This window comes from Caretta caretta, chromosome 3, assembly GCF_965140235.1.
Source record: "Caretta caretta isolate rCarCar2 chromosome 3, rCarCar1.hap1, whole genome shotgun sequence".
Classification (NCBI taxonomy): domain Eukaryota; kingdom Metazoa; phylum Chordata; order Testudines; family Cheloniidae; genus Caretta; species Caretta caretta.
Window position 1 is genome coordinate 117,063,971 of NC_134208.1, and position 72,089 is coordinate 117,136,059.

The window sequence follows — 72,089 nt, forward strand, 5'->3', positions numbered from 1 at the left end:
AACTCTGTCAGCCCTCCTTAGCCATTTAGGGCTTTTTTGGTCAAAACTAACACTTCCGACGTCACTCAGAAACAGCCAGTGTAATGTTATTATATAGCTTACGTGAACGTTGAATGAGTGAAAGCCTAGTAAAATAGAGATATTCAGTCGGACCCCAGGCCTGGCCAAGCTGCACTTGCTGTGGGACGTGAAATGGGGGAGGGAAGGAGCCAGTTTGGCACACAGCATAAGATACAGCAGCCTAATGATCCTTCCCCCTGCTTGTCCCCAAACAGCCACTGTGCAAAAGACGGTGAGCAGAGCTGGATGAAATGTTTAGCCCCAAACTTTTGAATTTTACAACTTGCTTTGATCAAAAAACAATCAAGCACAAATGTTAGAAAAATTGAAACATTTTGCTTTGACATTTCCAAATGAAACATTTTAATTTTTCTATTCAAAATGGATTTTGTTTTTAAATTTACTTCAGTTTTATCTTAAGGATGTTTTTAAAACCTCAAAAGCAAAATGAGCCATTTCATTTCAGACTGAAGAAAACATTTTGTTTGACCCTCCACTCCCCGCCTTCCCCCCCATAAAAAACATTTTAAAAAAGTTTTGGTTTGGTGAAAAATCAGTTCTTCACATAACTCTAGTGGGGAGTCAGCTGTGTTGGGCCAATTCTTTATTATTCCCACGCCCTTCTCAGCTTTTCACCACCTTTGTGTCTTCAGAGTGGTACAAAGGGCACAGAGATGGGGGCCAGGACTTGGCCCATAACATTTAATAACTTTTGTGGTAACAATGAAGTTTCTGAAGAAATTTAATTTTAGTAAAGCAAGTCACTGCTTGAATAAGATGCATACATTTTACCAAACAGCACTATTAGCCTTTTAGGTAGGTAGCCTACAGCACTATTAGCCTTTTAGGTAGGTAGCCTACACTTCATCAAATAGAGATAACAAAAGAGGATTGCCTCTGCTATCAACAGTTGAGAATGAACATTACTTTTGGAACCAAAGATTAAAATCAGAGCTTAAATTCAAGTTTGTTTGTTTGTTTGAGCTACTGATTTAAAATTAATACTCTGAACACTAATTTTTGATTGCAAAATCCTTATCAAGTTAATGATCAGTTTCAATGCCATCAGTCTATATGCAAGGAAAATGGATTAAGAGATTCCTGATGATGCCAGCAAAAGGAAGTTTATGAAACTGACTTTGTGCAATGTTTCAAGAGCACCATCTTGTGGTTTTCCTTTTGCATGGCACATTTTAGCTTTAAGAATGCTTCAAGATAGTATAATTGCCAGGAAGGGAAATTCTAGTCTTATCCGAGAGTTTCCTTTCTTGGACTCTTCATATCCCACAGTCTCACATGGGTTTCTTCTCCTGTAATGTGATTTGACAGGCAGACAAAACCTTTGGTCCTGACTGGAGCATACTGCCTTTGAACGTTTCCCAGAATGATAATTTCCAAAACTATGAAAGATTAATTTTTTTTTGTTAACCAAAATACTTCAGCATATAAAATGTAAACCATTTGTAACTGAGCCTTCAGCTACTGGCATCATGTCTGAAATATAGCTTAATTCTGCAATTTCTTAGACAATCTACCAAGTGAGGGTCAGAATAAGTTGTGAAACATGAAGGGTCCAAAACCCAAATTGATCAGGTAAGATTTTCCCTTATGTTTCCTCCACTGCAGGAGAGGCCATTCCTCACAGGTGGATTAAACTGATAGCTTAGATTCTGAGGCAATATGCTTTTGTTTGGAGTTTTTGTCATCCTTCACTACCTCTGGTTGCTGAGGTTAGAGGTACAGGAGAAGTCCCCTGGAGTGTCATCTTCCTCAAGAGGGACAGTTCCCTCTTCTTTTGGGAACAATAAACTAAGTGACAAAGCCTTTTCTTGCTTTTTGATTTCTGAGACTTGTCTTGAGGTAAGTGACTTTTGGATTGCAAAGGTCTAGGGCTTAAAAACCCTTTCTAATTTTAAGGAGCTAGTCTGGGTCAAAAGCAGAATTAGGGCACAAGATTATCTGCCTATTCTTTTTATTCCTATTATTAGATCTTTAATGTTGGGGTGGGGTGAGTTCTGGGGATAAGTGAAACTCATGGGAGGCGTTTTTCTTTTTGGTTTACTTCTTTGGGGCAGGCTGAATATCCATCTGACTGAGGATTGTGGTTCTCAGCCCTTTCAAGTCGATTCTGACAACTGGTAATCTGGGATTGAGGCTGGGAACCTTGGATGGCAATAGAAGCCATAGAAGCAATGTCCCATGAATTGGGACGTAATAGTCTCTAGACTGGGGTTCCCAAACTTGGTTCGCAGCTTGCTCAGGGTAAGCCCCTGGGAGGCCGCGAGAAGCTTTGTTTACCTGATCGTCCATCGGTACGGCCGCTCGCAGGTCCGAGGAGCCGCAGTTCGCCGTTCCCGGCCAATGGGAGCTGCGGGAAGCGGCGTGGCCCGCACCACCGCTTCCTGCAGCTCCCATTGGCTGGGAACGGCGAACCACGGTCCCTGGGAGCTGCAAGTGGCCGAACCTACGGATGCTCAGGTAAACACAACGTCTCGTGGCCTGCCAGGGGCTTAAAGCTGCGAACCAAGTTTGGGAACCCCTGCTCTAGATATAGCGGTGCTGGAGAACAGAAGACACATTGGCCCAAATCCTCAAAGGTGCTTAGACCAGTGGTTTTCAAACTGTGGATCGTGACCCAGTACTGGGTTGCGGAATGTAAGGTGCTGGGTCGCAGTGGCTCTGGTCAGCACTGCCAACCAGGCCATTAAAAGTCCCGTCGGTGGTGCTAAAGCAGGCTAGTCCCTACCTGTTCTGACACCACGCTGTGCTTTGGAAGCAGCCAGCAGCAGATCCAGGTCCTAGTTGAGGGGGAGGGGGGCACAGGGCTCCATGCGCTGCCCCTGCCCTGAGCACCAGCTCCGTACTCCCATTGGCTGGTTCCTGGCCAATAGTAGCTGGCGGGAGGTGCGGGACAGTGCCTGTGGGCAAGTGGCCTGCGCCTCTGCCTAGGAGTTGGACCTGCTGCGGGCTGCTTCCAGGGTGCAGCAAGGTCCACGATGCCAGGACAGGCAGGAAGCCTGCCTTAGCACCCCTGCTGCGCCACTGACCAGGAGCCGTTTGAGGTAAGCCTGTGCCCCAATCCCCTGCCCCAGCCCTAAACCCCCCCCAAACCCAGAGCCCCTTCCTGCACACCCAGCCCAGAGCCCTGACTCCCTCCTGCACCTCAACACCCTGCCCCAGCCCTAAGCGCCCCCTGCACCCTTTATCCCCACCTGAGCCTGCACTCCCAGATCTGCCCATCCCACACCCTGAGCCCCTCATTCCCAGCCCCAGCCCTGAGTCCCTCCCACACCCCAAACCCCTCATCTCCAGGTCCGTTGGGTCAAGGGCATCAATTTTCTTCAACTGGGTCACCAGAAAAAAATGTTTGAAAACCACTGGCTTAGACATTGATCAGTTCAATGTTGCAATGCCTGCCTGCTACATGCCCTGTTGTCTAGTAGAATTGTAAGCCACAAGCTAGGCACTCATGCTTCCCAAACAATTCACGGTGAGGATTAGGTCTCTAAGGACTTCTTTACATGATGCGTTAGTGCACACCAGCTGAGTGGTAAATTCTAGTGCACATCAGCATGTCGTACACTAACTTGTCCATATGGACCCTGCTGGCTCATATGAAAAGTTTCCCAGTGTGTACTGACATAGCACTGTGAAACTGAACTACGTCAACACACACTAGGAACTTTTAATGGAAACCAGCAGGCTCCACATGGCCATATTAGCACACAACACGCTGGTATTCACTAGAATTCACACCCAAGTTGGTGGGCACTAACAGTGTAGACAAGCCCTAACAAAGGAAAGCCCTAACATCCTCAGAAGCCAGCAAGCTGAGCAGGGAGCTGCCCAAACTAGCCATGAAGAAAATGCTGAGAAGGGTGTAGGCACCTAAATAGCTGACTGACCTGGTTTGTGGGCTAGATAAGCACTACACTCCACTTGGAATCCTCAGCTGTGAACTTCTCCTGGAATTAGACATCTAAGCCAGGTCAGCCGCTTAGGTAGCCCATGTCTAATAGCCAAAACTGCATGGCACCTGCTCATTCACAACACCTCATGCTTGCCTATGTTTCCCTGTTTCCTGGCTGTCTTCTTGACTGCTGTCCTGCACCCAACCTACCAGTGGTCTGCATTAGAGCACATCTACAGAACTGGGTCCTGCTGGCAAGATAGGTGTTCCCCTACTTAGTCTGACCTGCTCCAAAAAAGCAAATTTGCTGGCTAAATAAACCTAAGTTCCAAAGCAGGCATAGAAAAGTTTTGAGTTAAGACATCTGAATGTTCTGCCAAAAAGGTCCGAGACTTAATGCTTGGCTCTGTTGGCAGAGATCTATAGAAGAAGGGGAAGTCCTACGGCCCCAACCAAAATGTCTGTTCCGCAGAAAGTGTTACAACTGTGAGACATGATGGATACAACAAAATATATTTTACAATCCATAAGCTTGTTAACCTATAAATCTTTGTAATGAGCTCAATGTATCACCTTACAACTATATGAAAAAGCAATCACTAAAGCAACCTTATCTTTTCCAGTTCCCGGCAAATGGCACTGGACACCATTTTCCCCATCCTCAGGGCCATCTCCCTTGCAAACACTATTCTTCCTCGGCCAGAAGAGCATGTCTGCATAGACTTAGAAATAGTCTTACCATATAGCTCCACTTGTTGGAGCACTAGTATAGACAAGGCTCAGGCACACACTGGCATTTTAACCACATTTAGGTCTGCACTAACCGATGTGCAGACAGTGATTAACATGATCGAGGTTGGTCTGCACTACTATTCCCAACTTGGTTGCAAAATTAAGAAAAAAGCTGAGCAAAGCCAGGATGCAGCATTCTGACAGAATAATAAGAACAAGCACTAAGAACAGGAAGTCAATACGACCTACTGTGCTGCTCTTTCGTTGTCTGAAATCTATCTACCGAGGCTGTAGGGGCCCACAGCGGTTGCCAATACTCAGGTAGTTACATCTGGCAGCAGTCGTTTCAGAGTCTTCTGTTTCAGAGCCTGCCTTTAAACACCACAGAACAGTAGTGACAAGTTGTCTGTGGACTGGATCCAGAAAATTAGAACCACAAACTACTGAGTCCACAGTAGATCTTCACTGATAATGGGCTTGTTCTTGGAGTGATGAGCACTCACCTCCCATTATCTTTCATGGGAATTGCAGATGGCCTGAACCTCAGGAACGGATTCAATGCGAGTTTTACACAAAAAGGGAAGGTGGAATATTTTTTTTTTTTATAATTAAACTTTTAGGGATTGGAAATCCCAAAAAATGTTAGACGTGGACTAATGTTAGAACTGATATTATGATGTAACAAAATCAAGAACTACAGAGCATCTACATTAAATTCTGTTGAAAACATTTTAATTTATTTTCACATTTACAGTATAAAAGGTAGACTGACAAATATTTAAAGTCATATTTACATATATACAAACATCTAAAATTTAACATACAATTTGAAGAAAAGTGACAAATCATTTCTTTAGCAATGTACTATATACTTTTTTTTTTTTTAACACTTTTTTGGAATGGAGTCAGTATGGCAAGAGTCCTAGGTCAGTTTGTAGCTCCTTGATCATACCAGCAGGGGAGGAATGAAGAAACACCAGTCAAATCCAAGATTAATTTCATGTAAATCATCAGACCAGCTAGTGTTTTGAAAATTTAACTTAAAGTTCCAATTTTAGACTGATGAGGCTCAAATGCAAAGCATGTACTCTAAAACAAAGAGTCCCACAACTTTTTGTATATAAAAGGACCTCATTAATATGCACACTCCAATTCAAATTTCCACTATAAACTCATTTAAAAGACTTTTCTGGAACAATAAAATCAAATATTACTTAATTAAAACAAAATTCAATCCTTAAAACAATTCTTCTTCCACCCCCCCATTGAAAAATGCTAGCTTCAGACATGTAGGAATACTTGCCAAAAATGATCATTTAACCTTGCTTTTTTTTTTTTTTAATTTAAGTTAATAGTTAAGAACATTCTTTAAAAGATACTGTAGAATTCGTATCTAAATTTTTCTTTTAAATTTTATAAATCAGTAAAAAAACATGTTTGGGTATGGACAAATTTCTGAAAAGTCTCAAAAGTTTTTTAAAAATTGACTACAGCTGAGAAATGGATCTAGAATACATTCAACTTATTTTTAAAAAAGATATTTACTAAGAACCACTCCCACATTCACTTTTCTTTAGGATAACTCATCTCTGAATTAACCTCTGTGATAGAATAGCAGCTGCTGACAGCACAACAGATCACAATCTCCGCAAATTCTGTTTGCTCTTTTTGGTGCCAGGAAGAAGTCCTAGCTGAGAGCTTGATTTCACAGGTTTGCCACTTGCACAGTCTCTGGAATTGTGGTAGCAGCACAGGCACTTGGTGCAAAAGTCAAAGCTACAGCTTTCACGGCTGCATGTTGCCCTCTGTAGATAGGAGTCATATTTTGCAGGTGAGCTGCAGCGACTACAAACCTTAAGGTTTTCAGTGTTTTTCAAGGTCTTGGCAGCCTATTGGGAAAATATACATTTATTTTTAGCGAAATAATCACTGGAACGAGTAAATACACAAACACCAAGTCTTCCCCCTTGTTTTATAAACTTCTCCCTGAGTTTGTTAGTCTTCAGGGAATGTTGCAAGACCCTTCTTTTCTCCCTTCTCCCGAAGGATGAGTGAAAGAGCTGGAGATCGGTGGTATGGAACTCTAGAGGGGATTCTGTGGTGAGGTTAATCAACTTACTAGAGTTATACTGTTGATGAGCTATTGGATATGTACGATTTTATGGAAACAGATCTAAGACGCTTTCTAAAACATTGTCAAGGGTAACCAGAACATTGGACTAAGTCTCTCATTGCAGAGTAATAAATAAATAAGTAAATGCAAATAAGGCCTGGATCCCTCAGCCCTCATCTAAAGAACATATATGATGGGCCTCAACTACATTTACTTTCATAAGGGACTACCATCCATTTAGAATTACATTCAACTTAAAACACTATAAATAGAACTAATTTTCAGAAGTGGTGAGCATCCACTCTCTGAAAATCAGCCCCTCTTCCCCAAAAATCCCCCCACCCCAAAAAAGACACCTCAAGTTGGGCACTCAACCAGAGGCAGTCAAAAATCACTAATCAGTACACTCAGATTACATTTCAATTTTAGTCTTATGGATTTCATGGAAAACATACTAGAGTTTGATGTGGAATGGCTAAAAGCAGCAGCCAAAGAACAGCAACACTGAAAGTTATGAATGTGGGTTTACAGAAACTTTACACTTGTTTGTCTTCGTGAAGTCAGTATTGAATGTATTATCAGCTGAAGTAACAGATCTGCCTAACCCGGATACTTTGCTGTGGACTGTAATATTTGTAACTTATTCCAACTATGAAGCACTTGGTTAACCTCATAATCATCTCTAAACAGGTAAAACACTGAATTTGCGGCAGCTATTAGCCAACCAACACACCCAACTAAAATGAAGTCAGAAACTACTCTGATTTGAAAGACACCAGGCAAATGAACTGAACTGGAAAATTTGGAGGTTAGTAAATTGTTGAACAGCAAAAGCCACTGGTCCCAAAGTGCAGATTCAGCACATCAAGGACAACAGTCCTGTGGCCAAAGTAGGAAAAGATTAGTCTTAATTTTGAGGCAAACTATAAAGCCAAAGCAAGAGATACAATTTACCAAAGAAACCACACAAATCTGTGCTGAATGTTCCATACAATTTGATTGGGGGTGGAGATTCAGCACATGTATTGGAAATTCATCTTTAATGTGTACAACAACAATACTTTTTAGATAAGCCCTATGACAGGCAAACAAGAGGGGTCCAAAACACAGAGTAATCAGAATTCTATCTTTTCACCATTTATGCTCCTTGGGAGATAGACTGGTCAGTTTAACCATCCCGTTGTCCAGTGCTATTGTGTTAGGGAACAACATTTAAAACATTGTTGTCAAGAAGTTTCCTGAAAACACAGATTCAGACTAGTTTTAGAGGCATGGCTATGATCCCTTCTATACAAGATGAACTGTTTTATGACAGGCTTCTTCAATGAAGGTTGCAGAGTATGTGAGGCCTTACTCTTGGGTGAATAAAGGGGCTAAGAATACAAAACAAAACTTCAGCAGTCTCATTCTGAGGCACGCTAGTATGTACATTTTTGGAAAAAGAGCCTTTTTTTCAATGCCATAAAACTTGAAGTAAGAGAAGCATAGCATGGGCAGGCAATATACAGATTTCCTTCAATAGTTGCGTTGATATGTGTCAATCTTTAAAAATAAGTTAGTACAGGCCTGTTAGTCATTGGCTTTTCTTGAGTAGACACTGCTAGTCATGTTATATTACAAAGTGAGACAATTCTTTGAGGGCAGGGACTGTATGTTTGGAAAACTCACTGCACACAGATGGCAATCGGGGGAAGCCACAAAATTACTTTTCACTTGTGCCCTGAGCTAAGATTTACACCCAAGTATTCTTCTCATAGCCTTATTCAATGAAGACCATCCCATTGTATTATATAACTCCCCACCCAGTTTTATACATACAGCAAAAATAGGTTCCATAATCTAAATTTGTCAGTTATACTTGCAAAGTGTTACCAGTGGTTAAAACTGTGGTGTTCATTTTAGAAACATGAGTTACAAACTGTTCATGTGCTATTCTTGACAGCACATTAGAGGTTAAAGAGGAATAAAAACATCAGTATTACCTCAGAAAACTCCATGTGTCGGCTGTAAGAACCATTCTGATTGCTCTGGTTGGATGATTTGGATCTGGATGCTTTTTTGGATGAGCTGTTTGGAGGGGCTGCGGTCTGAACAGAAGCTAAAGCTGCTCGATACAGAACATATTCCCTTGTTACAGTATGTCCTGAGGGCTGTACACTACCATCCTGTCAAGAAGTAAAATGAGGTTAAGATTTAACAAGGCTCCTCTAAGTAACTGTCAGTATAAAAATTTAACTTTGATGTAAAGTAGCTGTGTATCTTTAAAATAAAGTATTGAGGTTTTCTTTGTAAACTTTTCTTTGGCGAGCAAGTTTATGGTAATTTTTTCAAACCTTGATAGTAAGCTATGTGGCTTTCATTTTACCTGTACTTTTGGTGTAACTAGCTAATCTTATTACTATTTTAAAGGAGGGCTGTCAAACGATTAAAATATTAATTACAATTAATCACAAGATTTAAAAAAGGTGATTAATCACACGGTTAAACAATAGAATACCAATTTAAATTTACTAGAAATATTTTTGGATGTTTTTCTACATTTTCAAATCTATTAATTTCAATTACAACGCAGAATACAAAGTGTAAGTGCTCACTTTCTATTATTTTTTATTACAAATATTTGCACTGAAAAAATGATAAACCAAAAAAATAGTATTTTTCAGTTCACCTCATACAAATACTGTAGAACAATCTTTTTATCGTGAAAATGCAAAAGATAGTGCGATCTACAAGTCGAAGCATGAAGGGGCATAGGAGCATTCAGCATATCTGGCACGTAAATATCTTGCAATGCCAGCTACAACAGTACCATGCAAACACCTATTCTCACTTTCAGGTGACACTGTAAATAAGAAACAGACAGCACTACATCCCATAAATATAAACAAACTTGTTTGTCTTAGCAATTGGCTGAACAAGAAGTAGGACTGAGTGGACTTGTAGGCTCTAACATTTTTACATTGCACTCAAAAACAAAAGTTATGTAAAAAAATAATTCTACATTTGTAAGTTGTACTTTATTGTACTTTCACAATAAAGAGATTGCACTGCAGAACTGAAAAATACTATTTCTTTTGTTTCTTTTTTACAGTGCAAGTGAGCACTGCACACTTTGTATTTTGTATTGTAATTGAAATGAATATATTTGAAAATGTAGAAAAACATCCACAAAATTATAAATTTACATTGGTATCTATTATTGTTTAACAGTGTGATTAAAACTGTGATTAATTTTTTTAATCGAGTTAATTTGTTTTGAGTTAATTGCGTGAGTTAAATGCAATTCATGGATAGCCCTCTTTTAAACATCTGTGGGACAACATGGTTTAGGCCACCATTAACTTCAATAATCTTCAATTATGCTGAACATTATTTCCAAGTCACCACAATTTTTAACCATTTGACAAATCATGCAATTGAGTCAACAGCAAAATTTTAAAACAAAACAATTTTTTCATCAATATTTTGTTGTGATGAATAGGAATGTTTGTCTCTTTTCCACCAAGAAGTGAACTTTTAGTCCAGATTTTCCAGGTTTGCACTTCAGGCTAAAAAAAGGATGTCAACCTTAACAGGATTTAAACACCTCAGTTTAAATATCACAGGGCCCAGCTCAGAGAACATATTTTCAATATATAATCAAATAATTTTTTTGATCTTCATCCTCAAGAGCCACAGCTAGCCCTCAAGCAACAGGTTGTATATCACTGATTCAGATTTAAAGTTATCAAATGCAGGAACTTACAGAAAGGCTTTTCACTGCTTTACTATACACTTGGAAAGCCCATTTGTCTTCCTTTAGAATTTTCTTCCATGTTGGACTCACTTTAGCCACACTGTAGTGAAAACACAAACACCTTAACAACTTCTGAAAGTAAAAAATAAACTTGTTGCTCAAAAATATGTCCAAGATCTAGTCCACTAGTGTAAGTGTCCTCAAGAGACTGAGTCCACACCCTCCCACCCCCTTCAAGAGGCAGGCTATTCCATTACCTCTTTTCTATTTATATCTGGCAGTACTCAAAATGTGCTAGACTTGTGCAAATATAAAACGTGAGAGGGTGCCTGTCCCAGTGAGCTTACCATATGAACGGACAATAGAAATTTTTAAAATTTTGAACAGGCAAATAAACATTGTGTCATGGTAAGGGCAAATGAGTGAATTTTGGTAGATTTTCATGGTAGTTTTGTAGAACTGGAGTATTATACTTTTTCTATGAAAGATGCACATCACTCCTATATAGCAACATGCATCATGTTGAGTAATGCAACTTTTTAGGATACTTTTGAAGTTGTAACATAATACTAACCAATGTGCAGAAGTCAAGCTCATATGCACAGAGCAGCATCCCTTCTGGTTCCCACTAGCACTATTGCTTTCCCAATGACAAACTCCCATAAGGTTAGTAAACTTACTTTATTAAGTCCATCTCATCAAGATGTCTTAAGATGTTTGCTAAAAGATGTCTGAGGTGCCTTTGGAAGAGTTCACCAAGAATGTCTATTCCATCTAATCCCATTTTTCTGCCAATTAGATTCCTAAGTCCAACGCTTCCCCGGGAAACAATTCTGTCCACAATAGCCCATGATTTAAGATTTCTTTTACCACTTTTTTTCAAAGTTGAGCAAACCAGTTCTTCAAAATAGGTAACTGGTAACAAGGTTTTTTTGGAAAGCTGTGCTTGGCTTTGGTTCATGAGACAGTGATTTGGTGTGCCATATATATTTCCCGCCAGTAATATACTGTCCTCATGTTCTGTTGGATCATTGTACTCGCTGCTCAACATAGAGGAGTAACCACTCTCCTCATTAAACCTACTGTTTTCTAATGCCTCCATTTCACAGGCACCTTCACCAAATCTGTACAATACTTGCTGGTTTTCTTTGTTATGTACAAGCCTTCCTTCAGCTTTGGGGTCAAAATTCCTGGGTGTTGCATTCTGCAGTTCACTATGCAATAGCCTCTGATATTCTTTAACACAGTCTTTACAAGACCCTTCCTCATAATTCGAGGTAGAGGATTCTTCTAGTCTTGCCTTTACTGCATCAGTCTTTAATTGTGCGAGTCCAGAGCGGACGTGGTTACAATTAAAATCACATTTCATTTTCGTGGAGTGGTTAAGGTTTGCTTTCATTATTTTCTGGTTTGTATCCTGCAACAAAACAACAAAGTATTAATCCAAAACAGCTCTAACCAGAACAAGTCAGTTGCACAGTTAAACCAAATTTCTCTATGGCAAACAAGTATTGTAGGTTTCCACTTAAGTGATGAGATTCCCTGTGACAACAGAATTCCCTATGACTGTACTCTACGAACCAGGAGGTCCCTTCCAGTCATATGTCCCTAATCCCTATGCTAAAAGCACACAACACCAAGAAGAAAACGTTTAAGTTGGAAGACATTTACCATCAGATACATACGAGGACAACCTGCCAAACTTCTGGGCTCACCTGTCCATTTAAAATTCATCCTATATGGAAATGCTCTAAGAACCCATCAATACAAGACTTTCGTCCTTTCCCAACAGACCTTTAATCTTACAGAAAAACATTTAAATAAATGTTTGTATCAAACTGAATACTACAGAATAGATTATGGTGATCTTTTTAATGAAAGATCCAGTAAAAAAACACGTATTTTAATGTTTCACCATGCGTCTTATACTAATGGACAATTTGTGTAAATTTCCAGTTTTCCACAGAATACATGCCTATTCTTATACTTTCTGAGATGTCTGGGATGGAGAGTTCTACCTTCGCACTGGCTGCTAGATAGTATAGGTGCAGAGGGGGAACTCCTCTCTATTCTTAGAAAAAAAATGCTGTGAGGGAGGGAAAGGTATCACATAGCTCCACTTCATTTCTTTTCATGGTAGATAAGCTCCATTTTATAGTTTCCCTATTTCTCTCCTGCTGACATGAAGCTCTAGGATATCTTGGACCAATCAGCCAGCCAGCTATCCTGCATTGATTGAGTGAGCATGTGTCCTGAGCTGAAGTTCTACTTATACTGTCTGAATTTAGTCAGAGCCATTCTTTTAATGGGGCTCCAAATTCCGTAATGCGGAATTCAGTCTACCATTTACAAAAGTGACATTCACAGCACATTTGAACCTCTCCGCCACTTAACTGCAGCCAACTTGAAATGAAATGCAAAAGCTGTTTTAGACCAACTCCACTATACATTTTTCAGAACCAAACTGAGTAACTTCTCCAACTGAATATGTAGGAGGGTGGGTTAGTGGGCAGAATGCAATTTCCCAATTGTAATTTGGATACCATACAGGCATCACTTTTAAGTCTTGCAAGAAGTGCCATCAGATCTTATTATGAATAGGTAGCTCTTCTCCAAATCCACACAAAACAGTAGTTACTGAAAATAGTACTAAAAAAATGTATCTTGCCAGTTTTCAAAAGCCAAGCACAGTTGGGCCAAGTCAGTACTTGAAGGAGACCCTGGAAGTGGAAAACAACCCAGTGCTGTAGGAAGTCAAGTATTCAAAATATGGCACTCTCTCCACAGAGACAGTCCTGAATCTATACTCCAGAATGGAGTTAGGGCACTCTACTACTTGAGTGCATGCCTTTCAGGTCCCAATCAGTGATCATTAAAATTCCAACAGCACCTTTTCATAAGAATAGAGTGTTACCCTGGATATAATTGTGCCAAAAATAATTCACTAACTTTTTTTTCTGCTTTTTATGATGGATATAATGGCATCCTCACTTCCTGTCTTAAACACCATAGTACATTCAATGTATTTCCAAGTGGCCCCTAGAACAGTGGTTTTTGAACTGCGGATGGCGACCCAGTAGTGGGTCACGGAATGTAAGGCACTGGGTCGGAGCAGCTGTGGTCAGCACTGCCAACCAGGCTGTTAAAAGTCCCATCAGCGGTGCTGCCCGGCTAGACTCTACCTGTTCTGACATCTCGCTGTGCCCTGAAAGCAGCCAGCAGCAGGTCCGACTCCTAGGCGGGGGGGCCACTGGGCTCTGCATGCTGCCCCCACCCCGAGCGCTGGCTCCGCACTCCCATTGGCTGGTTCTCGGTCAATGGGAACAGTGGGGGGCAGTGCTTGCGGGCAAGAGCTGGACCACTTCCGGGGCACAGTGCAGTTCCAGGACAATCAGGAAGCCTGCCTTAGCACCCCTGCTGCGCTGCTGACTGGCAGCCGCCTGAGATAAGCCTCCCCCAACCCAGAGCCCCTTCCTGCACCCCAAACCCCTCACAGAATCATAGAATATCAGGGTCGGAAGGGACCTCAGGAGGTCATCTAGTCCAACCCCCTGCTCAAAGCAGCACCAATCCCCAATTTTTGCCCCCAATCCCTAAATGGCCCCCTCAAGGATTGAACTCACAACCCTGGGTTTAGCAGGCCAATGCTCAAACCACTGAACTATCCCTCCCCCATCATCCCCAGCCCCACCTCAGCACCTGCACCCACCAGGCCAAACTCCCTCCTGCACCACAACCCCCTGCCCCAGCCCTGAGCCCCCTCCCACACCTTGAATCCCTCATTCTCTGCCCCACCCCACAGCCCTCACCCTCGCACCCCAACCCTCTGCCCCAGCCCTGAGCCCCTCACACACCCCAAATCCCTCATCCCCAACTCCGCTAGGTCACGGGCATCAACAATTTTCTTCAACTGGGTCGCCAGAAAAAAGTTTGAAAACCACTGCCCTAGAAGGAACAGAGTGTTAGCGAGAGGGTTCCATGACTTAAGGAGGACAGTTGGCGGGCAGTCACCGAACTGGACATACTGCTTCTTGGATATTAATTTGCCTCCAGGCAGAACCAGGATAGGGGCTCCTGCACAGGGTACCAAGCCAAAGTACACTTCAGAGGCAAGGTGGAGGTGTCTCAACCCCCACCACGAAGGGGAGGAAATGGTGGTTGAGGGGGAGGAGAAGCCACCCCCAGGCACAGTTTTGCTGACTGGAAGCAGGGCATGTTTGGGAAGCTAAGAAGTATCCCTTAATGTTAATGGAGATATCCCTTCACATATGTTAGTGGTGAAATAGGAGGGTACCCTATGTTGCCCTGATGGATATTTCTCCTGTGTGTTCTTAGTGGGGGGGGGGGGAAGAGATGTGATCTCCTGCACACTGGGAATAGCCTGAGAAGTGTCCTTCCATGTGGTCATAGTACAAAGGCAAAACCAACTCCTGTGTTTGCGGAGACTGAGGAGTACCCAGGATTTTAAGGGGTTACAATCATAGGCATTTCCAGGAGTTTGGGGAAAAGGGTGTTCCATAAATGTTTGAGGTGGAGGAAAGAAGTATCCCCTGTATATTTAGGGTGATGCATATCTTTTTGGAGTGAAATAAAAATAATTGGTTCCCTCTGTGTACTGTGAATGGGGCAAAGATGTGGTTCTTGTATAGCTGAATTAGTGAAGGTGACCCCCTCTGGGCTGTGGTTAGAGAAGGTGCCCCTAATGGCCTTGTTTGCAGCACAAATGAGTTCCTGGCCGCCTTCTGCGGTCTCTAAAGCTACATCAGCTCAGTGCATCTGTTCCTAGCGTGGTTAGTACATTGCAGGGTCTGAGAGCTGTCAGTGTATTTCCATTCCCAGCACCCAGTGCCTGAGCTGGGCCGCTGCCGACAGAAGAGCCCCCAACTCTGCCATCCTCACACTGAGACAGGTCTTGCCTCCTCTTTCCCTCATTTTTAATCACCCCCCCCCCCCCCCCAGAGGGCCGCGGGGCCAATCTGCCGCCAGTTGAGGCAGTGTCCTCTCCCGGCGGCATGGCCTGGACGGGCGGGAGACGGGGCTGCGCGGCTGCTCCTCAGCCTTCCTCCCGCCCGCCAAGACCCCCGGGGCTGGCGCTTCCCTCGCGTGGGGGGAGCAGCCCGGGGCCCGCCATCCCGCCGCAGGGCGGGAGACCGAGAGGAGTGACCGGGGGGGGGGGGGAAGTGGCTGCAAGGCTTTGGGGAGGGGGTGGGGGGGGTGATGGGAGGCCGGCGGCCCCCGAAGGACCCCCGGGCTACCTGCCGGGTCTGAGCCACTCGGCGGCCGCCCTGGGGAAACCCCCGCCCCGAGGCACGTTCGGTTTCCCTAGCACAAGAACCGAGGCACGCAGCCGGAGCCCCGCTCCCGCCATCCACCCTCCAGAGCCCGGGGCGCCCCAGCCCGGGCACGGACGCCAGGGCACCGAGCCCGCCGTGACCCGGGACGCGTCACAGCCCCACCGCCTCTGAGACCGGGACAAGTCAAACCCCCCGCCAATGCGGCGGCTCCTCAGCCCCGTCCCCCTCGCCCGGCCACGGTACCTGGGGCGCTGCTCCCTCCGCGCGAACCGCGGCCGGTGAATGACTCTGGGCGGCTGCCGCGCTTGCCGGGTACTTTTAAAAACTTTGAATTTGGTATCCAAAATCCCGGCGGCCAATCAGGTGCCGCCCCACGAGCCCGGCCGCCAATGGCGGAGAGGCTGTAAACGGCAGCCAATCCCGGGCCTCGCGAGGAGGAGCCCCTCCTCCCTCGCATTTTCCCTCTTCTGAGGGAGAGGGGCGAGGCAAGCGCGAGCCCGCGCTCGCGCCCATGGGCGTGTCCAAAAGCAGGGAGGGAGGCTGGCAGCGCGCGCTCTCCGGGGTGGACACGTGGAGCGCGGGAGACAGAATGCGGCGCCGCCAGCAGAAGCGGCTTTTCTGAACGTCCTGATTGCCTCTCTGGGTCCCAGCGCTCGCGCCATCAGTAAGCGCTGCTCCATGCAGGCACCCCGCGCCTGGGTTCTCTGCCCTGGCTGTGCCAGGCAGCTTAGATCCCTTTTTTAGGGAAAGGTATTTACTGCAAAGGACTGGGACGTGGGGTAGCTACTGAGGTTTATTTGCTAAAAGAAAAGGAGGACTTGTGGCACCTTGGAGACTAACAAAGTTATTTGAGCATAGGTTTTCCTGAGCTCACTTCATCGGATGCAGAAAGCTTATGCTCAAATAAATTTGTTAGTCTCCAAGGTGCCACAAGTACTCCTTTTCTTTTTTTCGAATACAGACTAACACGGCCGCTACTCTGAAACCTGAGGTTTATTTGTAAGTTGTTCTCTGACCATGGGTAAATCATTCCCTTACCTTTGTGGCGCAGTTTCCCCAATCTCTAAAGCGGGGGCAGTTGTACCCCCTTGGCAGCCTGGAGGGTGGCTTAACACCAATGTAAACTCCTTGGGATCATCCGAAGGGAGACATGGAAATGCAGATTCCCATATGCTAACCCAAGTAAAACAGGCTCACGTTAACCATAAGCTGCAGAAGAGTCTGCTCCTGCTGGAATTCTGCGCAATGCAGAATTAATATTCTCTGCAAAATTTTATTTTTTCCAGCAGAATTTATTTCCCCCCTCCCAGCACTCTCTAGCAAGGGCGACAGGTGCTCCTGCAGCCAGACAGCCTGGGGCTGACAGCTGGAGCATGATGATGTTGTGTTATTCTGACACATAAGATGTGCTGAATTTTAAAATATTGTGTGCAGAATTCCCCCAGGAGTAATTGTCTCTGTAAATTAATGTCTCCTCCCCTTTTATATGTTATTGTACCATTTAATTATTCCCTTGAACTACAGGAGTTTCACTTACCCTCTGCTGCAGCTTGGTTTAGGCCTGGCTGTCAGGTTCCAACCTTCTCCCTCACCCCCAGTGGTTAGCTGACCAAAGTTCTTCAGTACCCCCAAATATTCAGTGTCACCTAGACAATAGTGGAACAGAGTTTAGCAGGCAGAATCCTGTCTCAGCACTGGCTTGGCTGTGCAAAATGTTTAACAAGTATCCTCCGTGTCAGCAACATGGGATTTACTTTATTTGGAGAAAGGAGAGGATGGAACAGGTTCCCCTGCTGCCCCCATAATAAAACCAACAATCCACTCACTTTAGACTCTGCTTGTCTGGCTACTAAATAAATTTCCAAGGCTATTAGAACAATAGCAATGCTTATTCCTTTAAATTCTTCTTGTCTATAAGATGCTCAGTTGCAGTGAAGAGGGAATTCAGGATTAAGTCCACCATCTGCACAAGACAAGAATCTAGGTCTAGAACTAGGCCGCTATTTAGGTTTAAATAAGCCCTTCTCTTTCCAGCAGCCATTTTGTTCCCTAAGTGATCCTGTATTTTGGCCTTAGTACTAAGCTCCATTCTGTAGAGCAGTGATGCATGCTTAATTTCACCCATGAAAGTAGTTCCACTGAAGTCATGGGAGTACTTATACTCAAAGTTAGGTATATGGATCACTGTTTCCAAGAGTGGCGCCTTTACACTATAATTTTGGTATCATTTATGTGCAAAATCAGAAGCTATTATGTGTCTGTTAGTGCAACCCCCATTCCTTCACGTTCTTAAAATCAGCTCCAGTGGGAGCACAATACAGTCATCTCACATCTCAGTGGAGTTGTATCAATGCAGGAGTAGTGTCCCTGAAGCCCCAGAGATGTTAGAGAAAACAGTCCCTCCATCAAAACTAACATGGAACAGAGAGGTGATTTTAAGAACTCAAGAACTTGAAGGGAAGGGGGGTTGCACTTACAGATACACAATATGACCTTACACTTCTGATTCTGCATATAAATATACCAAAATTGTGACGAGTAAGGCTCCATTCTTGCAAAAAGTGGTGCAGATACCTAACTTTGAGTGTAAGTACTCCCATCACTTCAAAGGAACTACTTTCATGGATAAAGTTAAGCTTGCGCATCACTGCTTTACAGAATAGAGCTTAGTACTAAGGCTAGCATACAGGATCATTTTAGGAAACAAAATAGCCTCTAGAAAGCCAAGCTTAAATAAGCACTTACTTGTATACAAAGGACTTGTATATTTCCTGGTTCAAACTAGAGAAGCAAGTAAATGTAACATAATGGAATGTAGATATAAACTTTGTTTAGTTTTATAATTGCATTCCTTAATTGTTTACAACACATTACATTTTGTATGTACTTTATTGAAATTATAATGTTTATAAGCAAACTCCTGCAAAGTTTGTCGCACATACTAACTTATTTTTATTCTAATATGTTTTGGTGATTTTGTTAAATAGAAATCTGAAGTAAACATTTTTACCCATAGCAAAATTCTTCTTCATTATATGAATCACTTGTTGCCCTACAGATTTTATTATATATGCAATATATGATAGTATGGTCTGGTATAAAAATTGTGCTCATCACTGTGTCTGTGTGGACAGTCACAATTACTTTCAGTGTTTTGCATACCCAAATATAAATGTAATGTTTCTCATTTATCCTCTGTTTTAACCACACAAAAAAGATCACCAGCAGATCAGAGAGGCAGAATTTTCCTTTACATAAACCATGCTGATTTGTCCCTATTATCTGGTACTGAAATAAGATTTTCTGGTCTGCAATTTCCAGGATTACCTATACCACCTTTAGAAAGACAGATTCAAATATAAATTGCTACCCTCCAGTACAGTAGCTGGAGAGAATAGGTATTTTTGTTATTAGCTAAGATACTTTATATTTAATTAGCGTTTGCCCTACTCCTGCAAGAACTGCCATCTGTAATGACACTGGCAGGACAATTTGCACTGCCATCCCCAGGCTGGACCATTCTGAGTAAAGGACTTCAGATCTCCAGGGCTGCTAATGCAACTCTTACACAGCCATGATTAGTCAACACAACAATGTATACAGACAATAAAAACTCCACCTTTACAGATGAGCTTAGCATCTTGCTGAAGGTTACAGAAAATAGTCTAGTCACCACTAGTTTTCTAATAGCATATAACCTTGATATAACTGATAAAAAGAGGAAAGCAAGAAACAGAAGACCTGAAGTTCAGGCTTCAAGAGAGTACATCCAAAATCCACAAAAGGAACTTGGGCATTGCAACGAGCCTAGCTTCAGATGCCTTGAAAATCACAGGAATCCACAAAGCCTACGTTAGATGCATAGGCTCCCTATACAATGCATGGGGAGAGAGAGAGCGCACCGTAAAAATGGGATACACAAAGATCAGCAAGTTAGGCATGCAGCTGCCTAAGCTAGCAGGTGGGAGATGCTGATGGGAAAGGTGTGTCCTAAATCCCGGTCATCTCAGGTGTCTGTTAAAGTTCAGTGCCTAAATCTGGTCTGCAGGGAGGCACCTATTTCTGCTTGTGATCCACAACCAGGAACCCCTCTCTTGGAGTCAGGTGACTTAGGTGCCTAAGTCATTTTCACAAGAAACAAACAGTTTAGGTGTCTGTCTCACTCCATACAAAATGGCTGTGGGGAAGAGGGGGTCTCCCTTCTAATCTTTAGCTCAGTGCATGAGGTACTCAGCTGAGATATGGGAGATCCTAGTTTAAATTCCCCCCTTTGCCTGATAAGGCATTTGAATAGGGGTGTGTAACCTCTAAGGTGAGTACCTTAGCCACGGGACTATGGGATATTCTGATGTAGGTCTCTCTCAATCTCTCTTGTTGAATTCATTCTACTTTAATAAGATAATTAAATATTACTTGGGCCAGAGACAGAAACAGAGTCATTGTGTAGTCAGGTGGCTAGGTCACTCACCTGAGAGGTAAGAGTAGCCCACTCACAGCTGAGCACCCTAACTACTAGCCTAAATGTTATAAAAGGGAGGCTCCCTGCATCCTTGGCTTTATACTGTATGGAACAGATTTTTACGCTCAAATGAAGCCTAGAACTAGAAGCAACTCTGTTTTTCTGCATACCTTTTGAAAGTAGAGCAGCAATGTCCAGGTGAGAAAGTAAAAACTGCAATCACTTCAAACTCAATCATATTTACTTTAGATTTTCTACACTGTAGTCATCTCATACAAAAGTCAACAGTCTTCTACTCCAGCAAGTAGGAAAAAAAACTGTTTAGCAGTCATGAGGAGATAAATTAGTTCTTTTTGATGATCTGAAATGCAGTTTACACCTCCTGTGTGATGCTCCAGCAAACAGTCATGCAGCTAATTTGTGCCAGGGTAGCCATATCTGTCATTACAGGTCTTAGCAAAGAACAAAGTTCAGGTCAGATTTGTTTTTACATTTTCTGAAATAATTTCCATTAAAGTTTCATAATCAGCACATTCCATCAGAGATGTTATCATTTCATCTAACAGTTCTTCCCCTAACATAAAACTTTCAATATGATGCACAGTTCTGTTTATCCTGTGGTCAGTAACACGATTCTGTGGAAAGTTGTATGTTCTGATCTTCTCAGATCTTCCTTTGGTCCCAATCTATCACATAAGAAGAATCAGTTTATTATCATGGTATTCTTTTTAAGCATAGAATAATATACTGGTTAAGCATTTGAACATCAGTTTTTTACTTCCGACTAGAAATACACAATATTCATGACAGAGATTTAGTAATAGTACTAACCTACAGACCTGTTCACTACAGCTATGGCTAAGAATAACAAGTTCCTAGAGTTCTTAGATCATATATATATATATATGAAGAACTGTAGTGTTCTTTTAGTTATTACAAACCTATATGAAGTGCTAAAGTAGCTATCACTGGATAATAAATGTATATGTGAATTAAAAACTAGTATTGTCTCTAGTATTCTGGTTACTGTACTCAGCAGTTGTTTTGTTTCACTTGTCTCATTAGGTCTCTAGATCTTGTATAGCACTGTGTATGAAATATAGCTAGAATACAAAGTTTGACACTGAACCAGAATACATGTTTTGTGTATGTCATTTCACACTTAAAAGGTCAAATATTTAATAAATTATCAGGTTTAGAAATGTGTGCTCTATCCTACTGCAAAGCCATAAGTCTTTCCTTTCTAATGGTACATAGTTTCTAATTGCGATAGATTATCAGACATCAGCCCTTTACCCTGTCACTGACCCAGGACTGAATATTGTCCATCATGTACCTGAGATATTTTTCAGACAGGTTAATTTAAAAAACAAAGTCAGCGGTTTGAAAGCTATTCAGAGACTTAATGTGGATAGTACTATGTCCTGATGGAACTAGATAAGTAGTCAAAAGTGCAGAATGCGTGATCATGCTGCTATTGACATTACATGCATGTAGATAAGTTTTTTTCAATCCCTGTGTATGACAGCTAGCTCAATGTGTAAGATTACTAGCCAGGGTGAAAAATACCTGTGCCACCAAGCCCTACCCAAGCCTTATGCACTGCAATTTAATGGAATAAGACAGCGATTCTCAAACAGTGGGTTGGGACCCCATTTTAATGCGGTCACCAGGGCTGGCTTAGACTTGTTATGGCCGGGGCCAAAGCCCGAGCTCCACCATCCGGGACTAAAGCCAAAGCCCAAAGGCTTCAGTCCTGGGTGGGGGGGCTCAGGTTACAGGCGAGATGGTGGGGCTTGGGCTTTGGCCCTGCTACCCGGGGCAGCTGAGCTCAAGTTTCAGTCCACCCTCCTGGTGTCACTTAATTTTTGTTGTCAGAAGGGGGTCGCTGTGCAATGAAGTTTGAGAACCCCTGGAATAAGACATTTGTGCACTGCATTTAACTTTAATATATCGCAATTAAAATTAGATTAAAAAGAAAGTTAAAATGTAACTTGCTCTCAGCAGTCCCATACGCATAGAGCTATTCGTTTGCAAAGTAAATCCTACCTGAATCTTTCTGGCATTGTATCTCTTTCTTGTCTCTTCTTCTAGTTTGATGCTGTATAGTTTAGCACGAAGCATTTGCATAGCCTTCTCTTTATTTCTGATTTGAGATCTCTCTTGTTGACATTCAGACACTACACCTGATTACAGCAAAAATATAATCAGATTTAATGTTTAATAAGAATACGTACAAAAATATTGTTGTGATTCCATCTTCAATGGAGATTATTTTTATGTTAAAAGTAAAAACAAGCTACTACCTTCTTTACCACGTTAAGGGAGGCAAAAAAATAAAATCCAAAATCTGTAATAGTTAAGGATGCGATTTAATCACGGAGGTCACGGATTCTGTGATTTTAACAGAGTTCCATGACTTCTTCGGCTTCAGATTCAGCCCCACTCCAGCTTAGGCTTCATTCCCGCTGTAACCATACCCTGATTTTTTCCTTTTTGTACCAAGACAGTCCTGTGAATTTTGCTTAATTTTACCATACAAAATTGTATCCATAGTAAAAGTTTAGCCTGAAATTCTGGGTTGAATTGCACAGGTCCTTTACCACATACACATTTATAATTGAATATGATACGCTACAGGGAGTCTGTGGAAGAAGAGATGAGTGATGTGATCTGATTCACAGGTGTGGAAGATAATCTTAGCATCTATGTTTTGCAAGATCTTGATTAAAGAAATTTAGGAATTAGGGAAGCCAGAGAAGAAGAGGCTGCAGTAATCAATCAATGTGGGAGAATCAGGGTGTGGACAATTATTATTATAGCACCACACAAACATTCGCTAAACTCTTCCGCTATAAAAAAAATATGGTCACCACCCCAAAGAGCAAGAAGTGTGAGTAATGAATACCGGGAAGATAAATAAACTGATGGGAATACAGGGGTTACAAAGCAATTTCATATAAATTTCTAGGATTTGTTTATATATCTTGCTGGCTCTATAAGGTTGTGTTTTTAATACTGATTGTTTATATAGTTTAAAAACTTTTTTTCCCTCTGTAACCATAAGGGAGTGTGAATGGAGCGGATACAACAGGAATAACGGAAGTGGGAGAACAGGAACATAAAAGGAGGGGGTGTGATGGAGACAGGCACAAGAGGAAAGAAGAAACAAAATGGTATAGGAAAAAGGTCAAGAGATGAAGCATGGCATAGTAGGCAGATCAGAGAACAGTTCATAAGCTCATATAGCAACAAATGTAATTGGTTGCTGAAGTCCAACATCTTGGAGTGTCTGTCTATCATTAAGAAAACCGTGATTATAAAGATGGGCTGCTGCTGCCCTGGTTCCCAAGGGAGCTGGGATATTTAGTGCTCTGCGGGGACTTGGCTTCCTATGTGAGCATTCCATGGTTCAGTGGAAGATGAAGGGAGGCTCAAGAAGATCTAAAATGCCCACTGCTAGATGGGACAAGTATTTTAGTAATCAGAACCGAGTAATAGTGCTCATCTTTGTAAAATAAGTGGTAACATTCTGGATATGTTGGGAGAAGGAGGCATAAGAGATGACTCTGATGTTGCAAAACTAATGGCAATGGGAGAATAGAGCGAGCTCAAATAAAAGGGGATGCCAACATAATGAGAGAAGAATGGAGCCTTTGAAAGAGATATCTGAGAGGTCTGAGGAGAATCTGGACCTTTCACGGCTATAAGAACCAAGGGAAAACAAGGTGTTGAACACTGGAGTGATCAGCAATACTGAGGCTGCAGAAAGAGATAACAGAGATTCTGGAATTTGGCTCTGATGATATGTCGGAAATGTTGGTGACAGCAGTTTTGGTGGAGGTGAAGAGTGGAAGCTAAATAAGAAGGGGTCCAAAAGGAAGCTGGATGAGGGGAAGTCAAGGCAGCTGTTGTAGATGGCACACTGAAAGAGCTCAGAAGTGAGTAGAAAGAAGATTGTATGGCATTTGGAAGTGGGTGGCATTTAAGGGTTTTTTTTTTTTTTTTTTTTTAATTTTTGAGGATGAAGAAACGAGAGTATGCTTGTATGCTGTGAGGAAGGAGTCAGAAGACAGATGAAAGTCAAAGGCTGAGAATGGGATAAAGGAGACAGGTGGAGGAGTTGCAGTTACCTGCATTCAGGTAGCATCAATACACTTCAATTAGGAGCGGGGCCCCACAGCAATAAGAACCATGTTAAATTGAGAAAGACACTGCCTGCTTCAAAGAGCTAACATTGTAATGCTAAGTAGAAAAAGAGATACTCTGTTCTCCAGATGCTGTGGAGGAAAGGGGAGAACCACCAAACACAATTGTTCAGTGGGTCTCAAGCTGGCTCCTGAAGATCTGTCTGCTACTGCCTCTCGTCCTTTTTTCAGCTGCTAAATTGCATTAAAAAACTAAAAATATAAATCTTCCATCTACGCAACTGCTGTAGTTGTCTAAAGGATGTTATTGTGAATAAAAAGGGAGATGGTTTAATGAACTGGATTGTAAAAGGAGGTGGTCTGCAAAACTGTGAATGGGGGAAGAAGTGGTTGACAAGACATTTTATATTAATGAGCTATGAAAACATTTGAGAATGGAACTTTGTCTTCAAGGTTTCAGAATAATCTAGAGTTGTATCAAAAGTAACAAATTGATTTGTGTGATAAAATTATCATTGCTAACTAAGAAGAGGCAAAACTCCAAGTACAGAGTACTTCCACACTCAAGTACTTCCACGCTCAAGCAAATCATTGTCCTAATAGTCTGACCTGCTTTTAAGCAGTACTTCTCTTTATATGTGAAATTTAACAAACATGGAAAGCGATAAATTGTAATCAAGAGGATTATAGGCTACCCCCTGAAAACAGACATGAATCCCAGTGCACCTCAATCTTCAGTTCCAACACTAATAATTTAGTACTGGACCCATGAAGCAGAAGCCACCATGTTTGCCAAGAGGGATAGTGGTTTTGTGATGTGTAGAACTGTCCACTGAGATCTAAATTTGGATGTAATTTTATAAAGTTTGTAGAAATGAATAGTTATTTCACTAACCCTTTCCAAAACCCTTATCCCATAAGGATTTTACAATATTAAATTACATGAATTTTTGTCTCCCAGTACTGAAAATTGTTCTTACAAAGCGATTGAAGAAGAAGTGGAATTATTTAGCTTTTTGACCTTTCAACCTGATAAGATATCTGCATTTTAGTTATGCCAATAGTTTCACATTGTAGATCCTTTATTAAGATTTAGGTACCTGTTGGAATATGAACTATCCGTACAGCGCTGTCAGTTGTATTTACATGCTGGCCCCCAGCTCCACTGGCTCGCTTAGTTTCAATTTGTAAATCTTTGGGATTAATTATCAGATTGATCTGTGATAGGGAAGATAGAACAAAAAAAAACAAAACAAAACAAAAAAAACCCACACACATCTTTGTTTCTCCTTTCTATACAAATGAGTTAGTTATTTTTAATACAAACATTTGGATATTTTTTTAAACAGTATATTTCAGTAGGAGATCAAAACCATTTCAAGTTGATGAGGAGTGCAATGAAACAACCTAACAGTTACAGAAAGCACAATACAGTCCTGTTGATCAGACTGCAGTGCAAGCTCCTCTGAGGCAAAGATCAATACAAAGCTTTAATTCTCAGCTAGTTCAAGGGTGTTAGCTTAGCAAATCCCTGATGAGAACAAAATTCTCAGCAAATCTTTTTAGGGGGAGAAAAATATGGAATTTATAGATAATGCATATGTAAACAAAATCTCTAAATTCCACATTTTTTGGTCCCAGTTCTTTTGTCACTGTGTCGGGGATACAAGTCCCCCTTTGACATGCCTCTGGTGAAGTCCAGCTAGGAAGAGCCAATATTTGGATGAGGGATTCCCGAGACATTTTTCCCCCCCACACAAAAACCTCCTGTGACCAATTTGTATTCCCACTTTCCATACACTAAAGCATTCCTCTGAAATTGTAATAGACTTTGGTTCTAAAACGTTGTTTTTGAATGGAACATTTTTCAAGCTTAGGAAACACTCTGTGTAAATAAAATATAGAAGCTAAAGAGATCTTACTCCATACAAAGTAATTCTCTACAAGCTATGTAAGAGAAAATCCTATTGAACTCACAACAGTTTGTTGGTGGGAAAACATTGTGAGGCAGGAATGTGAAGAAATCCACGAACACACACACTTAAGTGTGCCCATGCTCTCTAGCCTCTCCGGACATAAATATGATCATTAGATGCAACATGACTTGGGGTTTTTCAGGGAGCGGTCAAAAGATTGAAAAAGGAAAGATTTTACATGTCTTCAAGACGGCAGGTAATGGGGGTTGTTCATGGGACGATTAGTTATATTTAAATACATCTTACCTCCATGGGTTGGGGTAATATTGCGATAGTCATTGTACTGGTGTGAACACGGCCTTGCTTTTCTGTCTTTGGCACTCGCTGAACACGATGCACTCCTCCTTCAAACTTCATGTGCTTGTATGCTTCAAGACCTGCTATACTGGCAGCTGCATGTCTCAGGCCACCTTAAAGACAAAGAGAAAACAGTCTTACTATAACTATCCTATTACAATTTGAAACATTTTATTTAGATGATACTGACACTTGTTGTTGGGAAAAAGTTAGGAATAATTTATCGGGTAACTTATGTGTAGTCTGAATCAGGCTTTACTTAATTATCAAGTACCTCCTCACCAGCCAACCTGTGTTCCATTCCTCAACATTCTGCAGCACTCTTGCTTTCTATATGTTTTCTCATGTAGCTTTTGGTGTTGGGGAAAATCAAGATTGCTGATTACACAATGAAGAGGCAGGCAGTGTCCCTTCTTGGCTAAGTGTTCCACCAGGAAATTTCCATAGGAATTATCTTCTATTTTTTTTTTTTTTTAAACAAGCAGTTAACAAGGAAAAATATTTTAACTAATATCTTTAGTCAGGTTTAATACCCAATGATGCAAAAAACCTCCAAGAACAGAAATTCCCTGCAGGTTGTTTGTTAAAGGGAGACGTGTCAAATTCATTCTGTGGAGGAGGCCAAATGCCATTTTAAATTATGTCTATGGGCCATGATATATATTTACACCTACGTAGCTCCCTCCATTCATGGAACTCCCACTGATGTCAATGAGAAGTTTACACAAAGATCATGAGCAGAATACGGTCTCTGTATAGTAACAAACTTACTTATTATTTGTTAGTATCTTGCCATATTCAGCATCACTCAATGGAAAAATCTGCTCAACTTTAGGACCACGACTATTTTTGTTCTGTGTCTCTTTCCCACCCACCTTTAGTCCCTTTCCCCTCTTCCCTGTTTTTGTATTTCTCTTCCTTTCTTCTTTCTCTGCATTCCCTTTCCTGCTGAGAGGGAGGAAAAATCCTCAATTCCCAACCACCCCTTTCCAGTCACTAAAATTATCAGCAATGAAATAGTTAATGCTGACAAAGTATCACACCTTGAATTTGGAGTTAAACCCAAAGAGATTAATAGGAGTGGGAAGGTTCAGATCACTAAAAGCCACTCCTGCAACAGTATACGTTAGAAGAAAGGGAGTACTTGTGGCACCTTAGAGACTAACAAATTTATTTGAGCATAAGCTTTCGTGAGCTACAGCTCACTTCATTGGATGCATTCAGTAGAAAATACAGTGGGGAGATTTATATACATAGAGAACATGAAACAATGGGTGTTACCATACACACTGTAAGGAGAGTGATCACTTAAGGTGAGCTATTACCAGCAAGGGGGGGTGGGAGGGAGTGGAGGGAACCTTTTATAGTCATAATAAAGGTGGGTCATTTCCAGCAGTTGACAAGAACATCTGAGGAACAGCTTGGGGGGGGGGGGGGGGGGAATAAACATGGGGAAATAGTTTTACTTTGTGTAATGACCCATCCACTCCCAGTCTCTATTCAAGCCTAAGTTAAACTGTATCCAGTTTGCAAATTAATTCCAATTCAGCAGTCTCTTGTTGGAGTCTGTTTTTGAAGGTTTTTTTGGTGAAGAATTGCCACTCTTAGGTCTGTAATCAAGTGACCAAAGAGATTGAAGTGTTCTCCGACTGATTTTTGAACGTTATAATTCTTGACGTCTGATTTGTGTCCATTTATTCTTTTACGTAGAGACTGTCCAGTTTGGCCAATGTCCATGGCAGAGGGGCATTGCTGGCACATGATGGCAAAAATCACATTGGTAGATGTGCAGGTGAACGAGCCTCTGATAGTGTGGCTGATGTGATTAGCTCCTATGATGGTGTCCCCTGAATAGATATGTGGACACAGTTGGCATCGGGCTTTGTTGCAAGGATAGGTTCCTGGGTTAGTGGTTCTGGTGTGTGGTTGCTGGCGAGTATTTGCTTCAGGTTGGGGGGCTGTCTCCCAAGATCTGTGAGAGTGATGGGTCATCCTTCAGGATAGGTTGTAGATCCTTTATGATGTGTTGGAGAGGTTTTAGTTGGGGGCTGAAGGTGATAGGTAGTGGCATTCTGTTATTTTCTTTGCTGGGCCTGTCCTGTAGTAGGTGACTTCTGGGTACTCTTCTGGCTCTGTCAATCTGTTTCTTCACTTCAGCAGCTGGGTACTGTAGTTGTAAGAACGCTTGATAGAGATCTTGTAGGTGTTTGTCTCTGTCTGAGGGGTTGGAGCAAATGCGGTTGTATCGTAGAACTTGGCTGTAGATAATGGGTCGTGTGGTGTGGTCTGGATGAAAGCTGGAGGCATGCAGGTAGGAACAGCAGTCAGTAGGTTTCCAGTATAAGGTGGTGTTTATGTGACCATCGCTTATTAGCACCATAGTGTCCAGGAAGTGGATCTCTTGTGTGGACTGGTGCAGGCTGAGGTTGATGGTGGGATGGAAATGGTTGAAATCATGGTGGAATTCCTCAAGGGCTTCTTTTCCATGGGTCCAGATGATGAAGATATCATCAATGTAGCGAAGTAGAGTAGGGGTATTATGGGACAAGAGCTGAGGAAGCGTTGTTCTGAGTCAGCCAAAGAAATGTTGACATACTGTGGGGCCATGCGGGTACCCATAGCAGTGCCACTGATTTGAAGGTATACATTGTCCCCAAATGTGAAATAGTTATGGGTGAGGACAAAGTCACAAAGTTCAGCCACCAGGTTTGCTGTGACATTATTGGGGATACCGTTCCTGATGGCTTGTAGTCCATCTTCGTGTGGAATGTTGATGTAGGGGGCTTCTACATCCATAGTGGCCAGGATGGTGTTTTCAGGAAGATCACCTATGGATTGTAGTTTCCTCAGGAAGTCAGTGGCGTCTCCAAGATAGCTGGGAGTACTGGTAGCATAGGGCCTGAGGAGGGAGTCTGCATAGCCAGACAATCCTGCTGTCAGGGTACCAATGCCCGAGATGATGGGGCGTCCAAGATTTCCAGGTTTATGGATCTTGGGTAGCAGATAGAATACCCCAGGTCGGGGTTCCAGGGGTGTGTCTGTGTGGATTTGTTCTTGTGCTTTTTCAGGGAGTTTCTTGAGCAACTGGTGTAGTTTCTTTTGGTAACCCTCAGTGGGATCAGAGGGTAATGGCTTGTATAAATTGGTGTTGGAGAGCTTCCTAGCAGCCTCTTGTTCATATTCTGACCTATTCATGATGACGACAGCACCTCCTCTGTCAGCCTTTTTGATTATGATGTCAGAGTTGTTTCTGAGGCTGTGGATGGCATTGTGTTCTGCACGGCTGAGGTTATGGGGCAAGTGATGCTGCTTTTCCACAATTTCAGCCCGTGCACATCCAAGGAGAGACTGCTGAATTGGAATTAATTTGCAAACTGGATACAATTAACTTAGGCTTGAATAGAGACTGGGTGTGGATGGGTCATTACACAAAGTAAACAATTTCCCCATGCTTATTCCCTCCCCCCCATCCCCCCAACTGTTCCTCAGATGTTCTTGTCAACTGCTGGAAATGGCCCACCTTGATTATCACTACAAAAGGTTCCCCCCTCCTCCCCCCACTCTCCTGCTGGTAATAGCTCACCTTAAGTGATCACTCTCCTTACAGTGTGTATGGTAACACCCATTGTTTCATGTTCTCTATGTATATAAATCTCCCCACTGTATTTTCTACTGTATTTTCTACTGAATGCATCCAATGAAGTGAGCTGTAGCTCACGAAAGCTTATGCTCAAATAAATTTGTTAGTCTCTAAGGTGCCACAAGTACTCCTTTTCTTTTTGCGAATACAGACTAACACGGCTGCTACTCTGAAACCTGTCAGTATACCTTAGGTTGTCTCTTCAAGGGCTAGATAGAAGCTTTCTAAAATGAAAGCCAAAACAGTGTAGAAATCTGACTATGCAATCTAGGCCACCAAAAATACATCTAGCAGGCCGGATCCACACTGTGGGACTGGTGTTTGACAACTGAAATTAAAGGTTTTGCAAATATTGCTGTTCTCTGCAGACTCTTAATATTCTATTAACATTTTCTCACAAAAAAGAAATAAGTTTTGATTCCATTAAGTCAGTCTGTAGGGATCCCAATTTTTTTTTAAAAAGTCTGTATGCCAACCTTATCATTTCCCTCCCTGCTCCCTTACAAAGCCATTTGACCTATCCTGGTGATTTTTTAAAAATGTTGCCCATACTTGCCAATAAAATAGGGTTTTATATGAATTTGTAAGTGTATCACTTTGTTACCTCAATGCATAATTAAACAAACTTTATAGCTTAAGTGATTTGTCAGCATGTATCAGTTTATTATGTTAATGCTATACATTAAATCCACCACTTAACACTAATAAATACAGCTATCCAAGATACAATTTGGATATGTCTGTTAAATAAGAATGGCTGCCAAAGAAATCTGAAAGTTTAACATATGCTCTCCATGCTAACAATTCTTGTGAAATCTTTCAATTGTATAAATATGGCCATCATCAGACTGAGCTAAAGATTTATTGCTGTATATTCAGGGATTCTTGCTCAATTACACAGAATTTAGGCTTACTATAATATTAATGCTTAAGCACGTTTATTCTAATTAAAAAGCTAAATAAAGTATCTCTTCTACATAGCTAGCTGAAGAGGAAGCTGGCTGATGATCACAGTAAAAATACTTTGAAAGGGCACAGTGCTATGGTTTTAGTGATTATTAAGTCAGTTTCTAGTGGATTCTAGTGATTCAGCTTTTCCCCTACATTTCCCATGCCTTGTCCCAAAAGTTTTTATGTTTCCAAAATAGATGTACGAGCTATACAGGTCAAACATCTTATTTGTTTACCATTTGGTGAACCTACATTTATGTCTTTTGTGAAATGTTTTAGGGAGTTAATCTGATTTAGTAAACCATTTGTATTTAATCAGAAGCTACCACAGCAAGTGGAAATAAAAGAAACAAAAACAAGAATGGACATTAATTAACTTGATTAAGAAACAAAGTACTACCACCACACCTAAGGCACACCCACAGGAACGCCTGATACCATCTGTACTGTGACTTGGCAAGCTAATTTACTGGCAAACTGGGTATGCTTGACCATAACAATCAGTTTACTTGTGATAGAGTTAGTCTACCTGATGGATGTCCTTGAACTATAAATCTTGGCATGTTTAAGAATTAGCACATGGGGAATTGATTAATCCAGTTAACAATAACATCTCTAGAAGGAAATTCTGAAGTAATAGAAAATTTGAGCTCATCATGGTCATTAGCAACTAGCAGTCCAAATTGATCAGCTGATGAGAAAAGAACTGAAGAAGACTGTAGCATAGACCAGTTTTACATATTTGAATGTTTCTGCTTTTAAAAAAAATCCTGTTACACAATTTAAACTTTACTAGATTGAATAAAAGATACAAATGAATAAATCCTATCTTCATTAAGATGGAGTCACAAGGATCATTTTATGATAGTCAGAAAGTGACCACCAGTCTAGCTTACCAAGAGGATGGGTTTCACAAAGGAACCAGATCTATATTTTCAGAAGTACAAATGCATGCAACAACCAATACATGTGTACTTGTAAGTTTGCCCATTAAGATATGTCCCTATAATTCCCAAAGCGTAATATTCATTTCAGTGAAGAGTGCCAGGTCAAGGTCTTTCACACTATTTAAGCCTTTATCATAAGAGTTATATGGAGATCATCAGGTTTATGGAATGGTTCAACCTTTAAACTTACTGTCCAGGTGAATTTACAATTGAGCACGTGTGTGATATTGAGAAATATCACATTTTTGGTGCAGACTAGTGAGGTTTTATTGAACATTTTTACTGAAACAAAAAACTTAAAATGGATGAGAAAATATTTGGCAGAAGACAACATTTCAGATAACTTCAAGATATTTCAGCTTAGTCATTGAACATAATTTTAATTAAATAGTGCCCCTCTCTGTGTCAAAGCACCCAGAGCAATGAACAAACATTCAGAATACAACAGAATGAAGGTATTATAAAAACAAGAATATTAAACAGCTATATAAAACAACTGTGTCCAAATCAATAAAAAAATATACTTGAGAATATATAAATGTACCACTATGCAGATATCTTCACCCCAAACATGTAACATCAATTAATATTTATTTTTCTCAAGCTACGCCAACTACATTGTGTGAAGCTATAGATCTTCATTCTTTGTGAAACATTAGAAATGCCATTTCATACTCACAGTAAAAATTGAGTAAAATCTTGTTTATATATTAAAACAGCTTCACTGATTCTGTTTACTTAAATTTGGAAGTGAAGTTGTAGGTAGGCAAGCAACAAAACCCTCATATAAGTAAATTTCTTTTAACTATACAACTTTTCTAGTCTAGTTATTAGAGCATTAATTACTAACCTATTTCACTCGGAAAATATTCCAGTATTTCAAATCTCCAGTTTTTATATGCAGCATATTGTTGATACGTATCAAATATCTCTGCAGTGAACAGCATGGCTTCCTGTCCACCAACGCCAGCAGTTACTTCCATGACCAAATCACTCTTGTCTGTTTCTTCTGAAGGAATCAAATGCAATACTATCTGTAAATACAAAAAGTAACACACCTTTTTACCTGTTTAAGGGCTTGTCCATACTGCGCAGAAACTTGCCAGTCAAGGAGCTTTTTGCGCTCAAACTGCAGACATGTACAAACTGCCAAGCCACTTTGTGCGCAGAAACTCCTCAGTTGCAGCACTGCAAAAAACCACCATGAGAGTCATAAGGCTATTTGCACAGAGGCTCCAGCGCTCTATTGCCAGTGTGAACGCTTGATTGCTTTCTGCCCTGTAATTGGCCTCCAGAGCTGTCCCATAATGCCTCAAGTGACCGCTCTGCTTATTGTTTTGAACTCGGCTGCCCTGGAGCCACGCGCCCCTCCCCTTTCAAAGCACTGTTTCTGACAGCCCTTGAGTGCTGTGCTGATCTGCTCTGGGACACAAAGCAAACCATTAATGTGGAATGCTCCTGCTGTTGAACACAGAGGGGGTGTGTGTGTGAGCCCAAGGAGGAAGGCAAGGGCTGCTGTTGGGGTTTCCCTCTTCTCCTGCCTCAGGACTGGTTGCTTCTTGCTGCTGTCTGAACTTACAAGACAGCATGCTGATACATTCTCTGTCCCCCAAAACACAGTCTCTCCCCCACCACCCCATACACCCACACATACTCACTCTCCTCCGCTACCCCCTCACTTCAGCTGAAAAGCAGCTGGCAATGTAGTAGGAAGCCCATGGAACAATGGGATTGGGAAACCTGCATCATGTGACGCTGTGCCTGCCCCATGAGGCATTGCAAACCCTCCCCAAAGCACCCTGCAGCCAGTTGCACAGTGGGATAGCGACCACAATGCACTGTTGTCTTTGCCTTTGCAAGAGCTGCTAATGTGGATGTGCTCCAGTATCACAAGGAGCACCGTGTGGACACCCAACAGCGGTTTAATTCCAGCGTTTTAATAAAAGTGGTATAACTTGTGGCACAGAAACTTGCCAGTGTAGACATACCCTAAGATTTTTTTCCCCTGACATCTCAATGCATACTTGAAATGTTTCAGGTTTCAGAGTAACAGCCGTGTTAGTCTGTATTCGCAAAAAGAAAAGGAGTACTTGTGGCACCTTAGAGACTAACCAATTTATTTGAGCATAAGCCTTCGTGAGCTACAGCTCACTTCATCGGAGGCATTCATCGGATGAAGTGAGCTGTAGCTAACAAAAGCTTATGCTCAAATAAATTGGTTAGTCTCTAAGGTGCCACAAGTACTCCTTTTCTTTTTGAAATATTTCAGTATGTTCAGATGGTATGAAAATGTCATGCAAGCTGGCAATCGTTTTATTTTGCAGTCTGTTACAGTAGCTCCTTGACATTCTCCAAGTAGGTAGTTTGCTTAATGCTCTTTCTCCATACTCAGCTTTTTAAGCTCAGCCTACATTTTTGTATTATAATTTTCCCCAGGCAACTCCCATTAATACATGAATATATAATACTTACTAGCATTTCTTGGTAGACTTCAAGGAAGGTAAGTATCATTATCCTCATTGTATAGGCAAAATAACCTGCCCAAAGTCATACAGCAGGTCAATGGAAGTCCTAGGAATAGAACCCAAATCTCCTGACTTCCAGCCTAATGCCCTTTTTGTTAATACACTACCTCCCTGAAGACTAACTGGAGTCAAGTGTGCGTTTGTTGAGAAAAGGCTTTTTTGTGTTTGTGATGGTGAAAGGCTCCCTTCAAGATGACCAACAAAACCTTGCGCAGATTTCCATCAGCCAGAAGAGGCCTCTGCTTCTGGAGACTACAGAAATCACTGACCAATATCTGGAAATGGAAAGTCTTTTTTAAACAGATCTTCTTTTAACTCAGTACTAGCTTATCAAGTAAGTAGCTCTATGACTGAAAAAGTTCGAAAGTGTGTCATGGAGCTGTTGAGGATTTTTGTTTTGTTTTATTTTATTTCATTTCTTTTAAATCAGGAGAGATGTGAATTTGTATTGAGTCACAAATTAAAAATGCCCTGAAATTAAAACCTGAAAATACGTCATTAATAGCCTTTATAAAACAATTTTACACGTTGGACCAAGCTCGCTTCAAACACTTCCCTGTAATGTTTTCACCCATTACTGCTTGCTTGTACTGAGTAAAGTTTCTCTATATCAATATCTTTGTCCTATCTATTCTTCCTGTAAATCTATACATTTTTGTATGTTTACAAAAAAATAAGCATATAAACCAACTGTCATTTTGGTGCTGGATGAGCATGTGGCAAAATTAATCAATTTTCTTTAACAGATCAGATTTAGAAAAAAGCAATAACTTTTTAACTTGTTATCATGCACATTCCAGAGGGAATGATTTTGATGAAAGTTACTACTATGCAGATGCCTATACAAACTAACAAGTGGGAACTAGTTACATAGTTTACAAATGTCTTTTGTAAAAGCAATAGCCTACTCTCACAGTGATCCTATGTGTATTTGCCCTTATCAGTTGATAAAGGCCCTGGGCACATATATAAGCAGTAAAACTAATTAACTGTTTCTCTTGCAGCCAGAGAACGGAGGAAGCCTTATTAGCATTTATAGTTTGACATTCTTGAGAAGTGCTCACATAGTTGCTCTATAAATACAAATAAATGCTTTTCAGGTTTCAGGAATGGTCTAAGGATATTTGGTCCATGGAGGGATGGACTAGATTACCTCTCAAGGTCCCTTCCCCAGCCCTGTATTTCTGTGATTTTATAATATGTCAACTTTGCAGTTCTTCACTTCAAACATGGGATGGTATTTCATTCTATCAACTATAAAAAAATGAAAAACTAATTTGAATGAAGTTGTATGGTTATAAATGAGGACAGGATTTGGCTAGTGCTCATTTAACTTTGGATAGTAGACGGACATATGCAGTTACTTTACAAAGGACTATACCTGGCGCTTCAATTCAGTTATCTCTTCCTGACAGGAAACTATTTCTTCTTCTGCAAGCTTCTGCAAATCTTCATTCTCACCTGCAATATCGGAGTGTGTTAATCCTCAAGAGCTATGATTTACACAATCTCATTAATCCTCCCTCCACAATAGCTGTATGATAAACCACACTTCTTACTGAATAAAAATATATTTTGCATGTCATTAAAAGTTGAAAAATATGATATGCGATTACCTTAGACCTTAGTCCATCCCGTGCTTTGCTGCACATTGGGTTACCCTAACATTTGCCATGATACATGATAGAGTTGAATAATTATTTTTAATAGTATTTTCTAGATTAGATATGGGGAGATCCACTCTATTCAATATCTCTTTATTCTATCCAGAAAGAAACGTGAAAACTAACTAGGGGCATGGCTACACTGGAAACTTCAAAACGCTCCCACGGCAGTCCTCTGAAGTGCAAGTGTGGTAGTGTGCAAGCACCGGGAGAGAAGAGAGCTCTCCCAGCGCTCCTGGTAATCCACCTCCATGAGGGGATTAGCTCTAAGTGCTGGGAGCATAGCCTGTCTACACTAGCGCTTTAAAGTGCTCAGACTTGCTGCACTCAGGGGGGTGATTTTTCACACCCCTGAGCCAGCAAGTTAGAGCGCTATAAAATGTAAGTGTAGACAAGCCCTAGGAGTTAATCTTAAAATTCTCTATTTACCTAAGGGTTTGCCTGAATCACAACATTCTCACCTCTACCCCACCCCTCAGCACAGATGACATTTCTTGAATATTACAAGCAATTCTTAAAATAAATTAATCCAGCCCAGACAGACTTTTAAACAACCTGCAATTATCACTTCTAGCAATGAAGGGGACTGTTATATTTGTCATGCCCATTCAATCCTTTATCGTTCTTCTGCAATTATCAAGAATGGTGCCAATGTGGTGGTAGTTTTTGTGAAGCTTACACCAGTCCACGGGATACTGAACTAAAAATACTACGTACATTTAGCTAGCACACAGGCCAAACCGGTCATCATATTGCAGTAACTCTTGGCCACTTCTGACCTTGACTAGATTCCGAATGGTAACCCAGAAGTTGAAGGCTTTATATCCCATTACCAGTCACCTCATAAAAATGTTTTCAAAGCATAGAGTTCTAAACAATAGTTTCTTTTCAATGTAAAATCAAACACTTTTGATGTAGAATAGCTGAAAAAAATTACATTTAATGTTGAAAGTTGAAAACTATTGTGTACCTATCATTAAAAAATTTACTGGAATAGTGTTTCACTGAAAAATTCCTGACCATGCTTGATTTTAGATACTACCAATATTTGTACACAAGCTTATTTTAGGACCAGCCTACACTAGAAAGGCTTTGCCGATACAGCTATATTGGTATAGCTATATCAGCAGAGGCCCAATTGGAGACGCAATTTATACGGGCATAAGGAGGTCTCTGCAGGTATAGTTAAACAACTTCCCAAATGACAAAAGCTATTCCAGCAAAAGGACTCTTTTGCTTATATAACTATGTCTACACAGGGTTTTGCCAGTATTGCTGGGCTGGTCACAGCTATGCCAGCAAGATGTTGTTACCTAGACTTAAGCATTGCCTACATTGGCAAGTTTCTCTCCAGTAAAGCAGCTTTCTGTGCTATAACTCCCAAGGTGTACACACTGCCAGGCCACTTAGTGCACAGAAACTGTGCAGTTGTAGCGATTTAATTAAAACAAACAAAACAAAAAACCACACCCCGACAAGAGGCGTACAGCTTTCTGCGCTGGGGCTACAGCGCTGCAATGCCACTGTTGACACCATGGCGATTACAGCGCTGCGATTGGCCTCCGGGAGCTGTCCCACAATGCCTGTTCTCGCCTCTCTGGTCATCGGTTTGAACTCTACTGCCCTGCCCTCAGGTGACCAATCGTCATCCGCACCCTGTAAATTCCTTTGGAAATTTGAAAGTCCCCTTCCTGTTTGCTTGGTGATGTGTGCAGTAGTGTCCGCGCATCTTTCCAGGTGGCCATGTCTGCTCCATGCACCATGCGATCCCCCGCTTGGAGCAATGCCAAGCTACTGGACCTCATCAGTATTTAGGGAGAGGAGGCTGTCCAGTCCCAGTTGCTCTCCATCCGTAGGAAGAATGATACCGACGGAGAGATTTCACGATGCATGACAGAAAGGGTCCATGACCGGGACACATTGCAATGTAGGGTCAAAGTGAAGGAGCTGCGCAATGCCTACTACAAGGCGCGGGAAGCAAACAGCCACTTCAGTGCTGCGCCCACAAGCTGCCGGTTCTACAAAGAGCTGGACACGAAACTCAGCAGTGATCCCACCTCCACTGCGAAGGCCTCTGTGAATACTTCGCTGGCTCGCGTGCCAGTTGAGACGGGACTGAGCCAGAAGGAGGAAATCTTGGATGAGGATGTGGCGGGGGACCCAGAAGCAGAAGATGACTCAGAGGCCAGAGATGCATGCAGCCATGAGCTCTTTTCTACCCTGAAGGAGCCTAGCCAGTCACAGCTGTCGGAGACTGGCGAAGCGCAAACAGGAGAGGAGGCCCCTGGTAAGTGGATTTGATTTTGGGAATTGCTGAAACGAGTTGTTGGGGGCAGGAGGATGGCAGAAAGCAGACTTGTCTCCCACTGTATGCCTACTCTGAGTGGCGGAACAGGCTGTTGATTGACTCCTTCACTTCACAGGCATCTCCCTCAGAGATCTCCAGGAAACTCTTGTGGAGATACTGGGCAATCTGCTGGCACTGCTGCAGGTTCTTGGGCAGAGTTGCTTTGTTTCTTGCCCCATTAACGGTAACTTTCCCACACCACTGTGCCATCATGGGGGGGAAGAGGGGATACATTGCTGCACACAGGTGAGCCGCATAGGGGCCAGGACGGAAGCCATAGGCTTGGAGAAGACCCTCCCCTGATTCCCTGCTCACCCTCAGCAGCAAGATATCTTCCATAATGATCACATCCTGTGGAAAGTGTGGGGACAGGAATGATTATCAGCCCCCCAACAGTGCTGGCTCTCGCCAAGAGCCATGTCCCCACTGTACAGCAGGGTCCGGGAAGAGTGATATACCCTGCCCCTGCGGCTACTCACCATTTTGGGGGTCTTGTGGCTCATGTGTGCTTGCCTGGGATCAGCCAGTTAGTGACAGGTGTGAGAGTACTGGCTGTGTTTTAAAGCACTGAATCAGTGTTGTCTGTGTTGCAAAGAATACTGCTTCTGTAAAACGTTGCGTTTAAACTTCACAGAGATGACCTTGGGAGCCTAGCCTCCCTCTTTGTTAGCGGCGGCTGAACGGCTGCGCAGAATTAGAAAGTGGCCAAGAAGAACTAAGGAGGACTTTCTGCATGAGGTTATGATGCACTCCGCTGCCGAGAAACAGGAATTGAAGGAGTGGAGGGACAGCAAGAAGAGGGACCGAAAGGAGAACACAGCACGTGAGAACGAAGCCACGGAGCAGCTCTTAAACGTTATGGAGTGCCAAGCAGACACGATCCAGGTGATACTAGCTCTTTAGCTCTGTGCCCACCCTCCCCTACAGCTGCTGTTGCAAAACCTCTTTCCCATGCACATCCCCCCCAACACATTCTTATCAACCTCCTGGCTCCAGTCTCTACCCGCAGCATTCCACTCCTCCCTCCTCACAGTCTGGCACTATGGACTCCCACTGCACTCAACACCATTCCCTCAGCAGTTTGGCCCTGCTGAAGTACAGTACCCACATTATACTCCAAAGAAGAAGGTTGGATATGATCCCTGGACATATACAAATCTTTAGGCATCCCGGGACCCCTCCTCCCCCTGCGATCTTCCCTTCCCCCATCCCCCTCCCTGCGGATGTATTTTTTTGTTTGACTCTCCTCTGATTGTTGTCTTTTAATAAAAGAATTGTGTTGATTTGAAAGCAATCTTTATTCTATCAATTGAAAGCAAAAAGAGCACTGCAAAGCAACATACAATTATGTTAAACCCCTTTATTGCATCATGTGCACCAAATCACCTCCTAGCATTACAAACGCTGCACTCCCGAGCATAGCAACAAATATTAGAGGCTTTCAGCTTCAAATTGCTGACTCAAGGCATCCCTCATCCTTATGGCCCTGCGCTGTGCCCTTCTAATAGCCCTGGTCTCTAGCTGTTCAAACTTAGCCTCTAGGTGCTGAGCCTCTACGGTTCAGCCCTGAGTGAAGCTTTCACCCTTCCCTTCACAAATATTATGGGGCATACAGCACGTGGCCCCATGTATGGCTTCATAAGCCACGGCATTAAGGGGTAGGTGGGGTCTCCCAGGATCACAATGGGCATTTCAACTTCCCCTACAATGATCTTCTGGTCCAGGAAGAAAGTCCCTGCTTGCAGCTTCTTGAACAGGCCAGAGTTCCCAAAAGATGCGTGAGTCATGCACCTTTCTGGACCAGCCTGCCTTAATGTCTGTGAAATGCCCACGGTGGTCCATAAGTGCCTGGAGAATCATTGAGAAACACCCCTTGCAATTAATGTACTCAGTGGCAAGGTGGTCGGGTGCCAGAATTGGAATATGCGTGCTAACTATCGCCTCTCCGCAATTAGGAAGCCCATTTCTGCAAAGCCGTCCACAATGTCACGCACGTTGCCCAGAGTCATGGTTTTTTGGAGCAGGATGCGATTAATGGCCCTGCACACTTCCATCAACACAAGTCCAACAGTCGACTTTCCGACTCCAAACTGGTTAGTGGCTGATCAGTAGCAGTCTGGAGTAGCCAACTTCCACAGTGCAATCGCCCCACACTTCTCCAATGGCAGGGCAGTTCTCATTCTCATGTCCTTGCACCACAGGACTGGGGCGAGCTCATCACACAGTCCCATGAATGTGGCTTTCCTCATCCGAAAGTTCTGCAGCCACTGCTCGTCATCCCAGACGTGCATGACGATGTGATCCCACCACTCAGTGATTGTTTCCCGAGCCCAAAAGCGGCATTCCACCATGGTCAGCACCTCTGTGAATGCCACAAGCAATCTTGTGTCGTAGCTTCTACGTGTGGCGAGATCAATGTCGCACTCCTCTTGCCTTTGTAGTTTAAGGAATAACTCCACTGCCACTCATGACGTGTTGTCAGAGCGAGCAGGATACTGGTGAGCAGTTCAGGATCCATTCCTGCAGCCCGAAGAGGCAGGGCACGCAGTACAGAAACCACTGAAAGATTGCGCCAAAGGTGGACAGAAGCTCAGGGATTTCTGGGATGCGAAGCAATGCATCACGACGCATTGGGACAGGACCCAGGATGCCCCGCAACCGCCTCTGCCTTCCCACAAGTCTTAGCAGCAGAAGAGGTGCTCTGTGGGATAGCTGCCCAGAGTGCACTGCTCCAAATACCGTTGCAAGTGTGAACACACTATTGCACAGGCAGCTGACGGTGTGAAAACACAAGAGCAGTTTCCTTTCAGCGCTCTCTGAGCAGAGCTGTAACTTTGTCAGTGTAGACATGCCCTTAGTACCAAATATAATTTCACATACAACAAAACACCACACCCAAGACAATCTCTTAAGAAAACACTATGACCCCACTGAAAGGCGAAGGCTCTTTGTGTACGGTCTACTCAGAAAATGAAGGTGTGACTGGAGTGCAGGTAGGCATATCCACACTAGCTTTAATCCAGCTAGCATAGATAACAATAGTAGTGAAGACATGGCATTCAGTGTAGGTTAGCTCAAGTATGTAGCCAGGGTCCTTAGTGGGCTTGTACTCAGGTGAGTAGCCTGCAATCAAGTCCATGTCACCACATCTTCATTACTGTTGTTATCCATGCTAGGTAGATTAGTGTGGGTATGCCTGCCTGGGCTACAATTACACCTGTGTAAATATACCCTCAAGTGTCTGTTGCTTGAATGCAGTGAGGGATAAGGAAACAGTATCAGCATGGATTAAGCAGGTGTGCGTTACACACACACACACACACTCCTTCCCTCTCCAGTTCAGTTAGTAGATATAGAGCAGCTCTTTCAATGAGTCTGCTCTCTACACTTCATTGCTTGGGCTGCACTGCTACTCTTTGCTGAGAGCCTTTCACTCCCCTGCAACTTCTGTTGGCTTCCGAATTTAAGTCTGAATTAAACTTTTGACACAACAAGCCTAGAGCAACATAGAAAAGATGCTCTGCTACATTGCCAGCCTCAGGCAAATAAAAATATCCTCCGAGGGAACACTGGTAAAGAGTGCAGAAGGTGGTGTTTGCCTATTTGCTATATATGCTAATACAGGTTAGAAGCATAAATTGTCATGCATACTCAAAAGACCAGACGATGCTCTAAATAAGGATGGGTGGACTCAAAACTACATGATTTTTTATTGTGATTAAGACAGTAGCTGTACTGTATCTCATTTTTCCTCCTCTATCTAGAAGGAAAATGCTGTGCACTGTACAGTTACTGGGGCTGCATTATTTCCCACACACGCTCAATTCTAAATTGACCTGCAAGTATGTTTAAAGGGAGGATCATTAAATAAAGCTGGTGATCTGCATTTATAGACAGGCTCTCAGCACCATGTAAGCCTCATGTTAGAGGCTTGAGAAGTGTGTAAAACCTTGATTGGGCACTCTTCACTAAATTCAATATTTCCCATTAGATGTAGCGTAGTAGCCGTGTCAGTCCCAGGCTATTAGAGAGACAGCATGGGTAATGTAATAGCCTCATGGTCTCGGACACCATCCGATGGTCCGAGGACATCTACATCGAACACATCACCGGCCACCGACAGTACCAGGAGGTGTGAGCTGGTACGACATCGTGCATCAACTATGGGAAAGGGACTGAGAGACTTTTTCCATTGGACCATATGAACTGGAACCATAAACTCACTGAACATTAAAACCCACCAAATGAGGTTAGATCCATCCTCATCATCATATCCGCTCATTATACTCCACACCTGAATATAGCCATTAAATGGACAACACACCCCCATAACTCAATGTCTGTACTTTGACCCATTAAACTTTTACCCCAAATCAGGGAGACTGCAGATTATGTATTCCTTATGCCACCCGCTCCTAAACCGAATTTCGCACCCCTTGATAATCTGTACCTTATTCCCTGATAACCAGAAACTTCTATGCCTAAACTCTGTACCGTTTTCTTTTTACTTCAACATTATCTTAATAAAATTAATAAATCTCTCTATTACCTGTTGTAAATTATAGGGCCATATCTTAATGGGAAAAAAAAAAGGTGAAGTTTTGAATTAAGTTAGCTTAGTCAAGTTAGCTTAGAACATCCAAAAGCCCTTTAAGGCCTTACCATCACTAGGAAAGAAGGTATGCTTTTAACAAATTAATTTAATATGTGTTAAAACCCTGGTGTAGTCAAAGTTATTTTTAGTTTTAAAATCTTAGCTGGTCAAGTAAACTGTAGGCTCCCCACTATGGTTTCCCTCAATCAGCTAATGTGTTAAAAGTACAACTGCTTGTCTACATTAGGATTTTAACATGTAAATATACATCTTTTTCCTAGTGACAATGAGGTCTAAGGCTATATCTTCACTGCAGTGAAATAACTAATGCAACCAAAACAATCTAAGGCCTGAGCTACACTAAAACTTATTTCTACATAGTTTCAGAGCTCAGGGCTGTGAAATATCCACACAACTGAGCACTGTCGTTATGCCAACCTAATCCCCCGTCTAGACACAGCTAGGTTGATGGAAGAATACTTGTGTGGATCTAGCAATTGTTGCTTGGGAAGGAAGTGTTTCTGCAGCAACTGAAAAAACCTGTTCCATCACTGTAGGCTGTGTCTACACACTGTGAGATTATACAGGCATAGCTATTGCGCCCGAACTATGCCACTATAGTCCCCATAGCATAGACATAGCTGATGAGTAAAAAGTCAAATGATTGCCAGGTGGAGGTGGTAGAATTATTTCTATTTCACTCTTTTCATTTGTAATTGTTCCATGAAGAGCTTATACAAGCAAATTTTAGTCCATCATCTATTTGCAAAGTGACAGTTATGATCTTTTATGGTCTGGGGAAAATATACCATGTTAGAAAATATTAATTTTGGGCCTGCGCACACTAGGATAAGATAAGTGTTTTTAGAATGCATTGGCTAACACATATTAACACAAAACTTCAATACTACCAACATGCAAATATTAAAAAATCATGAGTCAGGCCCCTCAAAAACATGACAGGTTTCAGAGTAGCAGCCGTGGTAGTCTGTATTTGCAAAAAGAAAAAGGAGGACTTGTGGCACCTTAGAGACTAACCAATTTATTTGAGCATAAGCTTTCGTGAGCTACAGCTCAACTTCTGGGTACTCTTCTGGCTCTGTCAATCTGTTTCTTCACTTCAGCAGGTGGGCATTATAGTTGTAAGAATGCTTATGCTAACTTTTTTATGGCTGACTTAGAACAACGCTTCCTCAGCTCTCGTCCCCTAATGTCCCTACTCTAATTGCGCTACATTGATGACATTTTCATCATCTGGACCCATGGAAAAGAAGCCCTTGAGGAATTCCACCATGATTTCAACCATTTCCATCCCACCATCAACCTCAGCCTGCACCAGTCCACACAAGAGATCCACTTCCTGGACACTATGGTGCTAATAAGCGATGGTCACATAAACACCACCCTATACTGGAAACCTACTGACCGCTATTCCTACCTACATGCCTCCAGCTTTCATCCAGACCACACCACACGACCCATTGTCTACAGCCAAGCTATACGATACAACCGCATTTGCTCCAACCCCTCAGACAGAGACAAACACCTACAAGATCTCTATCAAGCATTTTTACAACTACAATACCCACCTGCTGAAGTGAAGAAACAGATTGACAGAGCCAGAAGAGTACCCGGAAGTCACCTACTACAGGACAGGCCCAACAAAGAAAATAACAGAATGCCATCACCTTCAGCCCCCAACTAAAACCTCTCCAACACATCATCAAGGATCTACAACCTATCCTGAAGGAGGACCCATCACTCTCACAGATCTTGGGAGACAGGCCAGTCCTTGCTTACAGACAGCCCCCACAACCTGAAGCAAATACTCACCAGCAACCACACCACACAATAGAACCACTAACCCAGGAACCTATCCTTGCAACACAGCCCGTTGCCAACTGTGTCCACATATCTATTCAGGGGACACCATCATAGGGCCTAATCACATCAGCCACATTATCAGAGGCTCGTTCACCTGCACATCTACCAATGTGATATATGCCATCATGTGCCAGCAATGCCCCTCTGCCATGGACACTGGCCAAACTGGACAGTCTCTACGTAAAAGAATAAATGGACACAAATCAGACGTCAAGAATTATAACATTCAAAAACCAGTCGGAAAACACTTCAATCTCTTTGGTCACTCGATTACAGACCTAAAAGTGGCAATTCTTCACCAAAAAAACTTCAAAAACAGACTCCAACAAGAGACTGCTGAATTGGAATTAATTTGCAAACTGGATACAATTAATTTAGGCTTGAATAGAGACTGGGAGTGGATGGGTCATTACACAAAGTGAAACTATTTCCCCATGTTTATTCCCCTCCCCCGACGTTCTTGTCAACTGCTGGAAATGGCCCACCTTGATCATCACTACAAAAGGTTCTTCCCCCCTGCTCTCCAACCGGTAATAGCTCACCTTAAGTGTGTATGGTAACACCCATTGTTTCATGTTCTCTATGTATATAAATCTCCCCACTGTATTTTCCACTAAATGCATCCGATGAAGTGAGCTGCAGCTAACGAAAGCTTATGCTCAAATAAATTTGTTAGTCTCTAAGATGCCACAAGTACTCCTTTTCTTTTTTCGAGAACATGAGTTTTTCTAAAAGTAATATTTTTTTTCTGGTTATAGAGCCTTTAGGGTTCACATTTGCAATTTTTTCTCTGCCATCCCTGAAGGCTGGAAACTTTTTTCAAAAATGAAACCTGTGATTCTCACTTAAAAAAAAAAACAATTGCAGGAACGATGGCCCAGATCCCCAAGGGGATTTAAATCCTAGCCTAGACAGGACCGTCAGGGGCACAAGCCCAATTAACACTCACTGATACTGGGGAAATTATTTCAGCTTAAGGTAAAGTGTGAATTTAAAGCAGAACAGCTATTGCTGATTAACTCCTTGTGTGCAGGCTCTTATTCTGCAACAGGAGCATCTTAATCTCAATTGCATTAAACTAAAATGCAATAAAGCACCGAGCACTCTTAATTCCAGATTTAATCAGGAATTAACTCCCCGTGTAGACAAACCCAGAGCTAAAAGAAAAGGAGTGCTTGTGGCACCTTAGCGACTAACCAATTTATTTGAGCATGAGCTTTCGTGAGCTACAGCTCACTTCATCAGATGCACACCGTGGAAACTGCAGCAGACTTTATATATACACAGAGAATATGAAACAATACCTCCTCCCACCCCACTGTCCTGCTGGTAATAGCTTATCTAAAGTGATCAACAGGTGGGCCATTTCCAGCACAAATCCAGGTTTTCTCACCCTCCACCCCCCCACACAAATTCACTCTCCTGCTGGTGCTAGCCCATCCAAAGTGACAACTCTTTACATAATCAAGTCGGGCTATTTCCTGCATAGATCCAGGTTTTCTCACATCCCCCCCACCCCCATACACACACAAACACAAACACACACTGCGCATGCGCGCACACACAGCAAGCTCAGTCCCAGCACCTGGGGTTGCGCGCCCGCGCGGGCGATATCCCACGGGCGGGTGGGCGGAGCCAGAAAGAGGGGGCGGGGCCATTCGCGCTCTGCGGGGGTCTCTCACCTCCTCGTGCCAGCTCTTGCGTGTCCCGCAACTCCTGCTCCTTGGCCCACAGCCGCTGGATCCGCGCTCCCAGCTCGGGGCCGGCTCGGCCCCGCGCCTGCTCCTCCAGGAAGCGGCGCAGCCCGGGCGCGGCGAACAGCGTCTCCAGGCCAGGCCAGGAGCTCAGCGGGCGCCGCGGCGGCTGCGCGGCACGTCCCCAGCCCAGACAGGCCCCGGCGGCGGCCCCGCGGCAGCTCCTGGCCGGAGGCGGGGCCGCGCGCAGCCCTTGCCCCGCGAGGAGAGTCCGCGCGAGCAGCCGCATGACCCACGCGAGCGACCCGCGGCGGAAAAGACCGAAGAGGCTCGAGTCTGTCTCTGGCCGCGACCTCTTCGGGAATGGCCGGAAACGTTCGGGTGGCTCCCCTTGAATCCCGGAAACTGCCGAAGGCGCTCGGCTCCCCACCAGCTTCGGAAACAGCCGACAAGGGATCGGACTGGACGGCCAGGAGAAGGGGGCGGGGCGGAGACAGACCCAGGCCCCACCACTGGCGCGGCGTGTCTGAGCCGCCGGGTCCTAGCTCGCCCCGGCACACGGCGGCGGAGCCTTCGCCAGAGGCTGGGCAAGACCCAGGGAAGGTCGGAGAGAGCCAGAGCCACCCGTGATCATCACCCTGCGTCTCTACAGCCTCCGCACCCCTCCTACCTATACATCCCCACAGCCCCTCCCAGCCACACACCCCTCCTACCTATACATCCCCACAGCCCCTCCCAGCCACACACCCCTCCTACCTATACATCCCCACAGCCCCTGCCAGCCACACAGCCCCTCCTACCTATACATCCCCACAGCCCCTGCCAGCCACACAGCCCCTCCTACCTATACATCCCCACAGCCCCGCCCAGCCACACACCCCTCCTACCTATACATCCCCACAGCCCCTCCTACCTATACATCCCCACAGCCCCTCCCAGCCACACACCCCTCCTACCTATACATCCCCACAGCCCCTGCCAGCCACACAGCCCCTCCTACCTATACATCCCCACAGCCCCTCCCAGCCACACAGCCCCTCCTACCTATACATCCCCACAGCCCCTCCCAGCCACACACCCCTCCTACCTATACATCCCCACAGCCCCTCCCAGCCACACACCCCTCCTACCTATACATCCCCACAGCCCCGCCCAGCCACACACCCCTCCTACCTATACATCCCCACAGCCCCTGCCAGCCACACAGCCCCTCCTACCTATACATCCCCACAGCCCCTCCTACCTATACGTCCCACAGCCCCTGCCAGCCACACAGCCCCTCCTACCTATACATCCCCACAGCCCCTGCCAGCCACACAGCCCCTCCTACCTATACATCCCCACAGCCCCGCCCAGCCACACACCCCTCCTACCTATACATCCCCACAGCCCCTCCTACCTATACATCCCCACAGCCCCTCCCAGCCACACACCCCTCCTACCTATACATCCCCACAGCCCCTGCCAGCCACACAGCCCCTCCTACCTATACATCCCCACAGCCCCTCCCAGCCACACAGCCCCTCCTACCTATACATCCCCACAGCCCCGCCCAGCCACACACCCCTCCTACCTATACATCCCCACAGCCCCTGCCAGCCACACAGCCCCTCCTACCTATACATCCCCACAGCCCCTCCTACCTATACGTCCCACAGCCCCTGCCAGCCACACAGCCCCTCCTACCTATACATCCCCACAGCCCCTGCCAGCCACACAGCCCCTCCTACCTATACATCCCCACAGCCCCGCCCAGCCACACACCCCTCCTACCTATACATCCCCACAGCCCCTCCTACCTATACATCCCCACAGCCCCTCCCAGCCACACACCCCTCCTACCTATACATCCCCACAGCCCCTGCCAGCCACACGGCCCCTCCTACCTATACATCCCCACAGCCCCTCCCAGCCACACAGCCCCTCCTACCTATACATCCCCACAGCCCCTGCCAGCCACACAGCCCTCCTACCTATACATCCCCACAGCCCCTCCCAGCCACACAGCCCCTCCTACCTATACATCCCCACAGCCCCTGCCAGCCACACACCCCTCCTACCTATACATCCCCACAGCCCCTGCCAGCCACACACCCCTCCTACCTATACATCCCCACAGCCCCTCCCAGCCACACAGCCCCTCCTACCTATACATCCCCACAGCCCCTGCCAGCCACACAGCCCTCCTACCTATACATCCCCACAGCCCCTCCCAGCCACACAGCCCCTCCTACCTATACATCCCCACAGCCCCTGCCAGCCACACACCCCTCCTACCTATACATCCCCACAGCCCCTGCCAGCCACACACCCCTCCTACCTATACATCCCCACAGCCCCGCCCAGCCACACACCCCTCCTACCTATACATCCCCACAGCCCCTCCCAGCCACACACCCCTCCTACCTATACATCCCCACAGCCCCTCCCAGCCACACAGCCCCTCCTACCTATACATCCCCACAGCCCCTGCCAGCCACACAGCCCCTCCTACCTATACATCCCCACAGCCCCTGCCAGCCACACAGCCTCTCCTACCTATACATCCCCACAGCCCCTCCCAGCCACACAGCCCCTCCTACCTATACATCCCCACAGCCCCTCCCAGCCACACAGCCCTCCTACCTATACATCCCCACAGCCCCTCCCAGCCACACAGCCCCTCCTACCTATACATCCCCACAGCCCCTCCCAGCCACACACCCCTCCTACCTATACATCCCCACAGCCCCTCCTACCTATACATCCCCACAGCCCCTGCCAGCCACACACCCCTCCTACCTATACATCCCCACAGCCCCGCCCAGCCACACACCCCTCCTACCTATACATCCCCACAGCCCCGCCCAGCCACACAGCCCCTCCTACCTATACATCCCCACAGCCCCTCCCAGCCACACAGCCCCTCCTACCTATACATCCCCACAGCCCCTCCTACCTATACATCCCCACAGCCCCTGCCAGCCACACACCCCTCCTACCTATACATCCCCACAGCCCCGCCCAGCCACACACCCCTCCTACCTATACATCCCCACAGCCCCGCCCAGCCACACACCCCTCCTACCTATACATCCCCACAGCCCCTCCCAGCCACACAGCCCCTCCTACCTATACATCCCCACAGCCCCTGCCAGCCACACAGCCCCTCCTACCTATACATCCCCACAGCCCCGCCCAGCCACACAGCCCTCCTACCTATACATCCCCACAGCCCCTCCCAGCCACACAGCCCCTCCTACCTATACATCCCCACAGCCCCTCCCAGCCACACAGCCCCTCCTACCTATACATCCCCACAGCCCCTCCCAGCCACACACCCCTCCTACCTATACGTCCCACAGCCCCTCCCAGCCACACAGCCCCTCCTGCCTATACATCCCCACAGCCCCTCCTACCTATACATCCCCACAGCCCCTCCCAGCCACACACCCCTCCTACCTATACATCCCCACAGCCCCTCCCAGCCACACAGCCCCTCCTACCTATACATCCCCACAGCCCCTCCCAGCCACACAGCCCCTCCTACCTATACATCCCCACAGCCCCTGCCAGCCACACAGCCCTCCTACCTATACATCCCCACAGCCCCTGCCAGCCACACAGCCCTCCTACCTATACATCCCCACAGCCCCTCCCAGCCACACAGCCCCTCCTACCTATACATCCCCACAGCCCCGCCCAGCCACACAGCCCCTCCTACCTATACATCCCCACAGCCCCTCCCAGCCACACAGCCCCTCCTACCTATACATCCCCACAGCCCCTGCCAGCCACACACCCCTCCTACCTATACATCCCCACAGCCCCTGCCAGCCAGACAGCCCCTCCTACCTATACATCCCCACAGCCCCTGCCAGCCACACAGCCCCTCCTACCTATACATCCCCACAGCCCCTCCCAGCCACACACCCCTCCTACCTATACATCCCCACAGCCCCTCCCAGCCACACAGCCCCTCCTACCTATACATCCCCACAGCCCCTCCCAGCCACACACCCCTCCTACCTATACATCCCCACAGCCCCTCCAAGCCACACACCCCTCCTACCTATACATCCCCACAGCCCCTGCCAGCCACACAGCCCCTCCTACCTATACATCCCCACAGCCCCTCCCAGCCACACACCCCTCCTACCTATACATCCCCACAGCCCCTCCCAGCCACACAGCCCCTCCTACCTATACATCCCCACAGCCCCTCCCAGCCACACAGCCCTCCTACCTATACATCCCCACAGCCCCTCCCAGCCACACAGCCCCTCCTACCTATACATCCCCACAGCCCCTCCCAGCCACACAGCCCCTCCTACCTATACATCCCCACAGCCCCTGCCAGCCACACAGCCCTCCTACCTATACATCCCCACAGCCCCTCCCAGCCACACAGCCCCTCCTACCTATACATCCCCACAGCCCCTCCCAGCCACACAGCCCCTCCTACCTATACATCCCCACAGCCCCTCCCAGCCACACAGCCCCTCCTACCTATACATCCCCACAGCCCCTGCCAGCCACACAGCCCCTCCTGCCTATACATCCCCACAGCCCCTCCCAGCCACACAGCCCCTCCTGCCTATACATCCCCACAGCCCCTCCAACTACACAGCCCCTCCTACCTATACATCCCCACAGCCCCTGCCAGCCACACAGCCCCTCCTACCTATACATCCCCACAGCCCCTGCCAGCCACACAGCCCTCCTACCTATACATCCCCACAGCCCCTGCCAGCCACACAGCCCCTCCTACCTATACATCCCCACAGCCCCTGCCAGCCACACAGCCCTCCTACCTATACATCCCCACAGCCCCTGCCAGCCACACAGCCCCTCCTACCTATACATCCCCACAGCCCCTCCCAGCCACACAGCCTCTCCTACCTATACATCCCCACAGCCCCTGCCAGCCACACAGCCCCTCCTACCTATACATCCCCACAGCCCCTCCCAGCCACACAGCCTCTCCTACCTATACATCCCCACAGCCCCTGCCAGCCACACAGCCCCTCCTACCTATACATCCCCACAGCCCCTGCCAGCCACACAGCCCCTCCTGCCTATACATCCCCACAGCCCCTCCCAGCCACACAGCCCCTCCTACCTATACATCCCCACAGCCCCTGCCAGCCACACAGCCCCTCCTACCTATACATCCCCACAGCCCCGCCCAGCCACACAGCCCCTCCTACCTATACATCCCCACAGCCCCTGCCAGCCACACACCCCTCCTACCTATACATCCCCACAGCCCCTGCCAGCCACACAGCCTCTCCTACCTATACATCCCCACAGCCCCTCCCAGCCACACAGCCCCTCCTACCTATACATCCCCACAGCCCCTCCCAGCCACACAGCCCTCCTACCTATACATCCCCACAGCCCCTCCCAGCCACACAGCCCCTCCTACCTATACATCCCCACAGCCCCTCCCAGCCAGACACCCCTCCTACCTATACATCCCCACAGCCCCTCCTACCTATACATCCCCACAGCCCCTGCCAGCCACACACCCCTCCTACCTATACATCCCCACAGCCCCGCCCAGCCACACACCCCTCCTACCTATACATCCCCACAGCCCCGCCCAGCCACACAGCCCCTCCTACCTATACATCCCCACAGCCCCTCCCAGCCACACAGCCCCTCCTACCTATACATCCCCACAGCCCCTCCTACCTATACATCCCCACAGCCCCTCCTACCTATACATCCCCACAGCCCCTGCCAGCCACACACCCCTCCTACCTATACATCCCCACAGCCCCGCCCAGCCACACACCCCTCCTACCTATACATCCCCACAGCCCCGCCCAGCCACACACCCCTCCTACCTATACATCCCCACAGCCCCTCCCAGCCACACAGCCCCTCCTACCTATACATCCCCACAGCCCCTGCCAGCCACACAGCCCCTCCTACCTATACATCCCCACAGCCCCGCCCAGCCACACAGCCCTCCTACCTATACATCCCCACAGCCCCTCCCAGCCACACAGCCCCTCCTACCTATACATCCCCACAGCCCCTCCCAGCCACACAGCCCCTCCTACCTATACATCCCCACAGCCCCTGCCAGCCACACACCCCTCCTACCTATACGTCCCACAGCCCCTCCCAGCCACACAGCCCCTCCTACCTATACATCCCCACAGCCCCTCCCAGCCACACAGCCCCTCCTACCTATACATCCCCACAGCCCCTGCCAGCCACACAGCCCTCCTACCTATACATCCCCACAGCCCCTGCCAGGCACACAGCCCTCCTACCTATACATCCCCACAGCCCCTCCCAGCCACACAGCCCCTCCTACCTATACATCCCCACAGCCCCGCCCAGCCACACAGCCCCTCCTACCTATACATCCCCACAGCCCCTCCCAGCCACACAGACCCTCCTACCTATACATCCCCACAGCCCCTGCCAGCCACACACCCCTCCTACCTATACATCCCCACAGCCCCTGCCAGCCACACAGCCCCTCCTACCTATACATCCCCACAGCCCCTCCCAGCCACACAGCCCCTCCTACCTATACATCCCCACAGCCCCTCCCAGCCACACACCCCTCCTACCTATACATCCCCACAGCCCCTCCCAGCCACACAGCCCCTCCTACCTATACATCCCCACAGCCCCTCCCAGCCACACACCCCTCCTACCTATACATCCCCACAGCCCCTCCCAGCCACACACCCCTCCTACCTATACATCCCCACAGCCCCTGCCAGCCACACAGCCCCTCCTACCTATACATCCCCACAGCCCCTCCCAGCCACACAGCCTCTCCTACCTATACATCCCCACAGCCCCTGCCAGCCACACAGCCCCTCCTACCTATACATCCCCACAGCCCCTGCCAGCCACACAGCCCCTCCTGCCTATACATCCCCACAGCCCCTCCCAGCCACACAGCCCCTCCTACCTATACATCCCCACAGCCCCTGCCAGCCACACAGCCCCTCCTACCTATACATCCCCACAGCCCCGCCCAGCCACACAGCCCCTCCTACCTATACATCCCCACAGCCCCTGCCAGCCACACAGCCCTCCTACCTATACATCCCCACAGCCCCTGCCAGCCACACAGCCCCTCCTACCTATACATCCCCACAGCCCCTGCCAGCCACACAGCCCCTCCTACCTATACATCCCCACAGCCCCTGCCAGCCACACAGCCCCTCCTGCCTATACATCCCCACAGCCCCTCCCAGCCACACAGCCCCTCCTACCTATACATCCCCACAGCCCCTGCCAGCCACACAGCCCTCCTACCTATACATCCCCACAGCCCCTGCCAGCCACACAGCCCCTCCTACCTATACATCCCCACAGCCCCTCCCAGCCACACAGCCTCTCCTACCTATACATCCCCACAGCCCCTGCCAGCCACACAGCCCCTCCTACCTATACATCCCCACAGCCCCTCCCAGCCACACAGCCTCTCCTACCTATACATCCCCACAGCCCCTGCCAGCCACACAGCCCCTCCTACCTATACATCCCCACAGCCCCTGCCAGCCACACAGCCCCTCCTGCCTATACATCCCCACAGCCCCTCCCAGCCACACAGCCCCTCCTACCTATACATCCCCACAGCCCCTGCCAGCCACACAGCCCCTCCTACCTATACATCCCCACAGCCCCGCCCAGCCACACAGCCCCTCCTACCTATACATCCCCACAGCCCCTGCCAGCCACACAGCCCTCCTACCTATACATCCCCACAGCCCCTGCCAGCCACACAGCCCCTCCTACCTATACATCCCCACAGCCCCTCCCAGCCACACAGCCTCTCCTACCTATACATCCCCACAGCCCCTGCCAGCCACACAGCCCCTCCTACCTATACATCCCCACAGCCCCTGCCAGCCACACAGCCCCTCCTGCCTATACATCCCCACAGCCCCTCCCAGCCACACAGCCCCTCCTACCTATACATCCCCACAGCCCCTGCCAGCCACACAGCCCCTCCTACCTATACATCCCCACAGCCCCTCCCAGCCACACAGCCCCTCCTACCTATACATCCCCACAGCCCCTGCCAGCCACACAGCCCCTCCTACCTATACATCCCCACAGCCCCTCCCAGCCACACAGCCCCTCCTACCTATACATCCCCACAGCCCCTCCTAGCCACACAGCCCCTCCTACCTATACATCCCCACAGCCCCTGCCAGCCACACAGCCCCTCCTACCTATACATCCCCACAGCCCCTGCCAGCCACACAGCCCCTCCTACCTATACATCCCCACAGCCCCTCCCAGCCACACAGCCCCTCCTACCTATACATCCCCACAGCCCCTGCCAGCCACACAGCCCCTCCTACCTATACATCCCCACAGCCCCTCCCAGCCACACAGCCCCTCCTGCCTATACATCCCCACAGCCCCGCCCAGCCACACAGCCCCTCCTGCCTATACATCCCCACAGCCCCTCCCAGCCACACAGCCCCTCCTACCTATACATCCCCACAGCCCCTGCCAGCCACACAGCCCCTCCTACCTATACATCCCCACAGCCCCGCCCAGCCACACAGCCCCTCCTACCTATACATCCCCACAGCCCCTCCCAGCCACACAGCCCCTCCTACCTATACATCCCCACAGCCCCTGCCAGCCACACAGCCCCTCCTACCTATACATCCCCACAGCCCCTCCCAGCCACACAGCCCCTCCTACCTATACATCCCCACAGCCCCGCCCAGCCACACAGCCCCTCCTACCTATACATCCCCACAGCCCCTCCCAGCCACACAGCCCCTCCTACCTATGCATCCCCACAGCCCCTCCAACTACACAGCCCCTCCTACCTATACATCCCCACAGCCCCTCCCAGCCACACAGCCCCTCCTACCTATACATCCCCACAGCCCCGCCCAGCCACAGAGCCCCTCCTACCTATACATCCCCACAGCCCCTCCCAGCCACACAGCCCCTCCTACCTATACATCCCCACAGCCCCTCCCAGCCACACAGCCCCTCCTACCTATACATCCCCACAGCCCCTCCCAGCCACACAGCCCCTCCTACCTATACATCCCCACAGCCCCTCCCAGCCACACAGCCCCTCCTACCTATACATCCCCACAGCCCCTGCCAGCCACACAGCCCCTCCTACCTATACATCCCCACAGCCCCGCCCAGCCAGACAGCCCCTCCTACCTATACATCCCCACAGCCCCTCCCAGCCACACAGCCCCTCCTACCTATACATCCCCACAGCCCCTCCCAGCCACACAGCCCCTCCTGCCTATACATCCCCACAGCCCCTGCCAGCCACACAGCCCCTCCTGCCTATACATCCCCACAGCCCCTCCCAGCCACACAGCCCCTCCTGCCTATACATCCCCACAGCCCCTGCCAGCCACACAGCCCCTCCTACCTATACATCCCCACAGCCCCTCCCAGCCACACAGCCCCTCCTACCTATACATCCCCACAGCCCCGCCCAGCCACACAGCCCCTCCTACCTATACATCCCCACAGCCCCGCCCAGCCACACAGCCCCTCCTACCTATACATCCCCACAGCCCCGCCCAGCCACACAGCCCCTCCTACCTATACATCCCCACAGCCCCTCCCAGCCACACAGCCCCTCCTGCCTATACATCCCCACAGCCCCTCCCAGCCACACAGCCCCTCCTGCCTATACATCCCCACAGCCCCTCCAACTACACAGCCCCTCCTACCTATACATCCCCACAGCCCCGCCCAGCCACACAGCCCCTCCTACCTATACATCCCCACAGCCCCTCCCAGCCACACAGCCCCTCCTACCTATACATCCCCACAGCCCCTCCCAGCCACACAGCCCCTCCTACCTATACATCCCCACAGCCCCTCCCAGCCACACACCCCTCCTACCTATACAACCCCACAGCCCCTCCCAGCCACACAGCCCCTCCTACCTATACATCCCCACAGCCCCTCCCAGCCACACAGCCCCTCCTACCTATACATGCCCACAGCCCCTCCCAGCCACACAGCCCCTCCTACCTATACATCCCCACAGCCCCTGCCAGCCACACAGCCCCTCCTACCTATACATCCCCACAGCCCCTGCCAGCCACACAGCCCCTCCTACCTATACATCCCCACAGCCCCTCCCAGCCACACAGCCCCTCCTACCTATACATCCCCACAGCCCCTCCCAGCCACACAGCCCCTCCTACCTATACATCCCCACAGCCCCTCCCAGCCACACAGCCCCTCCTACCTATACATCCCCACAGCCCCGCCCAGCCACACAGCCCCTCCTACCTATACATCCCCACAGCCCCGCCCAGCCACACAGCCCCTCCTGCCTATACATCCCCACAGCCCCTCCCAGCCACACAGCCCCTCCTGCCTATACATCCCCACAGCCCCTCCAACTACACAGCCCCTCCTACCTATACATCCCCACAGCCCCGCCCAGCCACACAGCCCCTCCTACCTATACATCCCCACAGCCCCTGCCAGCCACACAGCCCTTCCTACCTATACATCCCCACAGCCCCTCCCAGCCACACAGCCCCTCCTACCTATACGTCCCCACAGCCCCTCCCAGCCACACAGCCCCTCCTTCCTATACGTCCCCACAGCCCCTCCCAGCCACACAGCCCCTCCTACCTATACGTCCCCACAGCCCCTGCCAGCCACACAGCCCCTCCTACCTATACGTCCCCACAGCCCCTCCCAGCCACACAGCCCCTCCTACCTATACGTCCCCACAGCCCCTCCAACTACACAGCCCCTCCTACCTATACATCCCCACAGCCCCGCCCAGCCACACAGCCCCTCCTACCTATACATCCCCACAGCCCCTCCCAGCCACACAGCCCCTCCTGCCTATACATCCCCACAGCCCCTCCAACTACACAGCCCCTCCTACCTATACATCCCCACAGCCCCTCCCAGCCACACAGCCCCTCCTACCTATACATCCCCACAACCCCTCCCAGCCACACAGCCCCTCCTACCTATACATCCCCACAGCCCCTGCCAGCCACACAGCCCCTCCTACCTATACATCCCCACAGCCCCTGCCAGCCACACAGCCCCTCCTACCTATACGTCCCCACAGCCCCTCCCAGCCACACAGCCCCTCCTACCTATACATCCCCACAGCCCCGCCCAGCCACACAGCCCTTCCTACCTATACATCCCCACAGCCCCGCCCAGCCACACAGCCCCTCCTACCTATACATCCCCACAGCCCCTCCCAGCCACACAGCCCCTCCTACCTATACATCCCCACAGCCCCTGCCAGCCACACAGCCCCTCCTACCTATACATCCCCACAGCCCCGCCCAGCCACACAGCCCCTCCTACCTATACATCCCCACAGCCCCTCCAACTACACAGCCCCTCCTACCTATACATCCCCACAGCCCATCCCAGCCACACAGCCCCTCCTACCTATACATCCCCACAGCCCCTCCCAGCCACACAGCCCCTCCTACCTATACATCCCCACAGCCCCTGCCAGCCACACAGCCCCTCCTACCTATACATCCCCACAGCCCCTCCTAGCCACACAGCCCCTCCTGCCTATACATCCCCACAGCCCCGCCCAGCCACACAGTCCCTCCTACCTATACATCCCCACAGCCCCTCCCAGCCACACAGCCCCTCCTACCTATACATCCCCACAGCCCCTGCCAGCCACACAGCCCCTCCTACCTATACATCCCCACAGCCCCTGCCAGCCACACAGCCCCTCCTACCTATACATCCCCACAGCCCCTCCCAGCCACACAGCCCCTCCTACCTATACGTCCCCACAGCCCCTCCCAGCCACACAGCCCCTCCTTCCTATACGTCCCCACAGCCCCTCCCAGCCACACAGCCCCTCCTACCTATACGTCCCCACAGCCCCTGCCAGCCACACAGCCCCTCCTGCCTATACGTCCCCACAGCCCCGCCCAGCCACACAGCCCCTCCTACCTATACGTCCCCACAGCCCCTCCCAGCCACACAGCCCCTCCTACCTATACATCCCCACAGCCCCTCCCAGCCACACAGCCCCTCCTACCTATACATCCCCACAGCCCCGCCCAGCCACACAGCCCCTCCTACCTATACATCCCCACAGCCCCTCCCAGCCACACAGCCCCTCCTACCTATACATCCCCACAGCCCCTCCCAGCCACATAGCCCCTCCTACCTATACATCCCCACAGCCCCTCCTAGCCACACAGCCCCTCCTGTCTATACATCCCCACAGCCCCGCCCAGCCACACAGCCCCTCCTGCCTATACGTCCCCACAGTCCCTCCCAGCCACACAGCCCCTCCTACCTATACGTCCCCACAGCCCCTGCCAGCCACACAGCCCCTCCTGCCTATACGTCCCCACAGCCCCGCCCAGCCACACAGCCCCTCCTACCTATACATCCCCACAGCCCCGCCCAGCCACACAGCCCCTCCTAACTATACATCCCCACAGCCCCTGCCAGCCACACAGCCCCTCCTACCTATACATCCCCACAGCCCCTCCCAGCCACACAGCCCCTCCTACCTATACATCCCCACAGCCCCTCCCAGCCACACAGCCCCACCTACCTATACATCCCCACAGCCCCTGCCAGCCACACAGCCCCTCCTACCTATACATCCCCACAGCCCCTGCCAGCCACACAGCCCCTCCTACCTATACGTCCCACAGCCCCTCCCAGCCACACGGCCCCTCCTACCTATACATCCCCACAGCCCCTCCAACTACACAGCCCCTCCTACCTATACGTCCCACAGCCCCTCCCAGCCACACGGCCCCTCCTACCTATACGTCCCCACAGCCCCTGCCAGCCACACAGCCCCTCCTACCTATACATCCCCACAGCCCCTCCCAGCCACACAGCCCCTCCTACCTATACATCCCCACAGCCCCTCCTAGCCACATAGCCCCTCCTACCTATACATCCCCACAGCCCCTCCTACCTATACATCCCCACAGCCCCTCCTAGCCACACAGCCCCTCCTGTCTATACATCCCCACAGCCCCGCCCAGCCACACAGCCCCTCCTGCCTATACATCCCCACAGCCCCTCCCAGCCACACAGCCCCTCCTACCTATACATCCCCACAGCCCCTGCCAGCCACACAGCCCCTCCTACCTATACATCCCCACAGCCCCTCCCAGCCACACAGCCCCTCCTACCTATACGTCCCCACAGCCCCTCCCAGCCACACAGCCCCTCCTTCCTATACGTCCCCACAGCCCCTCCCAGCCACACAGCCCCTCCTACCTATACGTCCCCACAGCCCCTCCCAGCCACACAGCCCCTCCTACCTATACGTCCCCACAGCCCCTGCCAGCCACACAGCCCCTCCTGCCTATACGTCCCCACAGCCCCGCCCAGCCACACAGCCCCTCCTACCTATACGTCCCCACAGCCCCTCCCAGCCACACAGCCCCTCCTACCTATACGTCCCCACAGCCCCGCCCAGCCACACAGCCCCTCCTACCTATACGTCCCCACAGCCCCGCCCAGCCACACAGCCCCTCCTACCTATACATCCCCACAGCCCCTGCCAGCCACACAGCCCCTCCTACCTATACATCCCCACAGCCCCTCCCAGCCACACAGCCCCTCCTACCTATACATCCCCACAGCCCCTCCCAGCCACACAGCCCCACCTACCTATACATCCCCACAGCCCCTCCCAGCCACACAGCCCCTCCTACCTATACATCCCCACAGCCCCTGCCAGCCACACAGCCCCTCCTACCTATACATCCCCACAGCCCCTGCCAGCCACACAGCCCCTCCTACCTATACGTCCCACAGCCCCTCCCAGCCACACGGCCCCTCCTACCTATACATCCCCACAGCCCCTCCAACTACACAGCCCCTCCTACCTATACGTCCCACAGCCCCTCCCAGCCACACGGCCCCTCCTACCTATACGTCCCCACAGCCCCTGCCAGCCACACAGCCCCTCCTACCTATACATCCCCACAGCCCCTCCCAGCCACACAGCCCCTCCTACCTATACATCCCCACAGCCCCTCCCAGCCACACAGCCCCACCTACCTATACATCCCCACAGCCCCTCCCAGCCACACAGCCCCTCCTACCTCTACATCCCCACAGCCCCTGCCAGCCACACAGCCCCTCCTACCTATACGTCCCCACAGCCCCTCCCAGCCACACAGCCCCTCCTACCTATACATCCCCACAGCCCCTCCCAGCCACACGGCCCCTCCTACCTATACATCCCCACAGCCCCTCCCAGCCACACGGCCCCTCCTACCTATACATCCCCACAGCCCCTCCCAGCCACACGGCCCCTCCTACCTATACATCCCCACAGCCCCTCAAACTACACAGCCCCTCCTACCTATACATCCCCACAGCCCCTCCAACTACACAGCCCCTCCTACCTACACATCCCCACAGCCCCGCCCAGCCACACAGCCCCTCCTACCTATACATCCCCACAGCCCCTCCCAGCCACACAGCCCCTCCTACCTATACGTCCCACAGCCCCTCCCAGCCACACGGCCCCTCCTACCTATACGTCCCACAGCCCCTCCCAGCCACACGGCCCCTCCTACCTATACATCCCCACAGCCCCTCCAACTACACAGCCCCTCCTACCTATACGTCCCACAGCCCCTCCCAGCGACACGGCCCCTCCTACCTATACATCCCCACAGCCCCTCCAACTACACAGCCCCTCCTACCTATACGTCCCCACAGCCCCTCCAACTACACAGCCCCTCCTACCTATACGTCCCACAGCCCCTCCCAGCCACACGGCCCCTCCTACCTATACGTCCCCACAGCCCCTCCCAGCCACACGGCCCCTCCTACCTATACGTCCCCACAGCCCCTCCCAGCCACACGGCCCCTCCTACCTATACGTCCCCACAGCCCCTCCCAGCCACACGGCCCCTCCTACCTATACGTCCCCACAGCCCCTCCCAGCCACACAGCCCCTCCTACCTATACATCCCCACAGCCCCTGCCAGCCACACAGCCCCTCCTACCTATACATCCCCACAGCCCCTCCCAGCCACACAGCCCCTCCTACCTATACGTCCCCACAGCCCCTCCCAGCCACACAGCCCCTCCTTCCTATACGTCCCCACAGCCCCTCCCAGCCACACAGCCCCTCCTACCTATACGTCCCCACAGCCCCTCCCAGCCACACAGCCCCTCCTACCTATACATCCCCACAGCCCCTCCAACTACACAGCCCCTCCTACCTATACATCCCCACAGCCCATCCCAGCCACACAGCCCCTCCTACCTATACATCCCCACAGCCCCTCCCAGCCACACAGCCCCTCCTACCTATACATCCCCACAGCCCCTGCCAGCCACACAGCCCCTCCTACCTATACATCCCCACAGCCCCTCCTAGCCACACAGCCCCTCCTGCCTATACATCCCCACAGCCCCGCCCAGCCACACAGCCCCTCCTGCCTATACATCCCCACAGCCCCTCCCAGCCACACAGCCCCTCCTGCCTATACATCCCCACAGCCCCTCCCAGCCACACAGCCCCTCCTACCTATACATCCCCACAGCCCCTCCCAGCCACACAGCCCCTCCTACCTATACATCCCCACAGCCCCTGCCAGCCACACAGCCCCTCCTACCTATACATCCCCACAGCCCCTGCCAGCCACACAGCCCCTCCTACCTATACGTCCCCACAGCCCCTCCCAGCCACACAGCCCCTCCTTCCTATACGTCCCCACAGCCCCTCCCAGCCACACAGCCCCTCCTACCTATACGTCCCCACAGCCCCTCCCAGCCACACAGCCCCTCCTACCTATACATCCCCACAGCCCCTCCAACTACACAGCCCCTCCTACCTATACATCCCCACAGCCCCTCCCAGCCACACAGCCCCTCCTACCTATACATCCCCACAGCCCCTCCTAGCCACACAGCCCCTCCTACCTATACATCCCCACAGCCCCTGCCAGCCACACAGCCCCTCCTACCTATACATCCCCACAGCCCCGCCCAGCCACACAGCCCCTCCTACCTATACATCCCCACAGCCCCTCCAACTACACAGCCCCTCCTACCTATACATCCCCACAGCCCATCCCAGCCACACAGCCCCTCCTACCTATACATCCCCACAGCCCCTCCCAGCCACACAGCCCCTCCTACCTATACATCCCCACAGCCCCTGCCAGCCACACAGCCCCTCCTACCTATACATCCCCACAGCCCCTCCTAGCCACACAGCCCCTCCTGCCTATACATCCCACAGCCCCGCCCAGCCACGCAGCCCCTCCTGCCTATACATCCCCACAGCCCCTGCCAGCCACACAGCCCCTCCTACCTATACATCCCCACAGCCCCTCCCAGCCACACAGCCCCTCCTACCTATACGTCCCCACAGCCCCTGCCAGCCACACAGCCCCTCCTGCCTATACGTCCCCACAGCCCCGCCCAGCCACACAGCCCCTCCTACCTATATATCCCCACAGCCCCGCCCAGCCACAGAGCCCCTCCTACCTATACATCCCCACAGCCCCTCCCAGCCACATAGCCCCTCCTACCTATACATCCCCACAGCCCCTCCTAGCCACACAGCCCCTCCTGCCTATACATCCCCACAGCCCCGCCCAGCCACACAGCCCCTCCTGCCTATACATCCCCACAGCCCCTCCCAGCCACACAGCCCCTCCTACCTATACGTCCCCACAGCCCCTCCCAGCCACACAGCCCCTCCTACCTATACGTCCCCACAGCCCCTCCCAGCCACACAGCCCCTCCTACCTATACGTCCCCACAGCCCCTGCCAGCCACACAGCCCCTCCTGCCTATACGTCCCCACAGCCCCGCCCAGCCACACAGCCCCTCCTACCTATACGCCCCACAGCCCCTCCCAGCCACACAGCCCCTCCTACCTATACATCCCCACAGCCCCTCCCAGCCACACAGCCCCTCCTACCTATACATCCCCACAGCCCCGCCCAGCCACACAGCCCCTCCTACCTATATATCCCCACAGCCCCTCCCAGCCACACAGCCCCTCCTACCTATACATCCCCACAGCCCCTCCCAGCCACATAGCCCCTCCTACCTATACATCCCCACAGCCCCTCCCAGCCACACACCCCTCCTACCTATACATCCCCACAGCCCCTCCCAGCCACACAGCCCCTCCTACCTATACATCCCCACAGCCCCTCCTACCTATACATCCCCACAGCCCCTCCTAGCCACACAGCCCCTCCTGCCTATACATCCCCACAGCCCCGCCCAGCCACGCAGCCCCTCCTGCCTATACATCCCCACAGCCCCTGCCAGCCACACAGCCCCTCCTACCTATACATCCCCACAGCCCCTCCCAGCCACACAGCCCCTCCTACCTATACGTCCCCACAGCCCCTCCCAGCCACACAGCCCCTCCTTCCTATACGTCCCCACAGCCCCTCCCAGCCACACAGCCCCTCCTACCTATACGTCCCCACAGCCCCTCCCAGCCACACAGCCCCTCCTACCTATACGTCCCCACAGCCCCTGCCAGCCACACAGCCCCTCCTACCTATACGTCCCCACAGCCCCTGCCAGCCACACAGCCCCTCCTGCCTATACATCCCCACAGCCCCGCCCAGCCACACAGCCCCTCCTACCTATACATCCCCACAGCCCCTCCCAGCCACACAGCCCCTCCTACCTATACATCCCCACAGCCCCGCCCAGCCACACAGCCCCTCCTACCTATATATCCCCACAGCCCCTCCCAGCCACACAGCCCCTCCTACCTATACATCCCCACAGCCCCTCCCAGCCACATAGCCCCTCCTACCTATACATCCCCACAGCCCCTCCTAGCCACACAGCCCCTCCTACCTATACATCCCCACAGCCCCTCCTAGCCACACAGCCCCTCCTGCCTATACATCCCCACAGCCCCGCCCAGCCACACAGCCCCTCCTGCCTATACATCCCCACAGCCCCTCCCAGCCACACAGCCCCTCCTGCCTATACGTCCCCACAGCCCCTCCCAGCCACACAGCCCCTCCTACCTATACGTCCCCACAGCCCCTCCCAGCCACACAGCCCCTCCTACCTATACGTCCCCACAGCCCCTCCCAGCCACACAGCCCCTCCTGCCTATACGTCCCCACAGCCCCTGCCAGCCACACAGCCCCTCCTGCCTATACGTCCCCACAGCCCCGCCCAGCCACACAGCCCCTCCTACCTATACGTCCCCACAGCCCCGCCCAGCCACACAGCCCCTCCTACCTATACGTCCCCACAGCCCCTCCCAGCCACACAGCCCCTCCTTCCTATACGTCCCCACAGCCCCTCCCAGCCACACAGCCCCTCCTACCTATACGTCCCCACAGCCCCTCCCAGCCACACAGCCCCTCCTACCTATACATCCCCACAGCCCCTCCAACTACACAGCCCCTCCTACCTATACATCCCCACAGCCCCTCCCAGCCACACAGCCCCTCCTACCTATACATCCCCACAGCCCCTGCCAGCCACACAGCCCCTCCTACCTATACATCCCCACAGCCCCGCCCAGCCATACAGCCCCTCCTACCTATACATCCCCACAGCCCCTCCAACTACACAGCCCCTCCTACCTATACACCCCCACAGCCCCGCCCAGCCACACAGCCCCTCCTACCTATACATCCCCACAGCCCCTCCAACTACACAGCCCCTCCTACCTATACATCCCCACAGCCCATCCCAGCCACACAGCCCCTCCTACCTATACATCCCCACAGCCCCTGCCAGCCACACAGCCCCTCCTACCTATACATCCCCACAGCCCCTCCTAGCCACACAGCCCCTCCTGCCTATACATCCCCACAGCCCCGCCCAGCCACACAGCCCCTCCTACCTATACATCCCCACAGCCCCTCCCAGCCACACAGCCCCTCCTACCTATACGTCCCACAGCCCCTCCCAGCCACACGGCCCCTCCTACCTATACGTCCCACAGCCCCTCCCAGCCACACGGCCCCTCCTACCTATACATCCCCACAGCCCCTCCAACTACACAGCCCCTCCTACCTATACGTCCCACAGCCCCTCCCAGCGACACGGCCCCTCCTACCTATACATCCCCACAGCCCCTCCAACTACACAGCCCCTCCTACCTATACGTCCCCACAGCCCCTCCAACTACACAGCCCCTCCTACCTATACGTCCCACAGCCCCTCCCAGCCACACGGCCCCTCCTACCTATACGTCCCCACAGCCCCTCCCAGCCACACGGCCCCTCCTACCTATACGTCCCCACAGCCCCTCCCAGCCACACGGCCCCTCCTACCTATACGTCCCCACAGCCCCTCCCAGCCACACGGCCCCTCCTACCTATACGTCCCCACAGCCCCTCCCAGCCACACAGCCCCTCCTACCTATACATCCCCACAGCCCCTGCCAGCCACACAGCCCCTCCTACCTATACATCCCCACAGCCCCTCCCAGCCACACAGCCCCTCCTACCTATACGTCCCCACAGCCCCTCCCAGCCACACAGCCCCTCCTTCCTATACGTCCCCACAGCCCCTCCCAGCCACACAGCCCCTCCTACCTATACGTCCCCACAGCCCCTCCCAGCCACACAGCCCCTCCTACCTATACATCCCCACAGCCCCTCCAACTACACAGCCCCTCCTACCTATACATCCCCACAGCCCATCCCAGCCACACAGCCCCTCCTACCTATACATCCCCACAGCCCCTCCCAGCCACACAGCCCCTCCTACCTATACATCCCCACAGCCCCTGCCAGCCACACAGCCCCTCCTACCTATACATCCCCACAGCCCCTCCTAGCCACACAGCCCCTCCTGCCTATACATCCCCACAGCCCCGCCCAGCCACACAGCCCCTCCTGCCTATACATCCCCACAGCCCCTCCCAGCCACACAGCCCCTCCTGCCTATACATCCCCACAGCCCCTCCCAGCCACACAGCCCCTCCTACCTATACATCCCCACAGCCCCTCCCAGCCACACAGCCCCTCCTACCTATACATCCCCACAGCCCCTGCCAGCCACACAGCCCCTCCTACCTATACATCCCCACAGCCCCTGCCAGCCACACAGCCCCTCCTACCTATACGTCCCCACAGCCCCTCCCAGCCACACAGCCCCTCCTTCCTATACGTCCCCACAGCCCCTCCCAGCCACACAGCCCCTCCTACCTATACGTCCCCACAGCCCCTCCCAGCCACACAGCCCCTCCTACCTATACATCCCCACAGCCCCTCCAACTACACAGCCCCTCCTACCTATACATCCCCACAGCCCCTCCCAGCCACACAGCCCCTCCTACCTATACATCCCCACAGCCCCTCCTAGCCACACAGCCCCTCCTACCTATACATCCCCACAGCCCCTGCCAGCCACACAGCCCCTCCTACCTATACATCCCCACAGCCCCGCCCAGCCACACAGCCCCTCCTACCTATACATCCCCACAGCCCCTCCAACTACACAGCCCCTCCTACCTATACATCCCCACAGCCCATCCCAGCCACACAGCCCCTCCTACCTATACATCCCCACAGCCCCTCCCAGCCACACAGCCCCTCCTACCTATACATCCCCACAGCCCCTGCCAGCCACACAGCCCCTCCTACCTATACATCCCCACAGCCCCTCCTAGCCACACAGCCCCTCCTGCCTATACATCCCACAGCCCCGCCCAGCCACGCAGCCCCTCCTGCCTATACATCCCCACAGCCCCTGCCAGCCACACAGCCCCTCCTACCTATACATCCCCACAGCCCCTCCCAGCCACACAGCCCCTCCTACCTATACGTCCCCACAGCCCCTGCCAGCCACACAGCCCCTCCTGCCTATACGTCCCCACAGCCCCGCCCAGCCACACAGCCCCTCCTACCTATATATCCCCACAGCCCCGCCCAGCCACAGAGCCCCTCCTACCTATACATCCCCACAGCCCCTCCCAGCCACATAGCCCCTCCTACCTATACATCCCCACAGCCCCTCCTAGCCACACAGCCCCTCCTGCCTATACATCCCCACAGCCCCGCCCAGCCACACAGCCCCTCCTGCCTATACATCCCCACAGCCCCTCCCAGCCACACAGCCCCTCCTACCTATACGTCCCCACAGCCCCTCCCAGCCACACAGCCCCTCCTACCTATACGTCCCCACAGCCCCTCCCAGCCACACAGCCCCTCCTACCTATACGTCCCCACAGCCCCTGCCAGCCACACAGCCCCTCCTGCCTATACGTCCCCACAGCCCCGCCCAGCCACACAGCCCCTCCTACCTATACGCCCCACAGCCCCTCCCAGCCACACAGCCCCTCCTACCTATACATCCCCACAGCCCCTCCCAGCCACACAGCCCCTCCTACCTATACATCCCCACAGCCCCGCCCAGCCACACAGCCCCTCCTACCTATATATCCCCACAGCCCCTCCCAGCCACACAGCCCCTCCTACCTATACATCCCCACAGCCCCTCCCAGCCACATAGCCCCTCCTACCTATACATCCCCACAGCCCCTCCCAGCCACACACCCCTCCTACCTATACATCCCCACAGCCCCTCCCAGCCACACAGCCCCTCCTACCTATACATCCCCACAGCCCCTCCTACCTATACATCCCCACAGCCCCTCCTAGCCACACAGCCCCTCCTGCCTATACATCCCCACAGCCCCGCCCAGCCACGCAGCCCCTCCTGCCTATACATCCCCACAGCCCCTGCCAGCCACACAGCCCCTCCTACCTATACATCCCCACAGCCCCTCCCAGCCACACAGCCCCTCCTACCTATACGTCCCCACAGCCCCTCCCAGCCACACAGCCCCTCCTTCCTATACGTCCCCACAGCCCCTCCCAGCCACACAGCCCCTCCTACCTATACGTCCCCACAGCCCCTCCCAGCCACACAGCCCCTCCTACCTATACGTCCCCACAGCCCCTGCCAGCCACACAGCCCCTCCTACCTATACGTCCCCACAGCCCCTGCCAGCCACACAGCCCCTCCTGCCTATACGTCCCCACAGCCCCGCCCAGCCACACAGCCCCTCCTACCTATACATCCCCACAGCCCCTCCCAGCCACACAGCCCCTCCTACCTATACATCCCCACAGCCCCGCCCAGCCACACAGCCCCTCCTACCTATATATCCCCACAGCCCCTCCCAGCCACACAGCCCCTCCTACCTATACATCCCCACAGCCCCTCCCAGCCACATAGCCCCTCCTACCTATACATCCCCACAGCCCCTCCTAGCCACACAGCCCCTCCTACCTATACATCCCCACAGCCCCTCCTAGCCACACAGCCCCTCCTGCCTATACATCCCCACAGCCCCGCCCAGCCACACAGCCCCTCCTGCCTATACATCCCCACAGCCCCTCCCAGCCACACAGCCCCTCCTGCCTATACGTCCCCACAGCCCCTCCCAGCCACACAGCCCCTCCTACCTATACGTCCCCACAGCCCCTCCCAGCCACACAGCCCCTCCTACCTATACGTCCCCACAGCCCCTCCCAGCCACACAGCCCCTCCTGCCTATACGTCCCCACAGCCCCTGCCAGCCACACAGCCCCTCCTGCCTATACGTCCCCACAGCCCCGCCCAGCCACACAGCCCCTCCTACCTATACGTCCCCACAGCCCCGCCCAGCCACACAGCCCCTCCTACCTATACGTCCCCACAGCCCCTCCCAGCCACACAGCCCCTCCTTCCTATACGTCCCCACAGCCCCTCCCAGCCACACAGCCCCTCCTACCTATACGTCCCCACAGCCCCTCCCAGCCACACAGCCCCTCCTACCTATACATCCCCACAGCCCCTCCAACTACACAGCCCCTCCTACCTATACATCCCCACAGCCCCTCCCAGCCACACAGCCCCTCCTACCTATACATCCCCACAGCCCCTGCCAGCCACACAGCCCCTCCTACCTATACATCCCCACAGCCCCGCCCAGCCATACAGCCCCTCCTACCTATACATCCCCACAGCCCCTCCAACTACACAGCCCCTCCTACCTATACACCCCCACAGCCCCGCCCAGCCACACAGCCCCTCCTACCTATACATCCCCACAGCCCCTCCAACTACACAGCCCCTCCTACCTATACATCCCCACAGCCCATCCCAGCCACACAGCCCCTCCTACCTATACATCCCCACAGCCCCTGCCAGCCACACAGCCCCTCCTACCTATACATCCCCACAGCCCCTCCTAGCCACACAGCCCCTCCTGCCTATACATCCCCACAGCCCCGCCCAGCCACACAGCCCCTCCTGCCTATACATCCCCACAGCCCCTCCCAGCCACACAGCCCCTCCTACCTATACATCCCCACAGCCCCTCCCAGCCACACAGCCCCTCCTACCTATACATCCCCACAGCCCCTGCCAGCCACACAGCCCCTCCTACCTATACATCCCCACAGCCCCGCCCAGCCACACAGCCCCTCCTACCTATACATCCCCACAGCCCCTCCAACTACACAGCCCCTCCTACCTATACATCCCCACAGCCCATCCCAGCCACACAGCCCCTCCTACCTATACATCCCCACAGCCCCTCCCAGCCACACAGCCCCTCCTACCTATACATCCCCACAGCCCCTGCCAGCCACACAGCCCCTCCTACCTATACATCCCCACAGCCCCTCCTAGCCACACAGCCCCTCCTGCCTATACATCCCCACAGCCCCGCCCAGCCACACAGCCCCTCCTGCCTATACATCCCCACAGCCCCTCCCAGCCACACAGCCCCTCCTGCCTATACATCCCCACAGCCCCTCCCAGCCACACAGCCCCTCCTACCTATACATCCCCACAGCCCCTCCCAGCCACACAGCCCCTCCTACCTATACATCCCCACAGCCCCTGCCAGCCACACAGCCCCTCCTACCTATACATCCCCACAGCCCCTCCCAGCCACACAGCCCCTCCTACCTATACGTCCCCACAGCCCCTCCCAGCCACACAGCCCCTCCTTCCTATACGTCCCCACAGCCCCTCCCAGCCACACAGCCCCTCCTACCTATACGTCCCCACAGCCCCTCCCAGCCACACAGCCCCTCCTACCTATACATCCCCACAGCCCCTCCAACTACACAGCCCCTCCTACCTATACATCCCCACAGCCCCTCCCAGCCACACAGCCCCTCCTACCTATACATCCCCACAGCCCCTCCTAGCCACACAGCCCCTCCTACCTATACATCCCCACAGCCCCTGCCAGCCACACAGCCCCTCCTACCTATACATCCCCACAGCCCCGCCCAGCCACACAGCCCCTCCTACCTATACATCCCCACAGCCCCTCCAACTACACAGCCCCTCCTACCTATACATCCCCACAGCCCATCCCAGCCACACAGCCCCTCCTACCTATACATCCCCACAGCCCCTCCCAGCCACACAGCCCCTCCTACCTATACATCCCCACAGCCCCTGCCAGCCACACAGCCCCTCCTACCTATACATCCCCACAGCCCCTCCTAGCCACACAGCCCCTCCTGCCTATACATCCCACAGCCCCGCCCAGCCACGCAGCCCCTCCTGCCTATACATCCCCACAGCCCCTGCCAGCCACACAGCCCCTCCTACCTATACATCCCCACAGCCCCTCCTAGCCACACAGCCCCTCCTGCCTATACATCCCCACAGCCCCGCCCAGCCACACAGCCCCTCCTGCCTATACATCCCCACAGCCCCTCCCAGCCACACAGCCCCTCCTGCCTATACATCCCCACAGCCCCTCCCAGCCACACAGCCCCTCCTACCTATACATCCCCACAGCCCCTCCCAGCCACACAGCCCCTCCTACCTATACATCCCCACAGCCCCTCCCAGCCACACAGCCCCTCCTACCTATACATCCCCACAGCCCCTGCCAGCCACACAGCCCCTCCTACCTATACATCCCCACAGCCCCTCCCAGCCACACAGCCCCTCCTACCTATACGTCCCCACAGCCCCTCCCAGCCACACAGCCCCTCCTTCCTATACGTCCCCACAGCCCCTCCCAGCCACACAGCCCCTCCTACCTATACGTCCCCACAGCCCCTCCCAGCCACACAGCCCCTCCTACCTATACATCCCCACAGCCCCTCCAACTACACAGCCCCTCCTACCTATACATCCCCACAGCCCCTCCCAGCCACACAGCCCCTCCTACC

General features: G+C 50.0%; 2 protein-coding genes across 3 annotated transcripts; both read right to left on the minus strand.

Annotated features, from left to right (window-relative positions):
• Positions 1-5,417: 5,417 nt before the first annotated feature.
• On the minus strand, positions 5,418-17,476 carry FBXO5 (F-box protein 5). Of its 2 annotated transcripts, none has more exons than XM_048844203.2 (5): positions 17,383-17,476; positions 11,232-11,968; positions 10,561-10,651; positions 8,798-8,980; positions 5,418-6,591 (listed from the first exon to the last, which is right to left on the minus strand). In XM_048844203.2, the coding sequence occupies exons 2-5, from the start codon at positions 11,948-11,950 to the stop codon at positions 6,340-6,342; spliced, it is 1,245 nt and encodes a 414-aa protein (XP_048700160.2). In that variant the 5' UTR covers positions 11,951-11,968; positions 17,383-17,476; the 3' UTR covers positions 5,418-6,339. The 2 variants fall into 2 exon arrangements, with proteins under 2 accessions (XP_048700160.2, XP_048700161.2); XM_048844204.2 differs by lacking the exon at positions 17,383-17,476 and adding an exon at positions 16,089-16,171.
• A 3,051-nt stretch (positions 17,477-20,527) lies between these two features.
• MTRF1L (mitochondrial translation release factor 1 like) lies at positions 20,528-47,332 on the minus strand. The gene is made up of 7 exons (XM_048844205.2): positions 46,960-47,332; positions 36,170-36,249; positions 33,114-33,297; positions 26,675-26,838; positions 25,553-25,670; positions 22,354-22,490; positions 20,528-20,990 (listed from the first exon to the last, which is right to left on the minus strand). The coding sequence occupies exons 1-7, from the start codon at positions 47,258-47,260 to the stop codon at positions 20,775-20,777; spliced, it is 1,200 nt and encodes a 399-aa protein (XP_048700162.2). The 5' UTR covers positions 47,261-47,332; the 3' UTR covers positions 20,528-20,774.
• Between the last annotated feature and the right edge of the window lie 24,757 nt (positions 47,333-72,089).

Excerpts from the sequence above, each read along its gene's own strand:
- FBXO5 (XM_048844203.2), bottom strand. The coding sequence starts at position 11,950 with ATGAAAGCAAACCTTAACCACTCCACGAAAATGAAATGTGATTTTAAT. Across the intron at positions 8,981-10,560 it reads AAGCAGTGAAAAGCCTTTCT|GATGGTAGTGTACAGCCCTC; the intron begins GTAAGTTCCTGC and ends ACTTCTTGACAG. Across the intron at positions 6,592-8,797 it reads GACACATGGAGTTTTCTGAG|GCTGCCAAGACCTTGAAAAA; the intron begins GTAATACTGATG and ends TTTTCCCAATAG.
- MTRF1L (XM_048844205.2), bottom strand. The coding sequence starts at position 47,260 with ATGCGGCTGCTCGCGCGGACTCTCCTCGCGGGGCAAGGGCTGCGCGCG. Across the intron at positions 36,250-46,959 it reads GCAAGAGCTGGCACGAGGAG|GTGAGAATGAAGATTTGCAG; the intron begins GTGAGAGACCCC and ends CCGATATTGCAG. Across the intron at positions 20,991-22,353 it reads ACAATGCCAGAAAGATTCAG|ATTGGGACCAAAGGAAGATC; the intron begins GTAGGATTTACT and ends CTTATGTGATAG.